The sequence below is a fragment of the Dama dama genome, chromosome 20 (genome assembly GCF_033118175.1).
Source record: "Dama dama isolate Ldn47 chromosome 20, ASM3311817v1, whole genome shotgun sequence".
NCBI lineage: Eukaryota > Metazoa > Chordata > Mammalia > Artiodactyla > Cervidae > Dama > Dama dama.
Window position 1 is genome coordinate 12,948,960 of NC_083700.1, and position 72,089 is coordinate 13,021,048.

The following is a 72,089-nucleotide window of genomic DNA, read 5'->3' on the forward strand; positions in this document are numbered from 1 at the left end:
AAACCCCTAAAAGTTTTAGACAAAATTATGGGTTCTTACAAAAGACGAGAAGACACTTGCTTCAAATACCTCTAGTGCAATGTTGTTGAGAAATATTCAGGCTTTTGAGGTACTGACATCATCCTAGGCAAATTTTATTCTCCATTGAGGGCAAAGTAATCCATATTTGAACATCCAGAAACTAAAAGAATGTACCATGTAACACCCTTTATGAAACAAATTATCTGAATAAAACCAAAAATTAGCCTGAATAAAGACCCCAAGAAATGTTGCAAACCATTTTGGAATAAAATTATTTGAAAAATAAATTGTTAACTTTAAACAGTTGTTTAAAATGAGCTTGTAAAATTTCTACTTGCTTCAAAACTGGAACAATGCAGAGAAGACTATCATGAACCCTGTGCAAGAATGACATGCACATTCATGAAGTTTCATATTTTTAAACTAAAGAGGGAAGCTTATAGAAATACAATCTTACCTAAAGAAACAAGAAAAACTTCAAGCAACTTACCCTTAAACCTAAAGCAACTAGAGAAAGAAGAACAATAAAACTTAAAATTAGTAGAAGGAGAGAAATCGAAAGTTGAAAGTAGAACAAAATAGAGTTCCAGAAAACAACAGTGAAGATCAATGAAACTTAAAAGCTGATTCTTTGAGAAGATAAACAAAACTGATAAACCTTTAGTGAGACTCACCAAGGGGTGTTGGGGGTGGGGGAGAGGAGGAAGTGAGGTCAAATCAATAAAATTAGAAATGAAAAAAGTTACAATGGACACCACAGAAATGCAAAAGATCATAAGAGATTACTACAAGCAACTACATGTCAATAAACCAGAAAACACAGAAGAAATGAACAAATTATTAGAAAAGTACAACCTTCCAAGACAGAACTGGTAAGAAATAGAAAATATGAACAATTCAGTAATGAGTACTAAAACTGAAACTATGAACGAAAACTCCCAACAAACAAAACTCCAGGATAAGAGAGTATCACAGTTGAATTCTATCAAACATTTAGAAAAGAGTTAACACTATCCTTTCAAATCTTTCCAAAAATTGCAGAGAAAGGAACACTCCCAAGCTCATTCTATGAGGCCACTATAACTCTGATACCAAAACCAGACAAAGATATCAGCAAAAGAAAAGGACATGCCAATATCATAGATAAACATAGAAGAAAAAATCCTCAACAAAATACTACAGACTGACTCCAACAACACGTTAAAAGGATTGCACACTCTAATCAAATGGGATTTAATCAGGGATCCAAGGATTTTTTCAACATATGAAAATCAATCAATGTGATACATCATATTAGCAAACTGAAGAATGAAAACCGTATGATCATCTCAATCAGTTCAGTTCAGTTGCTGTTATATTCAACTGTTTGTGACCCCATGGACTGCTGCATGCCGGGCTTCCCTGTCCATCACCAAATCCTGCAGCTTGCTCAATCTCAAGTCCATCAAGTCAGTGATGCCATCCAACCATCTCATCTTCTATTGTCCCCTTCTCTTCCAGTCCTCAATGTTTTCTAACATCAGGGTGTTTGTCAATGAATCAGAACTTCACATCAAGTAGCCAAAGTTTTGGAGTTTTGGCTTCAGTATCAGTCCTCCCAATGAATATTCAGGACTGATATCCTTTAGGATTGGCTGGTTTGATCTCCTTGCAGTCAAAGGGACTCTCAAGAGTCTTATCCAACACCACAGCTCAAAAGCTTCAGTTCTTCAGCATTCAGCTTTCTTTATAGTCCAACTCTCACATCCATACATGACCACTGGAAAAACCATAACTTTGACTAGATGGACCTTTGTTGGTCAAGTAATGTCTCTGCTTTTTAATATGCTGTCTAGGTTAGCTATAACTTTTCTGCTAAGGAACAAGTATCTTTTAATTTCATGGCTGCAGCCACCATCTGCAGTAATTTTGGAGCCAAAATAAATAAATAAATAAATAAATAAAGTGTCTCACTGTTTCCATTGTTTCCCCATCTATTTGCCATGAAGTGATGGGACCAGATGGCATGATCTTCATTTTTTGAATGCTGAATTTTAAGCCTACTTTTTCACTCTCCTCTTTCACTATCATCAAGAGCCTTTTTAGTTCTTCTTTGCTTTTCTGCTATAAAGGTGGTGTCATCTGCATATCTGAGGTTATTGATATTTCTCCTGGCAATCTTGATTCCAGCTTATGCTTCATCCAGCCCGGCATTTTGCATTATGTACTCTGCATAGAAGTTAAATAAGCAGGGTGACAATATACAGCCTTGACATACCCCTTTCCTGATTTGCAACTAGTCTGTTGTTCCATGTCCAGTTCTAACTGTTGCTTCTTGACCTGCATTCAGATTTCTCAGGAGGCAGGTCAGGTGGTCTGGTATTCCCATCTCTTGAAGAATTTTCCAGTTTGTTGTGATCCATAAGTCAAAGGCTTTGGCGTAGTCAAGAAAGCAGAAGTAGGTGTTTTTCTGGAACTCTCTTGCTCTTTTGATGATCCAGTGGATGCTGGCAATTTGATCTCTGCTTCCTCTGCCTTTTCTACATCCAACTTGAACATCTGAAAGTTCACAGTTCACATACTGCTGAAGGCTGGTTTGGAGAATTTTGGGCATTACTTTGTTAGAGTGTGAGATGAATGCAAATGTAAGGTAGTCTGAGCATTCTTTGGCATTGCCTTTCTTTGAGATTGGAATGAAAACTGACATTTTCCAGTCCTGTGGTCACTGCTGAGTTAACCAAATTTGCTGGCATATTGAGTGCAGCACTTTAACAGCATCATCTTTTAGGATTTGAAATGGCTCAACTGGAATTCCATCACATCCACTAGCTTTGTTCATGGTGATGCTTCCTAAGGCCTACTTGACTTCACATTCCAGGATGTCTGGCTCAAGGTGAGTGATCACACCATTGTGGTTATTTGGGTCATGAAGATCTCTTTTGTATAGTTCTTCTGTGTATTCTTGCCACCTCTTCTTAATCTCTTCTGCTTCTGTTAGGTCTATACCATTTCTGTCCTTTATTAAGCCCATCTTTGCATGAAATGTTCCCTTGGTATCTCTAATTTTCTTGAAGAGATTTCTAGTCTTTCTTTCCATCATCTCAATAGATGCAAAAAAAGCTTTTGACAAAATTCAATTACCCATTTACATTAAAACTCTAGAGAAAGTAGACATAGTGGGGACACACATCAGCATAATAAAGATCGTATATGACAAGTTGACAGCAGACATCATTCTCAACATGAAAAACTGAAAACATTTCCTCTAAGATCAGGAATAAAGCAAGGATATCTACTCTTGCCATTTTTATTCAACATAATTTGGAAGTCCTAGTGACAGAAATAAGAAAAAAGTAAGAAACGGGAATCCAAACTGGAAAAAAAGTAAAACCATCACTGCAGATGACAAGACACTGTACATGGAAAATCCTAAAGATGCTGCCAGAAGACTACTAGAGCCCATCAATGTATCTGAAAACGTTTCAGGTTACAAAATTGGTACACAGAGATCTCTTGCATTCCTATACACCAACAATAAAAAGATCAGAAATTGAAATTAAGAAAACAGTTTAAACCATCTCATCAAAAAGAATAAAATGCCTAGGAATAAGCCTATCTAATGAGGCAAAAGACCTGTAATCAGAAAACTATAAGATACAGATAAAATAAATCAAAGATAACAAATGGAGAAATGCATCAAGGTTATTGAATTGGAGAAATCAATATTGTCTAAATGACTATACTACCCAAAGTAATCTACAGATTCAGTGCAATCTCTATCAAAATACCAATGGCACCGAATGTTCACAGAACTAGAACAAAAAATCTTAAAATGTAGTATGGATACACAAAAGACCCAAAATATCCAAAACAATCTTGACAAAGAAAAATAAAGCTGGAGGAATAAGGTTACCTCTCTTCAGACTATACTACAAAACTATAATTGTCAAAACAGTATGATGCTGGCACAGAAAACAGAAATATAGATCAATGGAAAACCCAAAGAAAAACCCACCTACCTATGGTTACCTAATGTAAGCAAAATAAGGCAATCTCCTCAGTAAGTGGTGATGAAAAAAATTGGACAGTCGTATGTTAAAGAACGAAGTTAGAACACTTCTTAAAATCATAAACAAAAATAAACTCAAAATGGGTTAAAGGCCTAAATGTAAGCCCATATACTATAATATCTTAGAGGAAAACATAGGCAGGGTACTCTCTGCCACAAATCACAGCAAGATCTTTTTTTAGTCACCTCTTAGAATAATGAAAATAAAAACAAATGAAGCAAAAGAGATCTAATTAAACTCAAAAGCTTTTATACAGTAAAGGCAGTCATAAACAAAATGAAAAGATAAGTTATAGAATGTGAGAAAATAGTTGCAAATGAAGTAACTGACAAGGGATTAATCTCCAAAATATACAAACATCTCATGCAGTTCAATATAAAAAAATAAAAGCAACCCATCAAAAGATGGGCAGAATACCTAAAGAAATATTTCTCCAAAGAAGACATGCAAATGGCCAAAAAACTCATGAAAAAAATACCCAACATCACTAATTAGACAGATTCAAATCCAAACTACAATGAGGTATCACCTCATGCCAATCAGAATGATCACCATCAAAAAACATCTACAAAAAACAAGTGCTGATGAGGTGTGGAGAAAAGGGAACCCACCTACGGTGTTGGTAATAATGTGAATTGGTACAGCCACGCTGGAGAAGAGTATGAAGTTTCCTTAAAAAAAAACTAAAAATAGAGCTACCATACGATCCAGCAATCCTTGGGCATATATCTGGAGAAAATCTAAATTCAAAAAGACACATGCATCTTAGTGTTTATTGCAACACTATGCACAATAGCCAGGACATAGAAGCAACCTAACTATCCATCAATAGAGGAATGGATAAAGAAGATGTGGTACATATACACAGTGGAATATTACTCAGGGAAAAAAAAAAATGATTCCATTTGCAGCGACAGACATGGATGGGCATAGAGACTGTCATACTGAATGAAGTAAGTTCAAGACAGTGAAACAACCACATCGAGACTCTGGAAATGAAGCAAAAGCATATCACAAATTAAGAAGTGGGATACATGCAGTGGCGAGTCTAACCTGAGCTTCTCCCATCTTCTTTCCATGTGGAGTACCTTCAGTGTTGTTCTACTAGGGAAGGAAAAGCCATGAAAATCAGAAGCTTCCCTGCTGGAAGTGGCTAATTTGATTTAGAGAGAAGCAGGGAAAACAGCCAAACCCAAGGGCATCATTGAAAATAATATAAACTCAAAGGAAAACAAACGAAAAAGGTTAACTTCCCAGTTTTCCTGAAGATTTAACACTGGATAGAGAAGCAGACCAGCAGACCAACCAGAACATTTGAGGAAGATCTTATAAAAAGGACAACCATAGTGGTTGTGGATAATCTGCCACGTATCCCTTCTTGTCTGGAAGGATGCACACAGGAGCAAAGCTGCATGCACACTCACAGGAAACCAGAAAGAAGCAGCCCTAGCTTTCTGCAGGTCCGTGGATGAAAATGAGGTTTGTGCACATGCTGTAAGAGAAACAGGAAGTGGATGGTAAAGGGAAAACTAGGGCTGACTTGCAAACTTTCTGAAATTTGAGTACTCTCCCAACTCAAACAAAGATCTATTGGCAAAGAATAGAAGCTTAATTGACTCAAAGTGTTTGAGCACTACTTTATTAAACTATGCTCACACAAGAGTGATCCCTAAGAAATCAGGCTGAAAAAGAAAAAAACTACAAAAAAAAAAAAAAAAATTAGCAGAGACTCCTGTGGCTGCATACTATGGAAGAAAAGTCAGACTGACAGGTTAGACCAGCCAAGTCACTAAAGAAACATACAAAGAAGGAAACAACAACAGCAGTAACATAAGGAGATCAGAATCAGCATGTCATCTATAATATCCATTTTTTCAACAACAAAAAAAGCAGGTATAAAAAGAAAGAGGGAACTGTGACTATCCGCAGGGAGAAAGGAAATGAATACAAACTGCCTTTGATGTTGCCCAAGGGTTAGATATAACTGACATAAACAGAAATCCTCAAAGCTGGAAGGTAATGAACATTAAAAACGTTCGATTAACAATGCTCATTTTTAAAAATTAAAGTATGACAATAATGATGCATCAAATAGCAAGTATCTTTAAAGAAATGGAAAATATTGAAAAAAAAAACTAAGTGGAAATTCTCAAATTGAAAGTAAAATAAATTCCTGATAAGACACAAGATAAATATATCAATTTCATATATATTTATAAAATCAATTTTATTTATATATCCCAACAACAAATAATCAAAAATGAAATTGGGAAAGCAATTTCATTCATGAAAGTCTTAAAAGCAATAAAATCTATAAGAAAAAGTTTACCAAAGGAAATGCAAGATATGTACATTGAAAACTAAACGAGATTGTTGAAATTCACAACCTAAATATTAATAAACAGGGAAACATTTCATACATTCACAGTAGAATCAAAAAATAATGAGAAAAAGAAACAAAGTTAACAAAAATGTAACATCTGTATTCATTTTGCCTCTGTTGTGTTGGTCAAAAATTTTGTTTGGATTTTTCCATAGCATTGTATGGAAAAGCTCACATGAACTTTTTGACCAATCCAATACATATGTCATAAATAGCTCTTCTTGTTTTCCCTGCCAATGAAGCATTCTTCTGTTGATACTGTTTTGTTTTTGCTGAATATCATTTTGGATAAATGGGATTCAATGGAAAATTTTATTTTAGTATTATATTGATTTAGTATGTTGATATTTTGTCCAGAAATATTGCTGAATTATGTTCCTTTTAAGATAATTTCACTATTGTTTAATTTTCCTGTAGAGAAAATCATATCTTATGAAAATAAAGCCTTTTATGTCTTTTTTTTAATATTTACTCACTGGACTAGAATGTGCCACTTTAGTACCACTTTGAAGAGCAAAGGCAATAGCAGAGACCACTGTCTTTTCTCTAATTGCAATGGTGTGTGTGTGTGTCAGTCGCTCGATTGTGCCCGACTCTTTGCGACCCCATGGACTGTAGCCGGCCAGGCTCCTCTGTCCATGAAATTCTCCAGGCAAGAATACTGGAGTGGCTTGCCAGTTCCTGCTCCAGAGGATCTTCCCGACCCAGGCTTGAACCCGGGTCTCCTGCATTGCAGGCGGTTGCTTTATCATCTGAGCTACTAGGGAAGCAAAGGTGACTTCAGTAAATCTTTTCAGATGCACCCTCAGCTGTTTAACTCTCCTGACAATGGACAGCAATGCATGTATATACAAGATGAATAAAAGGAACGAGGTTCTCTGATCTCTGCAACAACACTCCTCTTACCTCAGATAAACTAAAGGATGACAAATTGCCACAGGCTCATCATGGAAATCTGAAAGGTGTGTTTGCATTTCTTTCTCTTTTCTCTTCCATGTCTCCTCCTCTTTTGTTTAAATATCCCTGAGAAAATTTTGCAGTGTAAACTGAGGAGGAAGATGTGCCTGAAGGCTTTGCTAAGAGCACAATAAAGATTGGCTCATTCTCCTGTGTGAATTGTAATGATAAATCTTCATTTTTTTGCTACTATGAATAACTACCATAGGTTGGTTATAGATAAACTAAACAATACAAAGGAAGTTTTCTTTAATTCCAAAATAAGTAAGATTTTTTTTTCATCAATGAATGTTTAATTTTATTGAGAGTTTTATTTGGCAAGTAGTGAAATGATCAGATGTTTCATTTTTGCCCCTTTAATCTGTTAATATAGATGAGCACATAAATGGATTTTCTAATTTTAAGTTGCTCTTGTACTCCTGGTAAAAATGCTATTGGTATATCTAAGTTTTCTTCAATTCCTAAGTGAAATTGAATGATGGCTACTGGGTGTTCAGTTTATCTGTTTACTTTGTCTTTAAGTGTTGGGTTGCTGAGCTTTTCATGTTGTGATATTCTAACCTCATAAAATGACTTCAGTTGTTTTCCATTATTTTGTATAACTTGAAACTGGGCATCATTAAGTGCCTAAAGTCTTTTGGATTCGTGAGCAAGTTTACCACCAGTTTCAATTTTTACGGCAACTGATATCCTTAAAATTTATTTTTCTTCTGAGTCTTATTTGACTCATTTATAATTTTCAATAAAACTTTCCATCTCACTTTTATTTCAAATGACCTGAATGAGGTTGTACATAGTTTTCTCTTATTTTCATTCTTAATTATATCCATTAGCACCCACTTATTAAACCCCAGTGTTCTTTATTTGTGCAGTATCTTTTTTTATCATTCCTTCTAGTTTACTTTTATATTTTATTTTTTTCAGAAAAGCTGTCTGTTTCTAAGTTTGTAGTTTCTATCATAATATGTTTTAATTTCTATTTTAATGATACAGTCTTTATACTTATTTCCTTTCTTCCTCATATTTTGATTCATTTTATGGTTCTTTTACTTGTTTCCTGAGTGTATGTCTAAGTTACATATTTTCAATATTTCTTTTTCTCTACAAATACATTTTAAGCTATAAAATGATTATAATTCTACTTGGTTTCATAACATCATTGTGGATTATAGACAAGGATAGATATTGCAAAGAATACATAATACCCTACAAAAAATATATAGTCAAAAGATTCAAAACATACTACAAGTAAGTGTACTACCTTGAAAAATTTTTAAATCATTTATAAATAAAATTAAGCAAAAAAAAAAGTTAGAGAGGAAAATAATTTGATTATTACACAAGAAACACTATTACATAGGTGAAAATAACCAAGCATCAGTTTTCAATTTTGAGGTTACTGAAACTGCAAGCCTCAGCAATGAAATAACTGAGCAAGGCAGAAAGAAATTTCTGATAACAACCCCAAAATAATTAATAAAATCATAAAAGACTTACTGTAAATTCAAACCATGCAGAAGATAAATTCTAAAGGAAAAATCCCTAACTATAGTTTTAATTTTTTGATACATAGTATGGTATGACTACTTCCTCCTTGTTCCACAAAATTTCATTTGAGCCTAACCAGTTTTGACTAAGGGGCTTCCCAGGTAGCTTTAGTGGTAAAGAACTCACCTGCCAATGCAGGTGACTCTAGAGATGTGGGTTCAGTCTCTGGATCAGGAAGATCCCCTGGAGGAGGGCATGGCAACCCACTCCAATATTCTTGTCTGGAGAATCCCTCGGGAAGAGGCACCTGGCAGGCTACAGTCCATAGGGTCACACAGGGTTGGACATGACTGAAGCGACTTAGTATGCACACATTAATTTAGACCAAAAGCACTTACTGTTTGTGACCAGTCTCTTGTAAGAAGAAATCCCCCCTCCTCTGCTGCACTCTGGGGCTGTCCCACAATTACAGTCACAGATCCCTATTTTGTTAACCTTGCCATAACTGAAGATTAACTGGAAACATGTTACAAGAAGGTGTAGCTTTAGACAATGTAATCATCCTAAGTATGTTGGGGGGAAATCACCTAGAACTGATTTTTGAAAACATTTGTATAAATATAGAGAAGTGTTTAATTTGCTACTATTGAAAACTCTGTAATCATCAGATGACCTTCCTGTATTTCCTCCAAAGAAGTCTGAGTTACAATTTAATGATATTAAATTAAGCAGTGCCAATTTAATAAAATGTTAACCGAAGGTATAAAGTAACATCAATTCCTATTATTACTACAAACATTCAATAGTCAACCAACAGAAACTCATCTTTCTATTTGAACATGTTGTTCTTTCTTCAAAAGTGCAGGAAAAAGGAGAGAAGGTATCCAGGCTGTCCAATATGATCACACGGTTGGACTATTTCTAACTTCATTCACCTTTTTAGCAGTTCTTTAACCTTCCAAGTCCACCCACACAGCCAACTCTTTCCTGTAGCTGATTTTAAGGAGATTTATATATTTCAACTCTTTTCCTTCCAAATCTATTTCTAAAGTTCAGTGGCATTTTCTCTCTGAGATCTCATTCTTTTTCAAGGAGATTTCCATTTAGATAACAATTTCACTCATGTGAATTTATGAAGCCAGTGTTGTTCCAGGTAGCCACAGTGGCAGGGTACAGAAAGGTCTCTTTCTGTTCTAATCCAGGTTGCTCTTATCATTTCCCTTACATATTGTTGGATTATCTTCAGAATCTCCAAAATCTTAAACAATTATTTCTAAGAGCACCTTTGTGATGCTTCCATGATCTTACCAATGAGTACATTTAACACCTGCTTTTTGGAAACCTGTGAACAAGTTTCCTGGCAATACCTTCTGTGACCTCAGTCACTGAGTGTCATGGGCCCTTATAGTCATAGCTAAACTGACCTGAAATGAGTCCACATGCTCAAAAGTAGTATACAGTATGCTCTGAGGCCTTCAAAGTGCTAATTCCAAATGAAAATTCATATCTTTCTCCTCACTTGTGATGTATCTTAAGGTTTTGAGTTATGCTAACTACACTTTAGAATAGTGTTATATAACAAAATTATCTGCATGATGGAAATATTCTATTCTGTGATTTAATGGCACAATGTTTAGTTTAGTTTAATTTTGGAAAGAACAATCCTAGTGTTTAAACTGAAAATAATAGCTTTTCAGTTCTATCCACATGCCTATGGCTTTTTGTGTTTTAAATTTGTCCAGCTCACAGATAAGCTGAACTTTTCCCTCATGTCTGAATCCTGTAGACATTGTTGAGCCCAGGCTGAACACATTTACATGCTGCCTACAATGATTCATTTAAAGAGTCTGAAATCTCCATCACAGCGCCCTACGCTTCTTTACCTAACTACCCAGTCCATGATAGCTTTATTCTATGGCTAAATGTTACTATTTCCTAATTCTTTGCACTGTTTCGAAGTACAGCAGAAGGTGAAGTGGCCATTGCATAGGCTGACTTCTCATTAGCCTGGGTCCCTTTTCTTTGAGAATCTCCAGACAGGATAGCTGACTCTTCTTAACAGGCTCATGGAGGTTTTTGAGGGAAAATATTTGAATAGAATATTTAATACTTTATATTTTTAATTCATGTTAATTCAGCTCTTCCATGTATTTCTAATTTAAATTTTTCTTTCACTTCTACCCCATGGAATTTCTTTTTTGCTCTTCTTAGTTTATACCATAATATGTAGACCCACAGAGTAAGTCTTAGTTCATGTGGCACACACTTGTGTAGGCCTTCTTAACAGTTCATATACTTTATTAAATTTGGAAATGGCAACCCACTCCAGTACTATTGCTTGGAAAATGCCATGGATGTAGGAGCCTAGTAGGCTGCAGCCCATGGGTTCACAAAGAGTTGAACATGACTGACCGACTTTGCTTATTCACTCACTCACTTTAGTAGGATTTAAAAATTTTTTTTCCCATAATAATTTTAGCTTTAAAGAAAAGGTGTGAGATAGTTTGGAAAATTCTGCCATTTCCCGTAATATTAACACCCTACATAACTCTGGTAAATTTGCCAAAACTAATAAATTAACATTTGTACCTTATCATTAAAGTACAAATTTGTTCAGACTTCACCAGTTTTACCACTATTTTCCCACTATTCTCTACAAGCCATTCCACACGAATACTGTAAAGACTCCTTTTTCAAATGGCTCATGCCTCCAAGACAAGGTCCTGCCTTTACTGGTGAAAAGTAGAATAAGACGGTAGGAATGAAAAGGTGAAATTTTGCCTCCTATTGCTCCAAGTTCCTAACAATAGTTTCCTGTATTTAACAACACATATCCTAAAATTATACCCCTAAAGCATAGAAAACACACACCTTGAATCTAGAGGTAAGATTTCTGCAGACCTGAGGGCAACAAAGTTCCGTCCACCGAAATACAGGTCAGTTGTTCAAGTGAGCTGTTATCTAATTGCTGCCTGAGGGCTGCTCCCGTGTGCAATCTTATACAGTCTGAGTGGTGGTCACCATACCTGAGGATGCTAAACCAGGCAGAGGAACCTGAAGCAAACGAGTAGGCCATGCTATTGCTGTTTTTTCTTTTTTTTTTTTTTTAATGCTTTAATATTAACCAAACAATGAATGTTAACAATGCATCTATAAAAGACAAGAATACTTTGATTTACTTGTTTATGCATTTGCTCATTTATTGAGCAAGCCTTCTGCTTGCACCCATAACAGTCCTTTACTGTCTTTTCACCAATGAAATTGTCATCCCCTATCCAATCTTATCCAAAACCTGGGAATAAGTTTGTGGATCATTTTGGCTCAGAAACCTGATTGGCTTAATTTTGTTTAGGGTTCATGGACTCTTGAAGTTGTAAAAAATCTTAAAGTTGATTTCTAAGAAACATTTTTCCAGCAAAAATTTACCTGCCTTTCCAGTCATTTGGACACAGAAAGACAAGCTTCTGAAACAGATTGATTGGCAAACCCATTGTATTCTTGCCTTATTGGCCCTTCCATCCACACCACATGTTTTTGGATTTCATTTTTTCTGATGTTATTTTTATAGATTTACTGCTTTTTTGCTGTTGTCTATTTTTAGGTGGCTCCTGTGGTAAGGAATCCAACTGCCAGTGCAAGAGACCCCGGAGATACAGGTTCAGTCCTCGGATTGGGAAGATCCCCTGGAGGAGGAAATGGCAACCCACTCCAGTATTCCTGTCTGAAAAATCACATGAACAGAGGAGTCTGGTAGGCTACAGTCCATAGGGCCACACAGAGTCAGACATGACTAAAGCAACTTAGCACACACACATGAATGGACTGAACACACACATCCCATCTTTTTTTAAAACAAGATTTTGCAGTATAGCTGATTTACAGTGTTGTGTTTAATTTCTGCTCTATAGCAAAGTGACTCAGCTATACATATGTATATATTCTTTTCCATTATGGTTTACCACAGGGTATTCAATAGAGTTCTCTGTATTATGCAGAAAGAAATTATCTATTCATCCTATATGTATTAGTATAGATCTGTTAATTCCATACTCCCCGTATCTTTTAAGAGTTATATAATAAGATTCATCTAATTCTTGTATCTGAATATAGCAGATGTATGTCCAGAAATACCTGGATTTCAAACTCTAAGTGCCAAGTTATATTTTATTGTTTTCTTGCATCCATTGCTGAGGGCTTCCCTGATAGCTCAATTGGTAAAGAATCTGCCTGCAATGCAGGAGAATCCAGTTCAATTCCTGAGTCAGGAAGATCCACTGGAGAAGGAATAAGCTACCCACTTCAGTATTCTTGGGCTTCCCTTGTGGCTCAGCTGGTAAAGAATCTGCCTGCAATGCAGGATACCTAGGTTCTTTCCCTGGGTTGGGAAGATCCCCTAGAAAAGGGAAAGGCTACCCACTCCAGTAGTCTGGCCTGGAGAATTCCATGGAGAATTCCATACAGCACAAACAGTTGGACACAACTGAGAAACTTTCAATGAAACAATAAATTCAATTGTTCAGGAAACAACTATCATTCTATTTATTATTATTTGTAGGCAACTTTTTCTCTCCAAAGATTTTCACCTTTTATTTTCCATTCTTTGTTTTTTGGAAGTATAATTGACATATAAAGTTTTACTGCTTTAAAGGGTAGAATTCAGTTATTTGACATTTTACACATTATGAAATGTTCATCATAATAAATCTAGTTCCCATTCATCACCATCTGAAGTTATTACAATATTATTGATTATGTTCCCCCCAATGACTTTATCCATTCACCTATCAGTGAAAGTTAAATCAATGGCTTCCCTAGTGGCTCCGTTGGTAAAGAATCTGCCTGCAATGTGGGAGACCTGGGTTCGATCCCTGAGTTGGGAAGATCCCCTGGAGAAGGGAATGGCTATCCACTCTAGTATTCTGGCCTGGATAATTCCATGGACTGTATAGTACATGCAGTGGCAATGAGTCAGACATGACTGATCAACTTTCACTTTCATATCTTGGCTTGTGTAAGTAATGCTGTAATAAACATTGGTGTAAATATATCTTTTCACATTACTGTTTTCATTTTCTTCAGGTAAGTACCAAGAAGTGGGTTCCTGGATCCTATGGTAGTTCTATTTTTGAACAACTTCCATACTGCTTTCCACAGTGGCTGCACAGATTTACATTCTTATCAACAGAGAATGAATGTTTTCCTCTACATCCTTACCAACACTTGCTTTAGTTTGGTTTGGATTTTGTCTTTTTAATAATAGCCATTCTAAGAGTTGTAAGGTGATATCTCGTGGGTTTTGATTTGCCTTTCTGTAATGATTAGAGATGTTGAGCACTGTTTCATGTGCCTGTTAACCAGAAATGAACATGTCTGTTCAAGTTTTCTGCCCATTTTCCAGTCATATTGTTTTTTATTTTGTTGTATGTGCTCTTTCTCTATTATGGATATTAACCCCTTATCAGATATATGATTTGACAATACCTTATCCAGTTAAGTAGGTTGTTTCTTTATTTTGTTTTGTTGATAGTCTCCTTCACTTGTCCAAAAGCTTTTTAGTGTGATGTAGTCTTCTTTATTTTTGTTTTTATTGAGGAGATAGATTTTAAAAAATGCTGCTAAGATCTATGTCAAAGACCTGACTCCTGATGCTTTCTTCTAAGAGTTTTATGGTTTCAGTTTTTACATTCACATCTTTAATTCATCATGAGCTTATTTTTGTAGTGGTGTATGATAATGGTCCAGATTCACTCTTTGCATGTAGTTGTCCAGTTTTCCAACACTAGTTATTGAAGAGACTGCCTTTTCCCATTGTATATTATTGATCCCTTTGCCATGGATTAATTGACCATATATACATAAGCTTATTTATGGGCTTTCTATGCCTTTGTACCTTTGATTTATCTGTCTGTTCTTGTGCAAGTACCATACTATTTGATTACATAGCTTTGTAGTATGGTTTGAAGTCAAGATGCATGATACCTTCAGTTTTGTTCTTCTTTCTGAAGTTTGCCTTTGTTATTCAGGACTTTTTATGATTTCATACAATTTTTTTTTTCAGTACTATTTATTCCAGTTCTGTGTAAAGTGGTATTGGCATTTTAACAGAGATTGCATTGAATCTATAAATTGCTCTGGATAGTTTGAATGTTTTAATGCTATTAATTCTTCCAATCCATATGCAAGTTATATTTTTCCATTTATAGGCATGCACACATGCTAAGTCGCTTCAGTCGTATCTTTGCAACTCCATGGACTGTAGCCTGCCAGGCTCCTCTGTCCATGGAATTCTCCAGGCAAGAATACTGGAGTGGGTTGCCATGCCCTCCTCCAGGGGATCTTCCTAGCCCAGGGATCAAACCCATGTCTGTTGCATCTCCTGCATTGGCAGGCAAGCTCTTTATCAGCAGCACAACCTGGGAAGCCCATGTATAAGCATACTTTGTTTTATTACGCTTTGCCTTTGCTGTACTTCCAGATACTGCGTTCTTTACACATTGAAAATCTGTGGCCACTCTGCACAGCACAATGCTATCAGCATCATTTTTCTAACATTTTCTCACTTCGTGTCTGTGCCACATTTATTAATTCTCAAATGTTTCAAGCTCTCTGACTGTGATAGCAAAAAGGTTATGACTTGCTGAAGACTCAGATAATAGTTGTCAATTTTTAGGAACAAAGTGTGTTAAATTAAGATATGTACATTTTTTTAAACAAATAATGCTACGGCATATTTAATAGATTACCATATAGTATAAACATAACTATTACATGTACTGGAAAACAAAAAAAAATTATGTTACTGGCTTTATTGGTCTATTTGGTTTATTGAGGTGTTCTAGAACTGAACTTGCAGTGTCTCCTGGGTATGCTTCTATTTGTTCATATTTTTGTAGTTGGAAAAGATGTTTGAAGGATTTCGGTTATTTTAAATTTATTGAGACTTGTTTTGTGCCCTAACATGTAACCATTATGGGGAACATCCAGGTGTACTTGAAATGAGTATATATTCTGATTTTGGATGGAGTGTCCTGTGTATATGTATTAACTCAGTCTAGCTAAAATGCCATATAAAGTCAGTGTTCCCTTACTGATTTTCTGTCTAGTTGATTTATCCATCACTTTAAGTTGAGTATTAAATCCTATACTATTATTTGTTAATGTCAATTTCTCTTTTTTGGTCTGTCAAAGGTGCTCTATACATTTAGGCATTCCTATACTTGGTACATAAATGTTTACAAGTATTTGATTCTCTTGGAGGATTGATCCCTTTATCATTATGTAATACTCTTTTTTGTCTCTTACTATAACTTTTGCTTTAAAGTGTATTTGTCTGATGTAGCTATTGCTACCCTGGCTTTTTAAACATTTTTACTTTATATTTTAATATAGTTAATTAACAATGTTGTACTAGCTTCAGGTTGCTGTACATCATTTTCATGAAATATCTTTTTCCATCCCTCATTTTCAGCCTATGTGTGTCTTTAAAGTCAAAGTAAATCTTGTAGGTAGTATATATTTGCATCATTTTCTTTTTAACCCAATATACAACCCTAAGTCTTTTGATTGGAGCATTTGATAGGTATCTTTATGGCCATTGCATTGAACTCTTTATCTAGCAAATCACTTAACTCTATTTTTCTTTTTCTGAGGTGTCTGTTTTATTTGTTTAGAACATATTCTTTTGTCTTTTCATTTTGCCCAACTGTTGACACTTTTTCTATATATTAGGTAGATCAACTGCGTCTCCTGTTCTTGAAGGAGAGGCCTTATTTAGCAAGGCTTCTGTGGGAAGAGCAATCCAGTCTGGTCACAGAACCAGGCACTCCAAAGCTGCACTCTGTGTGGTCTGTGGGTGCCCACCTGTTGTGGTGTGGTGTGGTTTCTGTAGATGGGCTGGTGGCAAGAGCTGTCCTTGATGTGGCTGGCTGTGCAGCATAGCTATCACTGCTTTGGGTGCACCGGTAGGCAGTGCTGGCCCAGCAGGGCACGAGTTGCCCTGGAGGAGCACCTGTCCTGTCCTAAGCCTTCCACTAGGTGCAATGGGGCAGGAGCCACTTTTGATGGGTACAGGTTCTGGCTCAGGCTGCCTGTTTGGTGTGTTAAGACAGGAGCTACTTTGGAGGGGCACCAGAGCTAGCCACGGCTGCCTTCTGGGTGTGATAGAGTGGTAGCCCCTGTAGAAAATTACTAGCTGGGTAGGTGTATAGGGCAGTGTGGATTCACAAGAAATTGCTAGGACCTATGGTGATTCATGTTGAGGTTTGACAGAAAATAGCAAAATTCTGTAAAACAATTATCTTCAATAAAAAATAAATAATTTTTTTTTTTTAAAGCTCAAAAAAACAACAAAAAATAATGCTAGGACCAAGTGAAGAGTGCTAGCAAGATTGGCCACAAATGTCAGAAAGACACCCACCAGAGTTAGGTCAAGTAGATAAAGAGAGAATTTTCTAAAATGGTGCCAGCTAGCACTTTGGTTCCCAGTTATTGCTGTTCAGTTGCTCAGTCACATCCGACTCTTTGTGAGCCCACGGACTTCAGCATGCCAGGATTCCCTGTCCTTCACTAATTCCCAGAATTTGCTCAAATTCATGTCCATTGAGTGAGTGGTGTCATCCAGCTATTTCATCCCCTGCCACCCCCTTCTCCTGCCCTCAATCTTTCCCACCATCAGGGTCTTTTCCAGTGAGTTGGCTCTTTGCATCAGGTGGTCAAAATATTGGAGCTTTAGCTTCAACATCAGTCCTTCCATTGAATATTCAGTGTTGATTTCCTTTAGGATTGACTGGTTTTATCTCTTTGCAGTTCAAGGGACTTTTAAGAGTCTTCTCCAGCACCATCAATTCTTTCACTCTCAGCTTTCTTTATAGTCCAACTTTCACATGCATACATGATTACTGGAAAAAATATAGTTTTGACTATATGGACCTTTATCTATAAAATGATGTCTCTGCTTTTTAAAATATTGTCTAACTCCGTCATAGCTTTTCTTTCAAGGAATGTGTCTTTTAATTTCTTGGCTGTAGTCACCATCTGTAGTAGTTTGGAGCCCAAGAGAGTAAAGTCTGTCACTGTTTCCATTGTTTCCCCATCTATTTACCATGAAGTGATGGGACCAGATGCCATGATCTTTGTTTTTTGAATGCTGAGTTTGAAGCCAGTTTTTTCACTCTCCTCTTTCAACTTTATCAAGAGGCTTTTTAGTTCCTTTTTGCTTTCTGCCATGAGGGTGGTGTCATCTGCATATCTGAGGCTATTGATAGTTCTCCCAGCAATCTTAATTCCAGCTTGTGCTTCATCCAGCCTGGCATTTTGCATGATATACTCCACATATAAGTTAAATAGGCAGGGTGACAATATACAGCCTTGACATAGTCCTTCACCAATTTGGAACCAGTCCACTGTTCCATGTCTGGTTCTAACTGTTGTTTCTTGACCTGCATATAGGTTTCTTGCAGGCAGATAAGGTGGTCTGGTATTCCCATCTCTTAAAGAATTTTCCACAATTTCAGGTGATCTACACAGTCAAAGGCTTTAGTATAGTCAATGAAACAGAAGTTTTTCTGGAACTCTCTTGTTTTTTCTATGATCCAACGAATGTTGGCAATTTGATCTCTGGTATGTCTGCCTATTTGAAATTCAACTTGAACATCTGGAAATTATTGGTTCATATACTGCTAAAGCCTAGTTTGCAGGATTTTGAGCATTACATTGCTTGCAGTGAAATGAGTGCAATTATGCAGTAGTTTGAACGTCCTTTCGCATTGCTCTTCTTTGGGATTAGAATGAAAACTGACCTTTTCCTGTCCTGTGGCCACTGCTGAGCTTTCCAAATTTGTTGGCATATTGAGTGCAGCATTTTAACAGCTTCATCTTTTAGGATTTGAAATAGTTCAGCTGGGATTCCATCACATCCACTAGCTGCCTTCATAGTAATGCTTCCCAGGGCCCATTTGATTTCACACTCTAGGATGTCTGACTCTAGCTGAGTGATCACATCATCATGGTTATCCAGTCCCCAGAGAAAAGGTCCTGCACCTTTGACATTCACCCTAAAATTAGTCAATGAATCTCCTTCTTTTATGGCCCAGGCACATTTTAATGTGCTGACTCTGTGCCGAGACCAGAGCAAGTGAGTTTGTGTGCAAAGTCCTTAAGAGGTGAGTCTCTGTTTGCTATACCCCTTCTGCTTTCCTGGATGTAAGTTTCACTGGTTTGCAAAGCCAAATATTGAGGGGGCTAAGTCTCCCTTGTGCAGGTCCCCAGGACTGCAGTGCTCAACGTGGAGTTCCAAACCCTCCCTTTTCAGGGAGGACCTCTGTTTGTGATATCAGCTCCATTTACGGGTTGCTGTGTGAGGGTTGTGGGTCCTGACTAGACTGCATCTTGCCCCTTCTATCCTGGACCTGTTCTTTTTCTTTCATTTGTATCCTTAGTTGAGGAAGAGACGTTCTACTAATCTTTAGGTAGTTCACAGAGAGATTGTTCTAAATGTAGTCATAGTTTTCATGTGTGGGGGAGGAAGTGAGCTCAGGATTTTCTTACTGCCATCTCCATTCTGTCCCCTTTTCCATTCTTTTCTCATGGAACATTTTGTAATTAGACTCAGAAATTTCACATTGTAGTGCGCATATCTCACAATTGCTTACTTATTTCTATTGAGGTGAAGCATGACATGCAAAGTGACCATTTTAAAGCACACAATTCAGTGGAACTTAGAACCACACAATATCGTGCAGCCACCAGCTCTAACAACATAAAACATTTGTGAAAGTGAAAGCCGCTCAGTTGTGTCCGAGTCTTTGCCACCCCTTGGACTATACAGTCCGTGGAATTCTCCAGGCCAGAACACTGAAGTGGATAAGCTGTTCCCTTCTCCAGGGGATCTTCCCAACTCAGGGATTGAACCCAGGTCTCCTGCATTGCATGCAGATTCTTTACCAGCTGAGCCACCAGAGAAGCCCATAAAACATTTTTATTACCCCCCCCAAAAGAGCCCACGTTCATTAGGTAGTCACCACTTATTTCTCCTTTACCCCAGAACCCTATTAAGTAATAAACAATCTTCTTTCTGCATCTATGGATTTATCAGTTCTATGTATTCCATACATATGGAATGAGACTATATATGTCGTTTTGTATCTGGCTTCTTTCATTTAGCATATTCTTGAGGTACATTCACTTAGTATCAGATATCATGCTTCCATTCGTTTTTAGGGTTGAATATCATTCCATTGCAGGTATATATACCATACTTTGTTTATCCACTTATTTATTAACGGACACTTGGATTATTTCTTCCTACTCATCATTGTGAATAGTGCTACTATGAGCATACTTGTACAAATATTTGTTTGAAAATCTGTTTTCCATTGTTAGGGGGACATACCTAGAGGGGGAACTCCTGGGTCAAATAGTTAATATTTAACTTTTTGAGGAACTACCAAACTGTGTTCAATAGCAGCTGTATCATTTTACATTTCTACCAGCAATGTATGAGGATTGAAACTTAAAGTAGATGATAGATGGATAGATGTTAGATAGATAGACAGATAGGCAGATGACACCCACCTGGAGGGTAGAAAGTGAAGAACTAAAGAGCCTCTTGATGAAATTGAAAGAGGACAGTGAAAAAGCTGGCTTAAAACTCAACATTCAAAAAATGAAGATCATGTCATATGGTCCCATTACTTCATGACAAATAGATATGGAAACAGTGACAGACTTTATTTTCTTGGGCTCCAAAATCACGGCAGATGGTGACTGGAGCCATGAAATTAAGACACTTGCTCCTTGGAAGAAAAGCTGTGACCAACCTAGACAGCATATTAAAAAGCAGAGACATTGCTTTGCCAATGAAGGTCTGTATGGTTTTTTCAGTAGTCATGTATGGTTGTGAGAATTGAACTATAAAGAAAGCTGAGCTCCAAAGAATTGATGCTTTCGAACTGTGGTGTTGGAAAACATCCTTGAAATTCCCTTGAACTGAAAAGAGGTCCAACCAGTCCATCCTGAAGGAAATCAGTCCTGAATATTCATTGGAAGGACTGATGCAGAAGCTGAAGCTCCAATACTTTGGCCACTTGATGCTAAGAATTGACTCATTGGAAAAGACCCTGATGCTGGGAAAGACTGAAGGCAGGAGAAGGGGATGACAGAGGCTGAGATAGTTGGGTGTCCTCACTGACTCAATGGACGTGAGTTTGAGGAAGATCCCAGAAACTGGTGATGGACAGGGAAGCCTGGCATGCTACAGTTCATGGGGTCGCAAAGAGTTGGACATGACTGAATGACTGAACTGAACTGAACTGAGATAGATACTACATTAGAAGTTGTTGTTGTTGTTGGTTAGTCACCAAATCCTGTCTGACTCTTTTGTGACTCCATCGACTATAACCTGCCAGGCTCCTCTGTCCATGGGATTTCCCAGGCAAGAATACTGGGATTTCCCGCAAGTATAGAATAGGTTGCCATTTTCTTCTCCAGGGGTTCTTCCTGACCCAGGGGTCAAACCTGGGTCCCCTGCATTGAAGGAGGGTTCCTTAAGCTGAACCACCAGGGAAGCCCATATGAGAAGTAAAAATGAATAAGTTTTTTAAAAATTATATTTTAACATAAGAAAAATAAACAGTATTAAAATATATCTTTAAGTTAAAGTTCAAAAGCTACAATGATAATACGGGCTTTGCAGCCTTGAAGCTTTTAAAATATTTTTGCAATTCCTCTGACTTAATAGTAGGCAACTGTATTTTCATATCTGCTTCCAAATATAATCTAATGCAATATTATATGTCAGATAGTGTCTTGAAAGCAATGAACACTAAAATAATATTTTGGTATTGTTATAAGAATAGCTTTTAACCCATGGATCCTCTGAATGGGTGTCAGAAATCTGCAGATATCCAAATATTTAGTACTTCTTAAAGCAGTATGTAAGGGTAACATACCTTCTTTCTAAATTAGAATTTTTCTAAAAAGATACATTCTCCTAAATAAGTATCTCATTACCCTGAGATAACCAAAGGCAGAATAAGTACTTGATTCTTACTGTGTATTTACCAATGTACAAGAGAATACGTTGTTTATATAGGTTCCTGGGTGACCAATGGGTTAGTTTCTGCATTATTGAAAATTCATGAATTTCATCATGTTGGAAATGTTTGAATCTGTCCTAACCATTGTTTCTCTTGAGACTTAAAATGATGGGATCCTTTTCAAGCCAGTTGTGTATGAATCCTTTCAACATACATTTATCACTGAGCTTCCACTTAACCTTCTGGCATGACAAAATTGTTACAGACCCTTGTAGACAAAATTGTTACAGACCCTTCCTGCTCTGAACTAGAAATTATCTGTTTCTCCAAAGTGCTCTGGTTCCTTTTGGTGGAAAGTATTATATGGAAGCCACAACCTTGCCTTTGTTTCTGGGTTTTTTAAGTGGTGAGAATGTTTTTTTCTTCCTATTAGTGAGTTTATATCTATACTTTCAAGTTTAGAGCTACAGAGGTTTATTCATCTATCTCACATCAACTTGCCTTGTCCTACACAGAAAATCCTGGTTCCAAATGAATCAACGCAATTGTGTACTCACCTAATCCTACTGTACACTATATACTATCCACTTGTCCCATTATACAGTATATCTCAGTAGCCTATACATGCATGATAGTCTTAGAATAACAAAAAAACAAATACCTCCAACAATATGATTATTGAAAACAATTTAAGATTTGTTTTCTGTCCTTAGGTTATATATTTTTGGGATAAAAAAATTGAACTTTAGAGCAGCTTGAAACAGTACTTAACTTGTGGTATGTTATCAACTTAATAAGTGATTATGTTCCTTGCTGCCATTTGCTCTCAATTTTTAGAAACTGAAACTCCTGTTTGATATATTTATAATACTGCAAAATGTCTACATGGAGCAAAGCATCCTGAATGTCAGAGTAAGGAGCTCAAGAAAGTCTTTTTCCAAATATTGATGATAATACTGGACAAAATTTTCAAAATCATCCACTTCAAAATTCTGGGAAATGACCAAAAGCATACAACAGATTGAGAAGTGCTTATTCTAGAACTACCTGAACCTCAGCAGAAATAACGAGGGCAACATAACATGGGACTCTTCCCTTCCTTTGCTTGATTTGGTGATGCCATAGGTTGAGAATCAGCAGTCTTGCTGTCACCATAAGGATACACCTGATTCAGATCTCTATAGAGAGGCCCATGCCCAGAGAGCATGTAGAGAACAGCAGCGTTGGTGGCAAAAATCAAAGGTCAATATTACAGTTGCCTGAGGCTGCAATGCTGATTGAAGCAAAGAAGAGCCCAATCAACATTTAATAGACACCTGGGAAATGGGAGGTTTGGAAACTGCACTAAGGAACGACCAAAGAGGACCACAGTTAACTACTTTTCCCTGACCAAACGTGACACCTGGCACAAAGGAAAAGTAGAAACCACGGCAGATTTGCAAACTGCTGGAGTAGTAAATGAGTTATATAGTAAATGTGGGCTGGAAGTCCACAAACATCCCCTCAGCAAAAGTGTTACTGGTTAAAGTTAAAAGCACAACTGTTGACTAATCACTGTTTATCAATTGGCTATACTGATATAGAAGTGACTCCTAGGAAACCAGGAAAAAGAAAGAAAAAAGAAAGAAAGACAGGAGGGTAAAGAGGAGAGGAGAGAAATGGAGGGAACGTAGGAGGAAGAGAGGGAGGAGGGGGGAAGAAGGGAAGAAAAGAGATCTGTTTTTAAATTTATCTTTTAATTGGAGGATAATTGGTGGCTCAGAGAGTGAAGAATCTGCTTGCAGTGCGGGAGACCTGGGTTCGATCCCTGGGTTGGGCAACCCCTGGAGAAGGGCATGGCAACCCACTCCAGTACTCTTGCCTAGAAAATCCCCATGGACAGAGGAGCCTGGCGGGCTACAGTCCACGGAGTCGCGAAGAGTTGGGTATGGCTGAGTGACTAAGCGCACAGAACACAACTGCTTTATGCGTTGTGTTAGTTTCCGCTGTACAACGCGAATCAGCCATAATCATATATGACTCCCTCCCTCTTGAGCCTCTCTCTCCCCTCGCACTCCCCCCAACGAGGTTATCACGGAGCACCAGGCTTGACTCCCTGTGTTACACAGCATCTCCCAGTAGCTATATATTTTCCTCATGGTAGTGTCTATATGATAATGCTACTCTCCCCTTGCTCCCCACACCCTGCTATGTCCACATGTCTGTTTTCTACATCTACATCTCTATTCCTGCCCTGCAAATGGGTTCATCTGCACCATTTTTCTAGATTCCACCATTTTTCTAGATTCCATATGTATACATTAACATGCTATGTTTGTTTTACTCTTTCTGACTTACTTCACTCTTTTTAACAGGCTCTAGGTTCATCCGCCTCACTACGACTGACTCAAATTCTTTCCTTTTTATTTCTGAGTAATATTTCACTTGCAATGAGACTTATTTTCTTTAATGAGACATCAGTGGCTACAAACTTCAAGGCAGCCAAAATTGACGGAATTAGCCCAAGCATGTAAATAAAGAAACAAACAAAAAATAACACGAATCAAATAGAAACAATAATGGTGACTTTATTAAAAGAACCTCAAACTAGGAACAAACCAATAGTCAAACAGTGGATGGATAACACATACACACACACACACACACACACACACACATAATTTCATGTATGAATATCATATTCATACATGGAATTCTATTGAGCGTATTGAACAATAAAAAAGGATAGACTACTAGTGCACTGATAAGCAACATAGATGACACAACCATAAGCTAGGTGGGAAAAAATGACAGCTACAAAGAGTATATGCAGTTTGTTCCATTTTAATAAAATTATAGAAAGGACAAATCTAAACAACTAGCATAGGACATGGCAGTAGCTGCAATAATACATAGTTGGTAATGGTTTAAGTGCAAATAGGTTTGAGGAGTATTGGGGTAATGGAAATGTTTCATATCTTGATTGTGATATTTACATAGGTTTATATATTTTTCAAAATAATAAGCATGTACATCAAAAATAGATGTATTTTATTGTATATAAATTATCCATCCATTAAATTAATTCAATTTTTAAAATGAAGCAGAAAAAAAAAAATGTGACCAGTAAAAAGGATACAGGTTAAGAAAGTAAACTTTGTAACTTCAAGAAAGTAGGGATAACCTTGGTTGTTTCCTCCCCTACCAGTTTATAAGTTGAATGACTGTCTCATATTCAGGGCTTAACAAATATTACTTGATTAGTGAATGAAATCTTCCCTGGTGGCTCAGTTGGTAAAGAATCTGCCTGCAATGCAGGAGACCTAGATTAAATCCCTGGGTTGGGAAGATCCCCTGGAGAAGGGAATGGCAACCCACTCCAATATTTTTGCCTGGAGAATCCCATGGTCAGGGGAGCTTGGTGGGCCACAAAGGCCAAAACTCTGTGGGGTCACAAAGAGTTAAATGCAACTCAGTGACTTACACTCATGCAGTGAGTGAAACTTAAAGGAACCAACACCTAGGCAAGGTTATCTCAGAACCACTCCCTGGGGGACTTGTCTTCCATATACATCCTTTGCTTTGGTCCTATCCTCATCCCTCTTGCTCTTACCTTAACCATTCAGTGATACATTTGGCCCACTGCCCTTCATACATGGCCTGCCCTCTTTCTCTCCTTGTGTTTAGAATATGTTTGAAAGAGCCGACTAAATGTATGTAGAAAGTAAGTGTGACAAAGGGCAAAGTTATATTTTTTCTGTAAGAGTTCAGATAGAAAGTGAGGTAGCTAAAGAAGTATGGAATTTCTTGCCCACATTAAAAAAGGAAAATAAAAAAAAAGCATTTAAACAAGAAGGCCCCCATCAGAGTTTCAAATAACAACAATAATGTCAGGAATGAATGTAATGAGAAGTCTGTCAATGTGACAGCAAATCCAACTTGGATAAGGTTTGTTTTGGTTTGATTTTCATTGAGCACTTTGCATGTAATAAAGTCAACTTTGTCATGACCATTGTCCCAAAGGAGCTTAAATATTAGAAGATGTACAAAGATCTAAGTAGCTGTAATTCAGGGAAAGAAGTATTGTATACTTGTAGCAGAGCACAGTTGAAGTACTATCTGAATTCAGACCAGGGAGAGACTCCTTCCTACTTATAGATCAGGGAAGCCTTCTGGAGGATATGGCATCAGAAATAGGCTTTGAAGGTTGAGTACTATTAAGAAAATAGAGATTAAAAGGAATGTATTCCATTCAGAGTTACAGAAATTAAATTAGCAATCATTAACAAATTATTATAAAGTAGAAGCAGAAAAAATAAGTAAATGGAGAAGAGAAAGAGTGGCATCACTATGTCGTCCTAGGCTTCCGGGCTGTTGGGTTCCCATTCAGATTGGTAAGGCATGGTGAAGAATCTCACGGGATGTCTTGATATGAACTGTGAAACAAGAGAAATGGGGAGAAATTCTAAATAAGATGGAAATAGTGATTGAGGAAGGGGGAAAGGTCAAGGGAAGAAAGCTAAGAGAAGTAAAAATGAAATGGAATATAAGATAAGAAATTGGAAACAGAGGAGGAAATATAAAAAACTCACCAGTGCTTCCTAACCCATAATGCAAGGATCATCAAAACCATTAGGGGCACTATCACTGCCAATGATATCAAGTTCATGGAAAGATGATGCCCTGTGAATATTAGAGAGACACCTAGATTTTATAATAAACCCACTGCCAATTTTGCTCCATCTATTGATTTGCCAACCTTAGCATAGGAACCAGGCATGCGTGCATGCTTAGTCAATTCAGTCGTGTCTGACTCTCTGCAATCCAATGGACCACTGCCCGCCAGGCTCCTCTGTCCACAGGATTCTCCAGACAAGACTACTGGAGTGGATTGCCATTTCCTTCTCCAGGGATAAAATAGAAAGTGAGTGAAGTGAAGTCGCTCAGTCGTGTCCGACTCTTTGCGACCCCATGGACTGTAGCCTACCAGGCTCCTCCATCCATGGGATTTTCCAGATAAGAGTACTAAAGTGAGTTGCCATTTCCTTCTCCAGAACTAGGTGTAAGTCCCATCAATTATCTTATTTAGTCACTTTATTCTAATACTTGCTTGGGAAGGATTCTTCATCTCCCCACAAATCTCTTATATCTGAGTGTCCCTCATATTCCATTTCTGCATTTCTGAAATCACCTCTATTAATTCCTTCTTAATATCTCTCTCACTTAGTTCTGGCATCATGAAACTTTCTTCCGCCCTGAATTCTAGACTCAAGAATCACCTTTGCACACTTAAAAATTCCATCTTACTTACCCCAGCAGAGAAAGATGTTCTGGCAAGAAAAGTCAGTTGCCTCCTCAGCATCCACATGCATGATCACGTGAAGATCCAGTCAATGTCAGGCAGAACATCACCCTGCTGAGTTCCTGGCTGTTCTTGTTCACCCCGCATCCACGTCACCAAAACAGACTTTGGGTAGAAGCCAGAGACATGGCAAGCTAGCAACACCTGACTTCCCCCAAGGATGGGGCTACTGGTCAGTCAAGCCTCTGGTGTCACTGGAAAAGGCATTAAAAATATTCCTATAAGGACTCTAACAGACAGTTTAGGGACAAAACATCCACATTAATATTAAAGTTCCTCCAGGAACTTTTGCCCAGCAACCTGTATCCCTCTTAAACTGCCCCTTCCTAATTTTGAAAGGAATGGTGGAAAGGAGCAAGACTTATATAGAAAGATCTTAGAAAAGGGTGCTGTACCAACCTTGCTTCTGGGGATACATCTTCCCTGCATCGAGGAGACCCAAGAGAAATCGGGGACAGATATTGCTGATGAGTTTATGCACTGTTTCCTTGATGCCTTCATACTGATTGATTAGATCACAGACACTCTTACCCTCTGGATATAATACCCATGACATGTTTTGGAAACTCAAGAAATCTGATCCTTGATAAGCTGCCTGAAAAAACCCTTTTGTGGTTTTCCTATAATGCAGCTCACAGCCAACTTTCACCTGTAGTTCAAAGGGATCTGGGAAGAGGGAGGAAGAAGAAAGAGAGATCAATGAAGAAAATGAGAGGAACTACATGGGAACCTTAGACTGTATTAAAAAAAAGTGGAGATGGTTTTATAAGTGTATAAGAGTGAGTCAATGAAATATTCAGTCAGGAACAAGGAAGAGAATTGGTGGAATTGGGAAAAGGGCATAAGGGAGAAATGCCAAGAACTGAGGGTTTGATTTGAATAAGTTGGAGGGTAAATGATAAGTGAGGTTCATGGTATAGGTTGGGGGAGGGTGAAGAGGAACTCACGTGAGGGAGGTGAGAGTACAACATTCCTAGGTGCATGAAATGAATCATGGTTGTTGGACTATAGACGTAGACTTAAACTGAGTGAGAGAAGAGATCACATTTTAAGGGAGTCAGGCACAGAGTGGGCCAGTTGTGTGCCTCTGGGTTTCAAGCCATAGAAGGGAGACCACTGAAGAAAGATAAAAAAGCACAAGAAAAACAGAAGTCTGGAGGAAGCAAGAGTGTAGGAAATCTTGAATAGTCAACATCTGGAGTAACCCCCGAGAGATTTATACATGAAGATTTTTATGGTGAAATAGAAAAAATAGAAATGGTCCAGAAAAGTGTTTGTTTCTAGGAAGAGAACCCTTAATTGAATGGATTGAACTTAATGTTCAAATTTCAGTTGACTGGCATAATCTTGAATCTCCCAAATTAATCCAATCAAATAGACACAGAATAACAGCTCCAGGTCTATCATCTCCTCATTGCTGAAGTTGTCCTTTGACCAGGGGTACAGAAAAATTACTGCACCTGTTTCACTCCCCCAAGCTGAGAGTCTGCAACTCATCCAGCCAACCAGAGCCCTGATTCTGTGATCCTGAATGGTTGGCAAAGGATGAGATCTGGATAAGATAGAATGAGATGTAGTCCTGGACTCCTATGATGGTAGATGGTCAGGTAGTTTAAGGAAAAGTGAGGCAAACAGAAAGGATAGAAGATGGAGATTCAACCAGTTAAAAGGGAGAGAGAAAAGTTACAATTAGCCTAAAGATGATATTTTCCTGACCCAGGGCCGCAAGCTCTCCACCTTCCTTTGAAAGAGTAAACTGGATCTAGAGACAGGAATGCTCAGATTGTAAACACTCTGATACCCTTATAATCCAGATCCATCTTGGAATGGTCCACTACACTTTAACCACATCCACTTGATTAATGACAGACAGACATTCTTGCCATCTACACTGTCCCTGGATGAGAGGAGAAAAGCTATTAAAGCAAGGTGCAGAAAGAGCATACCATTGGCAGATGCTTCTCTCTCTCTGTTCTCAGGAAACCTCCCCATTGTATCTCCACTCTAACTTCCTTATTCTCTCAACTGGAAGTTCTCCCCACCAATCACTGACTATAATAAAATTGCTGTTTCACTCAACCTTGAGCCTCCTACTCAATTTCTCATCTCCCCTCAAGCTCTGACCTGAGATTATTCTCTGCTGTCTGAATTCCAGCCATTCTCCTTACTACTAGTCTTCATTCTATGTTCTTTCACTCAACTGCTGTGGACAAAGTTATATGTGACACTGAAAGGTTATGTCCCCTCTCTGGGATGGTCATCTTATCTTTCAAATGAAGAACAGAAACTGCACTGTTTCCCCAGATTCTGCCTGTTTTAACAGATCACATTTCTTCCAGTTTCTCCACTCAATTCTGTTTAAGTTCCATCATGTTTCTTCTTCTAGGCATCAATTCTACTCTTCTCCTTTCATAAAACCTCAAAGTATTCTCTTTTCCATTCACTTCTTCTTCTTCCACATTTGTCATTTATTTTAACTTTTACTGACTTATTTATAAATGTAATCTCATGGATGGAGGAGCCTGGTGGGCTACAGTCCACGGGGTCGCAAAGAGTCGGACATGACTGAGCGACTTCACTTTCCTTTCTTTTTTATAAATTGCAAAACACAATTTCTCAGACCTTCTATGCTTTCACCATACAATTGTATACAGTTTTCCATTATGCTTAGAGTTGACATTGTAGCCACCCAGAGTGTATTCTACCATGAAACATATAAAGAATAAGGCTTCCTCTTTCTGATTTCACTTCAGTCTGTATAACATACTCTAAGTCCATCCATGCCTCTACAAATGACCAAATATCATTCATTTTTATGGTTGAGAAATATTCCATTGAATGTATGCACCACATCTTCTTTATCCATTTGCAGAGCAGGAATAGAGATACAGATGTTGAGACTGAACATATGGACATAGGGTGGGGAAGGGGTTAGGATGAGTTGGGAGGTGTGATTGACATATATACATTATTATGGCTAAAATCGATAGCTAGTAGGAACCTGCTGTATAGCATGGGGAGCTCAGCTTGGCGCCCTGTGGTGACCTCGAGTGTTGGGAAGTGTGGGTAATATTATATATATATATATATATATATATGCAAATAGCTCATTCAATTGGTTGTAGAGCAGAAACTAACATAACATTGTAAAGCAGCTATACTCCAATTTAAAAAATAAAAAAGAAGAAGAAGCCTTTCTATGGAGTTTAATTCATATGCTCACTCACAAAAAAATCACTCAACAAATGTTTAGTTACCAAGTGTTTTAGTAGGTACAAGAATGTACAGAGATGGACAATGCATTCATGCCTATTAAGGAACTTTAAACTATAGAAGTGTATAAAACCAAAATTAAAACTCATTGTTATGACTGTCATTTGATTGGCTAGAATTCCAGAAACAAGCTTATTCAGAACAATAGTTTTGTGGTTTTAGGAACCTATAGCTGATACAATGCTATGTTTTCATTAAACTTTCCCCCAGGGCCTAGAGAAAAAACATAATTCTCCCACTCTTTTATAATTGGGTCAGGACCATGTGACTGATTCTGGTCAATGGGATGTGCTGTACTGGAGATATAAGCCTTTTCTAGGTGCTACCACATAAACTGTTACATCTGATCATTTTGCCATGCAGTGCCAGCCTGAAGATCATCTGTTCCATGTGGAAGAGATATAAGCAAGGAACAGCTTTCTGGTCTCCATGGAGTATGCCAGAATGAAAACTATATTTTGCTGTGTTTAGCCTCTAAGGTTCTCAAGTTTACAACTGCAATACAATCTAATTATGCTTGTCAATATTATAGAACCCAGTAACTATTATCCTTTCCTACCTCCTGAATTCAAATCCAAATGAGATAAACATATAGAGCATTTGAAATATGGATCAAATTGTCACCTTCACTTCTGATAAATCTTCTAGATGATTTCCCTTAACAGTATAATCCAAGTAATGTTGCTGGTATTGAAAACCAAATGAGGTAGACTGCTTTACTCCTATAAATGGATTATTTGTGTCCCCCCTGAACTCACATGTTGAAACCCTTATCCCCAAGGTGGTTATACTTGGAGATGATGACACTACGAAAGTAGTTAGAGCTAAATGAGGTCTTAGGAGTGGGGTCTTATATGAAAGACACAGAGTGAGTTCACTTACTGAGTAAAGGTCATTTGACGACATATCAAGGAGGTGGTTATCTATAAGCAAGCCAGAAAGAGAACCTTCACAAGAAATCAAGTTCTCTTATATTGCTAGTCTCAAGAACTGTGAGAAAGTTTGTCTGTGGTTGAAGCCACCAAGACTGTGTGTTTTCCTCTGTAGCCCAGGCAGACTAATACACTTACCTGGTCCAAGAAGTGCTAGAAAACCTCTAAGCAACCCCTCCCCAAGGGTCTGGTCAAGTCAAGGGATGGAGGAGGATACCGGAACTGACACTTGTGGGAGCAGCTTGACTCCAGAGGCAAAGGGCAGGAAGAAGCTGTTGAGACATATCGCAAACCCAGTTTCTCTCCTAGACTCACCAATGAGCTAATTCTATTTCCTATTTTCACAGCAAAGAATAGGACTGAGAAAAGAAACAAAAAATATTAAAGGAATTCTCCTTCAGAGGAATTAGAAGGTATCATCCAGTTCCATGACAATAATACTCATTCAATCATCCAAACAGAAAATTAGTAATGCACACTCTTTGCAAACCTATCTCTCCTGACTGACTACTCACAGTAACTGCATTTCTGTCCATAATCTGTAAAATCTGCCTCTTTATCTCTAACCCCACCATCATTTAGTCCTGCTTTCATCATGTGTGACTCAGGTCATTGCCATAATCCCTTATCTGGACAATGCAATCCAAATCCTGTCCCTATATGTTCAGCACTCAGGTTCACAGTTGCTATGTAAAATGCACACCTAATCTTGTCAAACTCATAAGTAAAATATTTCCATTGCCTTCATGAAAAATAATCCAAACTCCTACATATGCCAGTATTATACATAAAGGCTCATATTTTAATATATCATTCCCCAAGGAAAAGGTTGGAGGAAGTGGAAAAAGTAGGATTTGTGAGAAGGGAAACAGACTATGTGTACCAGTGAACAATTGTGAACAGAGATCCAAGAGCCTGAAAATCTACAATAGGGAGGGAAAGAGGTGGTTATACATGCCCTCTAGATACACATGATCCCCAAAGAATAACCTGAGATGGCTGGAACCTCTTCTGATTAGAATCCAGCTTGGCTGAGGGTCCTCCCTTCCCTGGGGGGCCCAGTGCTCTGCCTCTGTCACCAACCTTCCCCACACTCCCTCTTCTCGCCCTATTGATGCTCAGGTTATAGACGTGCTCACGCTCACCTTTGCCTGGGCTCTTACCTGGCCCTCACAGAACTCATGTCAGCAAGTGGTTTCCCCCTAGAGATCACTGTCCTCAGCACTCACTGTTGTGTGCCCACCCCACAGGGTCACACTCTACTCCATCACCCCCTCTCTGCCAGCAGAAACCTCACCCTCTGCCCACTTCCCTGCTCAAGAAACTCCGCTATTTCTCAGAACCACATGCCTTTCCCTGAACTTTCATTTCCCCATCAGCACTTCTTCATGTGATTCTCTCCCCTTCCTGGCTCCCAGCAGCAGTCTCTGCGTCTGTTCTGGGTCCTCCTTCCTCTCACATCTGCAGCAGTGGGAAGAGTCCCACCCTGAGATCCAGGATAAACCCCTTACTAGAATGCATTAATTACTGCCTTGGGTCTCAGTTTCTCCCACTGTAAAATGATTGGACTGAAATAATTTGATATTCTCCAATTCCATTTCAATTTTAACATTCTTTGACTTGGTCTGTGTTCATATTCATTTTTATTTACATAGTCTTTTCCCTCTCAGCCTCCTGGTCCTCATTTCTTACTTAATTATGACTCCATAATGTTCTCTATTTACCTTTAATCTGAATCCCCAGGGTCCCCTCTCTATTTTATCAACACTCCTCCCTAATCTTCCTATCCATTCTTTCTAAGCACTGCTCACCACCTCGGTTAAATTTTAAAGCCTAGAGTATTTCCATATCACTTGACCCTTCAATTTACATGCTTAAATATATGCATGACAAGTAATATGCTTTTTTTTTTTTTTTTTGCAAGATTGAAGCCAGAAAAGAACAACAACAGAAACAAAAATCTACTATAAAAATGTAGATATTCTGGATAAACTATAATTTTATAAATTATTTATTTATACAAGCATATGCTCACCTCATAAGATTAAGGAAATTGTCCAGAAAACAATCAAATGAGACATTGAGAATTGGATCTTGAAATGAATACTGACACTTGGACTTCCCAAGGTGTTGTCAAGGGGTTTGGCTATAATAGCCATACAGATGATGAGGTAAAGTCTTGAGACCTCCAAAAAAGATACAAGTTGGGTATGAGGCTTTCTATTACATCCTCAGTAAGACTGGACCAGATAAAAAATTCACCCTACTAAACAGGAAGATAAAAAGAAATCTTGTGGTTACCTTATGCTCTGGCTAGAAATTCTTAAAATTATTCTTAGATAAAACATGATTGCAGGTTTTTCTTCACATGAATTTAATGCTGAATAATATTCACTCAATTTGGAATGCCCAACCCAGGAAATTATTATTAATAAGTGGTTCTAGGCAGAAAAGGATGACTAGGCAGCATGCAGAGAATTTTTACAACAGTGAAAATTCTCTTTACAATATTAAATGAAGGCTATATTTATCCAAACCCATGCAATATACAACTCCAAGAGTGAATTCTGGGGTAAGCTACGGACTTTGGGTGATTATGATGTGTCAATGTAGATTATCCTTGGTAAAAAAAAAAAAAAAAAAAAGTGCCATATGGAAAGTAATGTTGATGATGGTGAGGATATGACTATGTGGGGGCAAACTGTATACTCTCAATTTTCTTGTAAGCCTAAAAAGTGCTCTAAAACATAGTCTTAAAACAAATTTTAAAATTTACATTGGTAGTAGTAAATCATGAAACCGAAAAGGAGTTCTTCTAAACAATCAATAAAAAGGAAAAACAAATCTGATCAATTTATGCTAGAGACAGACTGGATGATCTTTTCATGTTCCTGGAGAAAATGATATAACAAATTGTTATCATAAGAGGCAACCAAAAATCATGCAGTTAAACATGTAGGGGATATACTATTAGAGGTATGTCTATGTTAATTTCAAAATGATCTTATTTTTCCGGATAATATATTTCTAGTATTTGTCAACTTTAAAAAAAAAAACTGAAGTTTACTGTCATTTCTCTCATGTTTTTTAAATATTAACTATCTTACAACAATAACAAAGAAATGGCTCTAAGCTGGTCACTTGGCAGAAGCAAAAAAAGAACAAGGAAAATTCTAGGGGTCCACAAATAATGCAGTCTTCTTTTGTCTAATATAGACAATGCTTGCTTTGCACACTTTCAATATACACAAATTTTAGTTACCAGGGTTTATTTAAATAACACCAATTCCCCAACAGTATGGTTCAAATTTCAGTTGCCACAATATATTAAGTGTAAGTAAAGTACAAAACTACTAATTTTTAATTTCATGAATCACTGTGGAAATAACAAGCATGCAATCAATAACTAATGATATCACTGACAAATCACAACCCTTCACAAACTTTATCATTGACTATTATTTTTTTCCATGAACAGACATCAAAGGGTATACTTGATTGTCTCCTTGTATTTCAACATCCCCTACATAATTTCTGAGACATTTTAAAAGAATAATAATTTTTAAAAAAGAAATTGACCAACAAAGATAAAAATGAAAATGCTGGAAGTGAGATTTGAACTGAATGTAAATGAAGTCATTGAAGAAATAGCTGACCTGAGGAATATGGATATTGCCACTGGTTGAGAAATTATAGATATGAATCTAGATAGAGGAACTTATCAACATAAATGAGGAGAATGGTTGTTATAAAATTGATGAAGGTGTCTCAAATGAAGTTATGCCTGTAGAAGACTTCACTTTTAAGGAAATTTCAGATACTTCCCAAAATTGAAAACAAGTATAAAATGTTGGAACCTGATTCAAATTTAGAAAGAATTATGAAAATTCACCAAGGCGTAGAAAAAATACTTTATAAATTATGGTGAGAATAAGGCAAGCAGGGGTCAAACCACTGTTGGTAAATTTTTATGAAGAATTAAAACACTCATTCTGGATGTTAAGTATGTAACACTATAGACATTACTTTGCCAACAAAGGTCCGTCTAGTCAAGGCTATGGCTTTATCAGTGGTCATGTATGGAGGTGAGAGTTGGACTATAAAGAAAGCTGAGTGCCGAATAATTGTTGCTTTTGAACTGTGGTGTTGGAGAAGACTATTGAGAGTCCCTTGGGCTTCAAGGAGATCCAACCAGTCCATCCTAAAGGAGATCAGTCCTGGGTGTTCATTGGAAGGACTGATGCTGAATCTGAAACTCCAATACTTTGGCCACCTCATGTGAAGAGCTGACTCATTTGAAAAGACGCTGATGCTGGGAAAGATTGAGGGCAGGAGGAGAAGGGAACAACAGAGGGTGAGATCGTTGGATGCCATCACTGACTCAATGGACATGAATTTGGTAGGCTCCAGGATTTGGTGATTGACAGGGAGGCCTGGCGTGCTGTGATTCATGGGGTCGCAAAGAGTTGGACACGACTGAGTGACTAAACTGAACTGAACTGAACTGAAACTTTCCTCTTAGGAATTCTTTTGTTATGTCCCATAGATTTTATGTCATCACGTTCTTATTTTCCTCTGTCTTTAGAAACTTCTTGAATTTCGTTTTTATTTCATTGGTTGTTTAGATGCATTTTGTTTAGTATCCATGTGCTTGTGTTTTTGTAGGGATTCTTTTTGTAGTTGATTTCAAATCTCTTAGCATTGTGATCAATTATTTTTATAGCAATCAGAAAAGATTCTTGATATGATTTCAGTTTTCTTAGCTTTACTGAGGTTTGTTTCATGGCCCAGCATGTGATCAGTCCTGGAGAATGTTCCATGTGCTCTTGAGAAGAAAGTGTATTCTGCTTCTTTTGGATGAAATGTTCAATAAATATCAGTAGAGTCTTTCTATTCTAATATGCCCTTTAAGACCTGTATCTCTGGATTTGAGCTTCAGGAGTTGCTTGTATATTTTTGAGATTAATCCTTTGTCTGTTTCTTCATTTGCTATTATTTTCTCCCATTCTGAAGGCTGTCTTTTCACCTTGCTTATAGTTTCCTTTTGTGTGCAAAATCTTTTAAGTTTCATTAGGTCCCATTTGTTTATTTTTGCTTTTATTTCCAATATTCTGGGAGGTGGGTCATAGAGGATCTTGCTGTGATTTATGTCGAAGAGTGTTTTGCCTATGTTCTCCTCTAGGAGTTTTATAGTTTCTGGTCTTACATTTAGATCTTTAATCCATTTTGAGTTTATTTTTGTGTATGGTGTTAGAAAATGTTCTAGTTTCATTCCTTTACAAGTGGTTGACCAATTTTCCCAGCACCACTTGTTAAAGAGGTTGTCTTTTGCCATTGTATATTCTTGCCTCCTTTGTTGAAGATAAGGTGTCCATAGGTACTTGCATTTATCTCTGGTCTTTCTATTTTATTCCATTGATCTATATTTCTGTCTTTGTGCCAGTACCATACTGTCTTGATGACTGTGGCTTTGTAGTACAGCCTGAAGTCAGGCAGGTTGGTTCCTCCAGTTCCATTCTTCTTTCTCAAGATTGCTTTGGCTATTCGAGGTTTTTTGTATTTCCATACAAATTGTGAAATTCTTTGTTCTAGTTCTGTGAAGAATACCGTTGGTAGCTTGATAGATTGCTTTGGGTAGTATACTCATTTTCACAATATTGATTCTTCCAATCCATGAACATGGTATATTTCTCCATCTATTTGTGTCCTCTTTGATTTCTTTCATCAGGGTTTCATAGTTTTCTATGTATAGGTCTTTCATTTCTTTAGGTAGATATATTCCTAAGTATTTTATTCTTTTTGTTGCAATGGTGAATGATGTTGTTTCCTTAATTTCTCTTTCTATTTTCTCATTGTTAGTGTATAAGAATGCAGGGGATTTCTGTGTGTTAATTTTATATCCTGCAACTTTGCTATATTCATTGACCAGCTCTAGTAATTTTCTGGTAGAGTCTTTAGGGTTTTCTATGTAGAGGATCATGTCATCTGCAAACAGTGAGAGTTTCATTTCTTCTTTTCCTATCTGGATTCCTTTTACTTCTTTTTCTGCTCTGATTGCTGTGGCCAAAACTTCCAAAACTATGTTGAATAATAGTGGTGAGAGTGGGCACCCTTGTCTTGTTCCTGATTTTAGGGGAAATGCTTTCAATTTTTCACCATTGAGGATAATGTTTGCTGTGGGTTTGTCATATATAGGTTTTATTATGCTGAGGTGTGTTCCTTCTATTCCTGCTTTCTGGAGAGTTTTAATCATAAATGGATGTTGAATTTTGTCAAAGGCTTTCTCTGCATCTATTGAGATAATCATATGGTCTTTATCTTTCAATTTATTAATGTGGTGTATTACATTGATTGATTTGTGGGTATTAAAGAATCCTTGCATTCTTGGAATAAAGCCCACTTGTTCATGATGTATGATCTTTTTAATATGTTGTTGGATTCTGTTTGCTAGAATTTTGTTAAGGATTTTTGCATCTATGTTCATCAGTAATATTGGCCTGTAGTTTTCTTTTTTTGTGTGGCATCTTTGGTTTTGGAATTAGGGTGATAGTGGCCTCATAGAATGAGTTTGGAAGTTTACCTTCTTCTGCAATTTTCTGAAAGAATTTGAATAAGATAGGTGTTAGCTCTTCTCTAAAGTTTTGGTAGAATTCACCTGTGAAGCCATCTGGTCCTGGACTTTTGTTGGCTGGAAGATTTCTGATTACGGTTTCGATTTCCTTGCTTGTGATGGGTCTGTTAAGATCTTCTATTTCTTCCTGAAAAACAAATGACCCAATCAAAAAATGGGCCAAAGATCTAAACAGACTTTTCTCCAAAGAAGACATACAGATGGCTAACAAACATATGAAAAGATGCTCAACATCACTCATTATCAGAGAAATGCAAATCAAAACCTCAATGAGGTACCATTACACACCAGTCAGAATGGGCTGCTATTCAAAAGTCTACAAGCAATAAATGCTGGAGAGGGTGTGGAGAAAAGGGAACCCTCTGCCACTCTTGGTGGGAATGCAAACTAGTACAGCCACTATGGAGAACATTGTGGAGATTTCTTAAAAAACTGGAAATAAAACTGCCATATGACCCAGCAATCCCACTTCTGGGCATACACATCGAGGAAACCAGATCTGAAAGAGACACGTGAACACCCCAATGTTCATCGCAGCACTGTTTACAATAGCTAGGACATGGAAGCAACCTAGATGCCCATCAGCAGATGAATGGATAAGGAAGCTGTGGTACATATACACCATAGAATATTACTCAGCCATCAAAAAGAATTCATTTGAATCAGTTCTAATGAGATGGATGAAACTGGAGCCCATTATACAGAGTGAAGTAAGCCAGAAAGATAAACACCAATACAGTATACTAACACATATATACAGAATTTAAAAATATGGTAATGATAACCCTATATGCAAAACAGAAAGAGACACAGATGTACAGAACAGACTTTTGGACTCTGTGGGAGAAGGCAAGGGTGGGATGTTCTGAGAGAACAGCATTGAAACAAGTATACTATCAAGGGTGAAACAGATCACCAGCCCAGGTTGGATGCATGAGACAAGTGCTCAGAGCTGGTGCACTGGGAAGCCCAGAGGGATGGGATGGAGAGGGAGGCGGGAGAGGGGATCGGGATAGGGAACACATGTAAATCCATGGCTGATTCATGTCAATGTATGGCAAAAACCACTACAATATTGTAAAGTAATTAGCCTCCAACTAATAAAAATAAATGAAACAACAACAACAACAAAACCTGTATCTCCTTTCTCTCTGGATGCTCTGTCTATTAATGTACAAAAGGTGTTAATGTCACCCACTATTACTGTGTTACTGTCAATTTCTCCTTTTAAGTCTGTTAATATTTGCCTCATATATTGCAGTGTACCTATGCTGGGTAGATATGCATTTGCAATTGTTATTTCTTCTTCTTGGATAGATTGCTTGATCATTAGGCAGTGTCATTCTTTGTTTTATGTAATAGTCTTTATTTTAAAGTCTATTTTATCTAAGTCTATTTTATCTAAGCTACTCCAGCTTTCTTTTGATATCCATTTACATAGAATATCTTTTTCCATCCCCTCACTTTCAGTCGGTTTGTGTCTCTAGATCTGAAGTGGGTCTTTTGTTTTTGTATCCATTAAGCCAGTCTATGAATTTTTGTTGAAGTATTTAATCCATTTATATTTAAAGTGATTATTAATAAGTATGTTTTTATTGCCTGTTTGATGACTGTTTTGTATTTGTTTTTGTAGGTCTTTTTTCTACCTTACTCTTTAGTTCTCTTCTCTTGCAATTTGATGACTATCTTTAGTGTTGCATTTGGATTCCTTTTTCTTTTTTGTGTTTATCTGTTATAGATTTTTGATTTGTAGTTATCATGAGGTTTGGACATAGTTGCCTCATAGCCCCCCATTTATTTTATATACACACACACACATACACACACGGTTGTTTTAAGTTGCTGATCTCTTAATTTCAAGTGCATTTCAAATATCCTGCATTTGTACTCTCCCTTCTCACAGTTACTGGTTTAAATATTTGTGTGTAGATGATTTTCTATCATTATTGTATGTTTGCCTTTTCCAGTGAGGTTTCCCATTTCATAACTATTTTGTTTCTAATTGTGACCTTTTCTTTTCTGCTTATAGAAGTTATTTTAGCATTTGTTGTAAAGCTCGTTTGGTGGTGCCAAATTCTTTTAGATTTTGTATGTATGCTTTTACTTTCTCTGTAAAATCTGAATGAGAGTCTTATTGTATAGAGTATTTTTATTTGTAGGATATTCCTCTTTCCATCTCATTTTGTCTAAATTTCTACTTGCATTTTGATGTCTGTGGAAGGCTAGTTATGTTTCTTGACCTTGGAGAAATGGCCTTCTATAGCAGATGCATTTTATGTTCCATAAGTACACAACCCTCTCATCATCCAAGGGCCAGGCACCAGCTGATGCCAAGGAAAGTTCTGATCTGTGTTCTCAGAACTTGGTTCTACAGGTTGCTGGTTTGTAGGGATTTTGTTTCTGATGTCTGCCCTACAGTATGTGAGGCTGGTCTAGATACTTTTGCAGGTTTCCTGATGTAGGGACTGGTGCCTACCCATTGGTGAATAGAGCTGAGTCTTTATCCTCTGGTGGGCAAGGTTGCATCAAGCAGCAAGGATAGAAGTGCCATGCACTCAGGAAGTCTTTAAGCAGCCTGTCTGCTGATGGATGAAGCTGTGTTTCTGTCATGTTGGTTGTTTGGCCTGAGACATCTCAGCAATGGAACCTATAGGTTGTTGGGTGTGACAAAGTCTTAATGCCAAAATGGTGGCTTCCAGGAAAGCTCACAGATGAATATTCTTCAGTAGCTCCACCACCAGTGTCCTTGTCCCCACACTGGGCCACAGCTGCCCCCACCTCCCCATGAGATCCTCTAAAACCAGTTGGCAAGTCTGGCCTGGGTCCCTATAAAGTCACTGCTTTTTCCCTTGGGTCCTGGTATGTATGAGACCTTGCATGTGCCCTTCAAGAGTAAAGTTTCTGTTTCCCCCAGTCCTATGGAGTGCCTGCATTCAAGCCCCACTGGCCTTCAAAACCAAATCCTCTGGAGCTAAGGCCAGATCCCCAGGTTGGGCATCCTGATGTGGGACTTAACACTCTCTCTCCTGCAGGAGAACTTCTGTGATATAATTATTCTCCAGTTTGTAGGTTTTCTACCTGGAGAGCGTGGCATTTGATTATGTCACAAGGATGCCCTCCTTACCATTTTGTTGGGTTTCTTCTTTTACGTCTTTGGATATAGAATGTCTTTTTGGTACATTCAGCAGTCTTTTTTACTGATGGTTGTTCAGCAGTTAGTTGTGATTTTGGTGTGCTCCTGACAGGAGATGAACTCAAGGTCCTTTTACTCTGCCATCTTGTTAAGGTCCCACTGAGAGGGTGATGTTTACATTGACCATTAAATGTTGAATGTAAGTTCCACAATAGATCTTGGTAGATAGAAGGCAGCCTAGGTAGGGAAATCAGCATCAGCAAAGCACTGAGACATGAAAATATAGCGAGACTAAGGATAATCTTTCATATATTAATTTATTTTTCATTTTCACAATAATTTTTCCTCTATAGTTACAATAAAGTTTCCAGAAGCCTTTGTTAATTATTTCCTGCATTGAACTTATTCCTCTAAACTACAGGTATCAACCTTCCATCTTATTTAAAATGAGTGAGAATATATGATAAAATTTTACCCCAACTTTCTATGTATCTTATAGATGTTCTTTGGTTTTTGTTTGTAAGTTAAATCTCTCTGGTAGATTAAATGTAGAAAAATTACTTTTTGTGCTTTGGATTTATCTCAGTGAAATGAATTATTAATTTTTTCACACTATCATTTTCCTAGAAGTTCACTATGATTTCTTTTTTCAAATTAATTAATTTTTTAATTGGAGGATAATTATTTTACAATACTATGGTGGTTTTTGCCATACATAGACATGAATCAGCAACGGATAAACATCCGTTTATCAATCCGTAAATATCAATCATATAAATTTCAGATGATGATTGCATTTGCTTCCTTGCCTTAGAAAATTTCTAGATAAAAATGAACTTATATACAGATAACATGGGTGCTATTGTCAAAATTTTTCTTTACTCTTAGCAAAAAATAAATAATGCATATATGTCAATACAATGAAGAAAAGTAAAGAGTTATAAGTAAACATTTCATAAACCAAAAGTATCAACTTTAAATTGATATTTAGCTAACATCCTGGATTAGTTAGGATCAAGTTTCACTCCAAGTAACAGAAAATTAAAATGTAAAACAAATCTTTAAAAATATATAAAATAGATATTCAAAAAACAAAAATTTCTTTCTCTTGTGAAAAGACTATAAGTAGGCAATTCAGGTTTGTTATGTCGTTTCATTGTCATGGACTTGGTTCCAGTTTCCTCTTTCACTTTGAGGTGTTTGTTTGTGTTTTTTCTTTTTTTTTTTTTTTTTTTTTTGCTTTGTTTTGTTTTGTCCTTTACCATGCTTGATCCTCACTCCAAAGGCAATCCTATTCTCTGAAATGGATGCCAGAGGTCTATCCGTCAAACCCGTGTTATGCTGACAATAAAGAGAAAGGCAAAAGCTGAACACACTCACCACCCCCCAATACTTCAGATCCCTTTGCAAAAGTTGTCAAATCACATTGATTTGAGAGCTCAGTAACATAACCACAACCAGTTAAAAGGGTGCTAAGAGATGTAATTTTATTCTGCCCAGCTAACGATTAAGCAGTTGATTAATTCTGGAGGAAGTGTAAAATAGATTTCAAGAAAAAATCAGTGGTCTTTGCCATATAGCAACATTTGGCAATTCAACTGTCAATTTAGGGACATAAGTTTCACTTAAATAGGTCATCTGGATTTGGTCACTTTTTCAAAGACCATGGATGTTTTACTTAGAACACTTTAGATCAAAATTAGGGCTCATCCTCATTTTAAATATTTCCCTTTCTCAAGTTCTGTCTAGTATTCTCTCTGAAGTGGAATTGGCTGTGCATTGGGAATGGACAGATTTGTAGGTAGGCCAACAAATGCCTTTGTATTAGAGCAGAACCAAATTATATCTTGAGAAGAATCTTGGTCCTTGCTACAGGTATTACCAGCCTCCTGGGAGCACTTGAGATTCAAACAACAGGCCATGAGTGATCTCCAAAAGTTACAAGAAGTTTTCAATTGCAAATTCCAACTACAACTCCACTGATTAGAGTCACTACTCTGCATTTATCAGATTATATAAAACTGTCATACATACGGTATAGGTTAGAGTAACAATCTAAAAGTCTCTGTTGCTGAAAAAGATTCAAATTAGTTCAACATAAACAATATTTATGGGAGACTTAGAGTCTACTCATTTCTGTTGATTATGTAAGATTGGCTATTGAATTTTCCAGAGCATCAAAGAACTGCACAGGTGAACCAGATCCTATGTGCTGCATTGAGTTATTTTCCCCATTTTTTAAAAATATATTTTAGACTGACATGCTCACCCTACTTTGAGACTAAAAGCCACCAGGCCTGTGAACCTCATGAAATTTACTGAAAGAACTTTCCTAAGAACATTGTTCCCTGAACCAAACCGTTTCTTCTCTATGGAAACTGATGAAAGAAATTTCCCTGGGGCCTCAGGACCAGGAAGAGCTGTCTTTACTGAACAACATATTTGTCTGTTTCTTCTAGACTCTGTGACTGTGTAATTGATCAGTCTTACTCATCTTATAGTCCTCTAATAATCCATGACCCATCCAGCCTGTGCATAGGGTGTCATGACACTTCCTTTTATAAGATAATCCTTCTTGGGGTTAGCGTGTTTTACTGGCCACATATTCCCTTGGATTTTATTTCCATATTATTGTTGATATACTTTTAATATTATGTGCATGTTTTACAAGCAATTTTTAATTATTTTTAGAGCTAACAAGTTACTGTGAATTTAAGTAGTATTATGATTTGGAGGCCTTCTGAAAATTTCAGTATTAAGTAGCTGAAATCTTTGTTTTAATTTCTACTGCCACCAAGTGGTAAAATATAGAAACATATCCCTATCTAGAGCCTTTGTGAAAGCGTGAAAGTGCTAGTTGCTTAGTCATGTCCTACTCTTTGCCACCCCACGGACTCTAGCCTTCCAGGCTCCTCTGTCCATGAAATTCTCCAGGCCAGGGTACTGGCATGGGTATCCATTCACTCCACCAGGGGATCTTCCCAACCCAGGGATCAAACCCAGGTCTCCAGCATTGGCAGGTGAATTCTTTATCATCTGAGCTACCAAGGAAGCCCCATTTATAGACTTGAATGATTGCAAAAACCTTAGCATTTTAAATCAGTTAGTCTTGAGGTTGCAGATACTTCAATACTTTTCTTAGATATAAAAGTATTTTATTGCATAGTTTGCTATAAAACTAACAATATTGCATAGTTTTGTGTTTGTTTTCCCTATTAAGATAGTGCCTACTATGAAACCCATTATCCTAATTCAAAATGTGGTGCTGGAGAGAACTCTTGAGAGATCCCTGACCAGCAAGGAGATCAAATCAGTAAATCCTAAAGGAAATCAAGCCTCAATATTCATTGGAAGGACTGATGCTGAAGCTGAAGCTCCAACACTTTGGCCACCTGATGCAAAGAGCCCACTCATTGGAAAAGATCCTGGCTCTGGAAAAGATTGAAGGCAAAAGGAGAGGAGGGCAACAGAGAATGAGATGGTTGAATGGCATCACCAACTCAATGTACATGAGTTTGAGCAAACTCTGGGAGATGGTGAAGGACAGGGAGGCCTGGCATGCTGCAGTTTATGGGGTTACAAACAGTCAGACACAACTTAACAACTGAACAGCAAATCCAGATTCAGCCTCTGTTTTATACAGCATCATTAAACATTTTCCAACTGTTGTTTTGTTGTGTTGTATTTTGCCTTTAGAATCATTAGTGCTTTGTTGAATTATTCTCCATTTACGGTTCATGGATATCATTTGGTCTGAGCAGACTTCCTCTATAAACGACTTGATTGGTTGACTTATCCCCATTCTCTTCTCTTCCCCACATTCTTACTATATTATATTCCGTTTCTATATGTTATTATAAAATGCAATGCTGTTTCTGATGAAAGTAATTGTAAACAACACGACTAGGTAGGAAAACATACCATGTTTATTGCTTGGAAGAATTAATATTGGTAAAATGACCACAATACCCAAAGCACTGCATAATTTCAATGTAATCTCTATAAAGTACCAATGGCATTTTTTCATGAAACTAGAACAAATAATTTAAAGTATGAAAACATAAAAGACCTCAAAGAGCCGAAACAGTCACGACAAAGAGCTGGAGGTATTGATGCACCTTGATTTCAGTGAAGTGAAAGTGAAAGTATCAGTCACTCAGTCATGTCTGGCTCTTTGCAAACACGTGGACTGCATGTAGCCTGCCAGGCTCCTCTGTCCTTGGGATTCTTTAGGCAAGAACACTGGAGTGGGTTGCCATTTCCTTCTCCAGGGGACCTTCCCAATCCAGGGATTGAACCCCAGTCTCCTACATTGCAGGCAGATTCTTTACTGTCTGATTCACTATGGAAGCCCTCTTGACTTCAGAATACATTACAAAGCTATGGTAATCAAAACAATATGATACTGACACAAAAAGAGACACATAGATCAATGGCACAGAATAGAGACCCCAGAATTAAACGCATGGTCAATTAATCTACTACAAAGGAAGCAAGAATATACAATAAAGAAAAGGCAGTCTCTATAGTAAGTGGTGCTTGGAAAGCTGGATAAATGTAAAAAAATGGAATTAGAATATTGTCTCACATCATACACAAAAATATAATGGAATAAGACCTAAATATGAGACCAAAACCTATAAAACTCCTAGAAGAAAAACAGGGTGAACACTCTGACATAAACTGTAGCAATACTTCCTTTGTTTCCTAAGACAATGGAATCTAAAGCAAAAATAAACAGACAGGACCTAATTAAACAAGTTTTTGCACAAAACAGGAAACCATGGATAAAATGAAAAGACAACCTACCCTAAATAGGAACATTTATTTGCAAATGACATAACCCAGTGAGGGGTTAATCAGAATACATAAACAGTTCATACAACTCAGTATCATTAAAATAAACAACCCAATTTACAAAAAAATAGGAAGAAGACCTAAATAGATATTTTTCCCCAAAAGACATACAAACTAGCAAGGCAAAAATTTTCAGCTCAGAACACAGTGGTGATCTTTCTCTCCCCCACTACTTTATGCTCAATTTGTTCCTGATGCAAGATAAGTGTTTAATAATTATTTGTTGAACTGATTAATGCATCCTAAAATAATTGAAGTCTCTCCATGGATATTTCAACTCACAGTGCCAATTTGACTCATTAGTCATAAAGAGTCTATCTTCACTATTCACCAGTTCTGCCTGTGCTTATTTATCTGTCTGCTAAAATTTATTTTTAATGCTCAAATAAATATTCACAATGCTTTCACAGTCATTCATGGATGTGTGCAGAGGGGTACAAAATACCACCTGCCTCACAAGTTCCCAGATGAGAAAGGTGACTCCCTGCATTTTTATTGCAGTTCTCAAACTGTAACCATATTCTTTCTACCATCTACTTAGGCCAAATTTCCTGTGTATCTGTGCACTTTGACGGTGATGTTGCTGTTTAAAATAGTCCTAAGGCAAAGTGTTGAAGTGTTGTCTGGTGTTCCTAAGCACAGAAAGATTGGACATGTCTTATGAAGAAAACACACATGTAGATAAAGTTTTGTTCAAGTGCGCCTTGTAGGATTGTGAGCCGTGAGTTCAGTGTTAATGAATCAACAGTGCAGTAAATCCAGGAAAACAGAAGGAAATTTACTGATTTATAAGTGGAGCCACTCCAGAAAGTGTTAAAATGTTAAAGTAATATCTACAATGTTATGATGAAGCTACTGAAGAGATGGGGAAAGAGCTAGATTTGTGGATTCATAAGGTGTGACTGGTTTTTGTTTGTTTCCTTTTTTCTTTGTTTTTAAAAGTATAGTGGACAGCACAGTGGTATGGCTGAAAGTCAAAGATATTTATGATAGTGTTACCCAGGACCAAGAAAAGATTAAAAACTTCTTGGCTGGTATTTTATAATTAAGAAATACTGTATATAATTAATAGATTATTTTGAAATATATATATATATGAGACCAAATATATATATATATATATATATATATATATATATATATATGCAGCATCACACATAAAGCTATGTATTTATTAGTTGACAAAAAATGTTGTGACCAGAAGTTCACTGGAACCAAACCTTGCATTTGCCCTAGAAGCAATGGCTCAATTTTCACTAAATCAGCACTTCCTGTAAATTTAACACATCATCATGAATAACAAGAACATGTTTTATGTAATCTCCTAGTCTTGATCTCACTTCAGTCCTGAGGATCAATACTCTTGTTCTTTTTGCTTGACTTTTCTTTTCTCTTCAGGGAAATACTCCCACCACTATCTCTTTGGCATCACTCATATAAGTGCTCCTGGAATTTAAAGGCAACTATGAACCCCTTCTGATTTTGTTAAAATGCAAATTATGACTCATGAAGTCTAAGAAGAGATCCAAGACCCAATATTTATAACAATTTCCAAGATGATAATTCTGCTTCTCATCCATGAACCACCCTGAAAAATAAGGGTCTATATTCTGCCTTCCTCTTTCTGTTTAGAATACTTGTAGCAACACTTCATCCCAATAGGTCTCTAGAGTTAAATAATTAGAATTGTCAGAGGCAAAACTCTGTTTCTCCTCAGGAGCTCAGAGAAATCACTAAGGAACTAGAAAATTGTGAAATTTCTTGGACAAGTGAGGAGTACTTTAGTCAGAAGAGCATCAAATGTCTCAACTACTACAAAGATAGCAGGAAGGAAAACGATGTTTAAAAGGCTATAAAATTGAAATAAATTTAACACAGATTTTTACTGAGAACATATCACACACAGGTAAGACATTTTGCCAAGGATGCACATAGTAAAATATGTGAACTTTGTTCTCAAGAGCTTAAAAATTAGAAGGGGGAAAGAGAACTAGACAGTGGCCACAAAGGATCTGAAGTGAGGAGGAGATTTAGCAAAGTCCAGTTAAATGTTGCTGGGAACTCAGACAAGGCAGAGACAGCTTCCACTGGTGAATCAGGAAAGGCCCTTTGGATGAAGGGGCATCTGAAATAAGCCTGATGATCCACTCACATTTGAATACGTGAGGGATCCTAGGATTGTAATCCATTCAGAATTTAAACTATGAATTTTTAAGTCTCAAACCTAGGTTAGAACAGCAAATCCTGCAAAATTACATTTGTTATTGCTTATATTAACAACTGATCATTCAGCAGAAAAAAGCAGCATCTAAAGAAGTTGTACAAACAGTGGAAAGGCCGTCATCACCGAGTTCTATTTAGATGTGTCCTGGGTTCCTGGGCTGCTGGGATCTCATTCCAGAGGGAAAAGTGTGTTTGAAGGTTTACAGCAAGTCCTGATGAGAACAGAGATTGAAGTTATTCTACATGAGGTGGAGGTGAGAAATGAGGGGCAAGAAGGAAAGGGGCTGGGAGGAGAATGAGAAGAGAGAGAAACAGGTGGGCAGGCAAGTGGGAACTGGGGGGGAGGCAGGACACAAACAACTCACCAGCTTTTCCTAAGCCAAAATGCAAGAGCTGCCAGGAGGACCAGGGGCACGATCGCTGCCAAGATGATCCAGCCATTGGAGCTGTGATGATCTGTGGAGGGGGGTGTACACAAGGGTGTCCTCTCAAACCCACCCACTGTCTTGCTGCATTTCCATGCTTTTCCTTTGTTATTCAAATATCTGCCTCAACAATCTCCTCCCTCCTTGTTTCTTCTCTTATCCCTCCTCAGAGTGACTCTATCAAAACTTATCATTTTCTTATACCTGCAGGACTCTCATTTTTAACTCTTGTATTTCTTATTTTTATTCCTTTTGGGTGTGGAGTCCCTAGAATCCCCAATTTTTCACCTGGCTCTCCTGCTCTGCCTGAGGACCACCTATTCCCAGTCCAGCAGGGCCCCAGTTCTTCCTCACCCCAGTAGAGGATGATGTCCTGGCCTCCTAGACTGCTGTGTCTCACCCGGCAGCTCAGGCCGGATGCCTCACTGGCTTCCACATCCAAGGAAACCTGAAGATACCACGTCCCATCAGCGTTAGGTAAGACGTCACTTCTCTGAGTGCCCTGTTGCTCCTGCTCACCCCGCATCCACATCACCCAAATGGGCTTTGGGTAGAAGCCAGAGGCGTGACAAACCAGCATCAGACGGCCAGGGCCAGGGCTGGGGCCAGGGGACAGCCAGGCCTTTGGTCGTACTGCAGAGGACAGGGAAGGTCGTCAGATGAGGACTCTAGTACAGACTCAGAGGTTCAAAGCTTCATGTCAGTTTAGATGGACATACTTTTCCCACTGTTAGCAGTCATCACCCATTATCCCCTCCCCCACTTGGCTCCTTGTTAGCAAGATGAGAAGGTGTGATTTTAGAACAGAAAATTTGTGGAGGAAGGGTGCAGGACTGACCTTGTCTCTGGAGATATGTCTTTCCTGCATCAAGAAGACTCAAGAGGAAACGTGGGCAGGTGTCACTGATCAGCTTGTGTATTATTTCCAGTGTGCCTTGGTATAAATTGAATAGTAAGCAGACAAACTTAGCCGTATCTCCACCCTCTGGAGAGGGTATCCATACATTTTTCTGGAAGCTTAGGAAGTCTGATCCTTGAAAACCAACTCGCACAAAGCCTACTGAAGCATCTCTGATGTGCATCTCACAGCCACCTGCCACCTGCAGTTCAAAGGGATCTGGGGAAGAAAAGTTCTAAATTAGAAGAAAGAAGGAGTAAATAAGATAAAATAAAATGAGTTTAATTAAAAGATTATAGAAGCATAAGGGAGGATTTTAGAAAATTTGAGGGAATAGAGCAAAATTTTGTTTGATTGGAGGTTCAGAGATTGGGAACTAGTAGTAGTTGGAGATGCAGAAAGAGATGAATGCCATGAGGGGCAAAGTATTTGAAGAAGGCATTGTAAACTATGCAGGTAAAAAAATAAGGAAGGACTTAGTGTGAGAGATTTGGGATTATAATAATGTAGGGTGAGTAGAATGCTGTAGGTTACACTGAATATACAAACTGATCGCTAAAGCAATTGAATGGGTGATAAAATCACACTTCAAGAAGTGAATTAAGGAATGAGGAAGATAAGAGTGTCTGGTAAGGCTCAGAATTGATGGAGGCTGCTTATTAGAGAAATAAGAAACTCACTGAGACACACACACATACACACACCATAACTTGCACCATATCCCCAATACCCACTGAGGGAACCGAACTTACATTCAAGCTTCCATTGACTGGCATGGTTGTAAAGTGCCTGGCCAAGTCTAATGAAGAATGTATGAAGTATTTTTTCCACTTCTATCAACTCCTCATCACTGAAGTTGCCTTTGGACCAAGGATGCAGGTAAATGACTGTGTCAGAGTTGTTTTCCCAGGCATGAGTCTGCAACTCATTCAACCAAGCTGAGCCCAGATTTTGTGTAAGGAATCGGCTATAAAATGATGAGATCCGAATGATTTGGAAAGTGATTGGCTCCTGGAAGTCTGGGAAAAGAACAAAGAGAATGAGAAGGGGCATTGGGAAGGAGAGAGAGCACAGAAAGAAAGGTGCCAAAGAGAGGAAACTCAGAATTTAGGGGAAAAGCAAGACATCTCAGCAAACGTTTGGCTACCCCAGGGACCCATACATAATAGATAGCCCTCAAAAGGGCACATGGACCTGGAGTCAGTGATACTGGAATGAAATTAGGCTGATGTTCTCAGTCTCTAGGTTGGGGAAGCCACTCCATACACACATGCATACCACACATTCACACACACAAGCTCAAACAGGTGGATGTGCCTGCCTGCATGCATGCACATGCACACATGCACACACACACGTCTTTTTGAACAGAAATCTTACCATTCTTACTGTCACCACATGGGAGAAGAGTCAGGAGCAATGAAATTTGCAGAAACAGCATCTCATTTGCAGATGTTCTTTCTCTCAGAAATGTGAGTCTTTGATTTCTGTTCTAAACAAACCTACCCCACAATGCCTCTATTCTGACTTCCTTCTCCTGCCAACAGACAAAACTTCCCTTTAGTCAACATCTGAAAAAAGAAAAATCTGCTCCTTCCCTAAACCCTGGGCCACCTCCTCAGATACTCATTTCCCTCCCAGTTCTGATTGTCCCCTCTGACTTCCAGCTTCTCTTCCTGTCACCAGATCCTATCCTGTTCACCTTCCTCTAGCCTAACTGCTACGGACCAAGTTTTATATGGCACTGAAAAGCCAATGAATATAAGTCACTTTCCCCCTCATTCATATAATAAAACTGAGAAACTAAATGTCTTCCTAGTGACCTGTCTAATGTTCTCATGCCCCTGCTCTTCTCTGACATGCAGTCCTTCTTTAGCCTTTTTGAATATCTTCTCAACTGTTCTCTTCCTCTTTCTTACCCTCACCCCACCTCATTCACATCTCTGACTTCTTATTGGTTGCTTTATTAGCTTTTTCAGAATTCCTTATGATTGCTTTGAAAAACAGTATAAACTGACACCAATTCTCCATCATTCTTAGGGAAGAATCAAGTATGTAGACAGTAAACAATCAATGGTTGTTAGGGGCTAGGTTGTAGGAGACAGAGAGGTGTAGCAGTTGTATTCTTAGGGCAGTGAAACTAAACTAAAATATACTGTCACGGTGGATGCATGTCATTACATATTTGTCCAAACCCACTGAGCATACACCATTGTTGTACTTTGGTGATAATGACGTAAATTATGAATTTTGGCTGATAATGATGTGTCAGTGTAGGTTCATCAATTGTAACAAATGTATCAGTCTGATGGGGGATGTTGATGGTCAGGGAGGCAGTGCACGGGTCAAGGCAGGAGCTATATGGTAGCCTGTGGTTTCTACTCAATTTTACTGTGAACCTAAAACTGCTTTACACATTGTTTATTAAAAAAAAAAATGTTTTCTGGTATTTAAAGTCAATTAAGTATGTATTTTCAACAGAACATACAGGAAGACCAGAACTTATAAGCAGTACTGTGAGATGAAAAACGATCACACTGTGATAAGGATTCTTGTAGTCTCACGTTTCTAAAGGAGGATAGACATTTAATATTAACTGAACCTCCTCACTGTACCAGGCTTTGATCAGGGAACTTTGTTATGCACCCTGATTTTTCCAAATAACTCATTAAGTTTAGTATGCAATAATTGAGGTCCCATATGTTTCTAGATATGATCTCCTCTTAGATTATGACTAAAAGAAATGCTCCGATCTGCTTGCCCCCTAGTCAGAAAACTTTAGACTCTCAAAGATAACTAAAGAGTTGAGTCAGTTTCAGAAGTGTTTCTGACCACTTTTAAGCAGCTCAGTCTGTGAGTGATTGCAGGACTTTTGAAGAGACACAGAACTTCTTCAACGAACTATTTTTCTTATCGATTTAGGAGTCATCTCTTTGATCCTATTAGGTACTAGATGTGCAAAGATAATGCTGATAATAATAGAAATCAGCAAAGTTGGGTTTTACTCTTATAGCACCTCTTATCTGCCAGAAGAAAATATCTCTATTCTCTCAACAACCTTAAAGTAGGTATTATTAACTTTTTCAGTTTTAAAAATGAAGGAAAAAGGGGTTTGCTAAACTGAACTGAATTTTACAACTGCTGATTTGTGGAATTGGAATTTAAACCCAAGGTTTTCTGACTGCATATTCTTCTATAGTATTGTCAACACTAAAAATTGCACTTGAGGTTCTAACTTTTCAGTACACTCAGAGTCATGAGACATAAGTAGTATACATGTCTACGGGGATGAGAAAAGCAGAGATGAATGCATAGGCAGGTGATCAGAACTGATCTTTTTTTTTTTCTTAAGAGGAAATGTTGTTCTTCCTAAAAAAGGAAATGATATGTTTTAAATGTTCTGAAAGAGCAAATAAGTGTGACAATACAGAATACACCCCTCTTCTTTTGGAGGTGAGCTGTCTCTTGGGGCATATAATGATCTTACTCTCCCTTTGCTTTTTTCATACTCAATAGAATTTTTCCCCTTAAGTACAAGTAAGAAACTACATTCTTGTCTCTTGATGCTGTTAATCATAAAATTAAATATCCATATTTTATATATATATAATATATTTTAAACATTTTGGCTAGTATTTTCACTGTAAACACTTTTTCTGCAAGTAGTTTCACCACACAGCAAGTTGTTCATACACCAATTTGGGCATTAAAGATAAAAAACTATAATTCACCACAGTCTTCAATAGCATTAATTATCAATTCTTTAGCTAGTTTATATACAATGGCTTGTTCTTTAGTGCTGTATTTACCAAATGTATCAAGCAACATTTGAAGTTGGAAGCAAAATAAGAATAAGATTTCTCCTGTCTCAAAAAAAATAACCATATGATTCCTGATGAATACGGTTCTTGAAAATGGTGACTATTTTTTGCTATTTTATAGTGGAGAACACAATGTAGACAGAATTTTGGTGTCTGGCACAGAATCTAGCTGAGATAATTTGGTGAAATATTAGGACTGGACATATGATGGAAAATTTAAATAAAATCTAGATATATGCTTCCAACTATGTACACTACATATATTGATAAGAAACAGCTGCACCCCTCCTGTTTGTTATACTTCCAGGGAAATTGAAAGTGACTTATGGCAGATTTTTTTTTTTATATCATAAACAACTTGCATCCAGTATTAGATCCTGAGTCCTTAATATTGACTTTGAGAAAGGAAACATCACTGCTCACTCTAAGATATACCCTAATACAACTATAAGTATGAAGCTACACAAATTTGTTTTCAGATATTTTTGTATTTTTACACTTCACAATGAAATATTTTTACAATTTTATTAATTTTTCATATTTAATTATCTTCTTTTTATCTTTTTCACTATGTCCTTTTCTTATGACAAAACTGCTTGTGGCAAAGATTCTTCTGGCAAGAATACCTAGAATCTAAAAAATATATACAGCTCAGGAAGGGTGCGTAACCCACTTTGGGTCAGAGTTAGTTAGTGGCAGAACCGCGATTAAAGCTCAGGCCTCCTGACTCCCACTCTACATCCACAGGGCCTCCTATGAACATAGGGAATAGATGCCCTTCTGCATGGCTCAAGCAAAACTGCGAGGCTGGTACCGCCCACAGGCCTGGGGAAAGGATTCCTAGGAGAACCGTTTTCTAGAGGTGCTTTTTTTGCATCCTGCTCTGCATTCTCATGTTCCCAATTAGTATTAATTGAGGGAGGCATGAAAAGAAAACTGGGGCCTCCCAGAAGCTCCCTGCTCCTCAACTCAGGCAGAGAGAGACCCCTGCAGAGAAAATGATAATCACTGAAGTTTGATAATCACTAAAGCTGAGGTTCTGCTTCATTAAATAGGCACAGCCTCTCCTGGGAACAGTTCCCTGGACTCACCGTTTGGTTTCCCCAGCTCAACTAAACAGCTTGTTGGACTTCTTGTTAACAAACATGTTAGTGCATTGCTCTGTTCCCCTGAGTTGCTCAGAAGAAAAGTTTTGTGGAAGGATTTCCTTAGCTGCATAGATCTGACTCTCATGCTTCCCTATGGAGTATCTTGGTATTCCAGGTCCTTCAAACAAGGGGTTGGGACAGTAATAATTCAGTGGTGAACTAAAGCTCCTCCACTTGAGCAAAGGGAGCTGGAAAGATAAGCCTGGGCTAACTAAGGAAATGGAAATTCAGTATCACTGCCTGAGATCTAAGTGAGAAGGAGGAGAAAAATCTGACTTGTTTTAGATACACTGCTCAAAGATTTCCAGGCTTATCTTGCACTGTCAGCCCTCTAAGCAGAGGTGTCCATGCAGTCTGGACTCCTCTCTATATACAGAATTCCTACAGACCCCATACCATGGTACAGCTCTTTCATATTCACTAAGCACTATCACCCTTCAGCAGCACCTCCCCACTGAGGCAAGACAAGACAGGATACATGTTATCATTCTCTGTTTTCCAAGTAGGAGCCCAGTGTTCTAAGAGCCTGCCTGAAGCAGAGACTGACTTCACTGGTCGGGGGATTTCTAGTCCTTACCAGTGGCGGGTGAAATGACATTCAATACTGCTTTATGCTTCAGCCCAATGAGACAAAACATCAGTAATTTATTGGGTTGGCCAAAAAGTTCATTCAATATTTTTCCATAAGATGTTACAGGAAGACCCAAATGAACATTTTGTTCAACACAACAATTTGATATGCTTATGTTTACCACCAACAAATTAGTAGCAATAACAATAATACTATTTATTGAATGTCCACTATAGTGAGTATGTAAATTTACATTTCTGAGGAGACTGAGGGTCCCACTAGCCTGAGATCACAGCAAAAATGATGGATCTAGTGTTTGTACATAGGTACAGGGGAGGGAAGGGGACATTTCATATAAAGGACTAATATAGGATAGGTAGGGACAATGGGTTCAATAATTAGTATCCATCTAGAATAGTTGGAGAGAAAGGCATATGAGAAGAGATAAATGGGAGACATAGTTAGAGATCATAGGCTTAGAAAATGTTAGAATTCACCATTATTCTGATCTTACCTTCATTGAAGTGTGGCTTCTGGATCTACTAAGAGATTCAGCCTTGGACTCTTAAAGTGCCCAGTTTCTATGTGAAACAGAGCAGAAACAGAAGATTCATTACTATATCAGGGAATCTCAGACTCCATCCCAATTTCACCATCTGCTCTGCCCCACACCATTGGTAGAAGTTTTTAGTTAAGTTACACTGTTATTCAGTCCTTGGTTCCTGGTCCTCAATCCGTATGCTGACTAGTCTTGTTGACTCTTTTGATGAGGGTACTGAATTATACTACCTGTTCAGAATACAGCCTTGTCTATGTTTGATGCAGGTGAGCTGGTATCCTGGAATGAGGAATGCTCTTTCCTTCTTCACATTAGTCCAGCAATTTCTGTATAGCCCTAGCAAGAAGCAGACCCAGCAGTCTTGAAATATCAAAGAAGACACCAAGAAATCATCTCTAATCCTATATTTTCAAACAAACATATAGCATTAGAATATGTTTTCTAGATGGATACTAATTGTTGAACCCATTGTCCCTACCTATCCTATATTAGTCCTTTATGTAAAATGTCCCCTTCCCTCCCCCACACCTATGTACAAACACTAGATCCATCATTTTTGCTGTGATCTCAGGCTAGTGGGATCCTCAGTCTCCTCAGAAATGTAAATTTATATACTCTACATACATACTGTATATACTCTATATATATACTGTATATACTTTATATACACCATAGTGGGCATTCAATAAATAGCATTATTGCTATTACTACTAATTTGTTGGTGGTAAACATATGGTAGATATATAGAATCTGCCGTATATAAAGCAAAGTAGAAAACAGGCTGAAACAGAAAGTGGAAATGGGGACACCCAAAGCCCTGGCCACTCCCTGTGCAGTGTTTTTTACCCTGTCTCCGCAACAAGTTCCTCTGCTGAGATGACTCAGTTCTGCTTTCTCACTTTTTCACATGAGGGAACTAAGGGCAACGGAGATGACATGAGCTACCAAAGGTGAACAGCTCATCAGGGATGAAGACAAGACCAGAGCTTGCAAACACAGGCCATTCTATGGGTCAGGAATTTTTTTTTTTTTATATAAAAATGTTTCTAATTGTTCTTATGTAAAAATGAAATTAAAAAAGTTCCTGAACATGAATTCAACCGCAGATCCACTCTAGTGGGCTGGGTGACCTTGGCAAGACTTCCTCAACCTTCTTCTGTCCTTCTGCCAAATGAGAGTGGGGAGAGAGTAACTAACCACATTCCTTCCTGCTTAGCAAGTTTTGTTGCATGATTGCAACTCTTCTTAAATAAAGCAGAATCTGAACTAGATTCAAATGGAAAAGATCTGAATATCCAGCACAGAAAGGAAAAGATTTTGGTCCAAATTTCAGTTTTTCTACTTTTTGACTATATAATCCTGGACAGGAAAAGACAGTAACTTCTCTCTGACATCAAATTTGTCTTTTAAAAAAATCTGCAAGAAAGAGTCCTAAAGGTTAGATGAAATAACACATGTTGAATGTTCAACACTTAGTTTAGGCAGAGTCTGAGCAGTTTAGTGGTTAAAACATGGAATTGCTCCCTGTCTCATTGGGAATATTAATTCTAAAACTCTTGCTGTGGGACCTTACCCACCACACTTAGTGACTCAGTTTCCTAATCTGTACAATAAGGGGAATAATAGAACCTTAAGCACTATATAAATGTTAACTCAGGGCTTCCCTCATAGCTCAGTTGGTAAAGAATCTGCCTGCAATGAAGACCCAGGTTTGATCCCTGGGTCAGGAAGATTGTCTGGAGAAGAAAATGGCAACCCACTGCAATATCTTGCCTGGAGAATTCCATGGACAGAGGATCCTGGAAGGCTACAGTCCATGGGGTTGCAAGAGTCGGACACGACTGAGCCACTAAACCACCACCACCAAACGTTAACTCACTGTCACTTCAAACATTTCTCATATAAATTTCTGCAGTGGGAATTTCTTTTCTTGAGAATGCTTAGTTTAACACGCCTCACAAATAATTCAAGTAAAACATCTCTTTTTGACCTAATTGTGCAAAATCAGCTTTGCATGAGGTAAGGAGTGCTCCCAGCTTTCATGAAGTCTACACTATTCCCCTAAATTAAAAATTCAGTACTCACTTCCACTGGCCTGCTAAGTCTACTACTTTTTTTAAGATGAGAAAATATCTTTTGTTGAGGTATACTGGACATAAAATATTATATTAGTTTCAGGTATACATCATAATGGTCTTCCCCGGTGGCTCAGATGGTAAACAATCCACCTGTAATGCGGGAAACCTGGGTTCATTCCCTAGATTAGAAAGATCCTCTGAAGGAGGGCATGGCAACCCACTTCAATATTCTTGCTAGGAGAATCCCCACGGGCAGAGGAGCCTGGGCTACAGTCCACAGGGTTGCACAGATCAGACGTGATTAAGCAACTAAGCCTAGCACAGTATATACCATAATGATTTGACCTTTTTGTGTTAAGTGAAATGATCACCACAATAAGACTAATTACACCCATTAGTATATGAGAAAATGTATTTATGTTGTTGTTTAGTCACAAATTCACGTCCTTCAGCTTCAGCATCAGCTTCAGTTCTTCCAATGAATATTCAGGGTTGATTTCCTTTAGGATTGACTGGTTTGATCTCCTTGCAGTCCAAAGGAATCTCAAGAGTCTTCTGCAGCACCACAGTTTGAAAGCATCAATTTTCAGCACTCAGCCTTCTTTATGGACCAGCTCTCACATCTGTACATGACTACTGACAACACCATAGCTTTGAGTATACAGACTTTTGTTTGTAAAGTGATGTCTCTGTTTTTTAATATGCTGCCTAGGTTTGCTGTAGCTTTCCTTTCAAGGAGCAAACACCTTTAATTTCATGGCTGCAGTCACTGTCTGCAGTAATTTTGGAACTCAGGAAAGTAAAATCTGTCCCTGCTTCCACTTTTTCCCCTTCTATTTGCATGAAGTGGTGGGATCTGATGCCATGATCTTAGTTTTTTGAATGTTGAGTTTCAGGTCAGCTGTGGGGAAATTAACAAGAGGGCACCAGTCAGTCTCTCTGGCACCACACTCTCAATGGCATCTCACCTCATTTTCTGTAACCAATGATTCCACATGGTTATATAACAGCTGAGATCACTTATAGCAATGTGCATGCAGGTCAGGAGGTACTCACTTGGCCATGGGCTACTTTTGTTCTGTAAGTATATATAAGTTTCACCTAGAAAAGTTCTTCCAGATATTCTTGAACTTCAGGATGTTCAAACTGGATTTAGAAAAGGCAGAGGAAAGAGAGATCAAATTGCCAACATCCGTTGGATCATAGAAGAAGCAAGAGAATTCAGAAAAACATCTATTTCTACTTCATTGACTATGCTAAAGCCTTTGATTGTGTGGATCACAACAAGATGCGGAAAATTCTTAAAGAGATGGGAATACCAGACCACCTTACCTCCCTCCTGAGAAATCTGTATGGAGGTTAAGAAGCAACAGTTAGAACTGGACATGAAACAACGGACTGGTTCCAAATCAGGAAAGGAGTATATGAAGGCTGTATGTTGTCATCCTGCTTATTTACTTCTATGCAGAGTACATCATGAATAATGCCAGGCTGGATGAAGCACAAGCTGGAATCAAGATTGCCAAGAAAAATATCAATAACCTCAGATATGCAGATGACACACCCTTATGGCAGAAAGCAAAGAAGAACCAAACAACCTCTTGATGAAGGTGAAAGAGGAGAGTGAAAAGGCTGGCTTAAAATCCAACATTCAAGAAACTAAGATCATGGCATCTGGTCCCATCACTTCATGGTAAATAGAAGAGGAAACAGTGACAGACTTGGGAATAGTGACAGACTTTATTTTCTTGGGCTCCAAAATCAGTGCAGATGGTGACTGCAGCCATAAAATTAAATGATGCTTGCTCCTTGGAAGAAAAGCTATGACCAATCTAGACAGCATATTAAAAAGCAGAGACATTACTTTGCCAACAAAGCTCTGTATAGTCAAAACTGTGGTTTTTCCAGTAGTCATGTATGGATGTGAGAGTTGGACCATAAAGAAGGCTGAGCCCCGAAGAATTGATGCTCTTGAAATGTGGTGTTGGTGAAGACTTTTGAGAGTCTCTTGGATTGCAAGGAGAATGAACCAGTCAATCCTAAAGGAAACCAATCCTGAATATTCATTGGAAGTATTGATGCTAAAGCTGAAGCTCCAATACTTTGGCCACCTGATGAGAAGAGCCTACTCTTTCAAAAAGAGACTGATGCTGGGAAAGATTGAAGGCAGGAGGAGAAGGGCACCACAGAGGATGAGGTGGTTGGATGGCATCAATGACTCAGTGGACATGAGTTTGAGCAAGCGCTGGGCGATGGTTAAGGACAGGGAAGGCTGGCATGCTACATTCCATGTGGTTGCAAAGAGTCGTACATGACTGAGAGACTGAACAATAAGGAAAAACACTGAAGGTCTGTGCAGTATTATGTTATGTAGCTGCAGCTACAATTGCTGTCCCAGCCAGGAGAGAATAAACGTGTTGCAGTTCCTATGGCTCCTCGCATTTTCTTCCAGCCTCTTAACTTGCACCTTGCCTACCATGGGTTCAGCAAACTGTGTGCACAGTAGACACATCGAGACAACTAGCACTGTGAACAGGATCAGCAATACACCAGCTTTTTTGCTCTCCTCTTTCACTCTCAATAAGAGGCCACCTAGTCCCTCTTCACTTTCTGCCATTAGTGTGGTACCATCTGCACATCTTACATTGTTGATATTCCTCCTGGCAATCTTGATTCCAGCTTGTGATTCATCCAACCTGGCATTCTGCATGATGTACTCTGCATTTGAGTTAAATAAGCAGGGTGACAATATACAGCCTTGACATACTCCTTTTCCAATTTTGAACCAGTCCTTTCTTCCATGACCAGTTCTAATTGTTACTTACTGACCAGCATACCTGTTTCTCAGGATACAGGTGACATGGTCTGGTACGCCCATGTCTTTAAGAATTTTCCACAGTTTATTGTGATTCACACAGTCAAAGGCTTTAGTGTAGTCAATGAAACAGAAGTAGATATTTTTCTGGAATTCCCTTGCTTTTTCTATGATAGAATGGATGTTAGTAATTTGATCTCTGGTTCCTCTGTCTCTTTGAAACCCAGCTTGTACATCTGCAAGTTCTTGTTTCATGTACTGCTGAAGCCTAGCTTGAAGGATTTTGAGCATAACCTTGCAAGCAGTGAAATGAGCACAATTGTACAGTAGTTTGAACACTCTTTGGCCTTGCCCTTCTTTGGGATTGGGATGGAAACTGACATTTCCCAGTCCTGCGTCCATTGCTGAGTTTTCCAATTTCGCTGATGTGTTGAGTGTAGCATTTTAGCAGCAGCAACTTTTAGAATTTTAAATAACTAAAATTCTATTTAATTTCTATGGAATTCCATCACCTCCACTAGTTATGTTCATAGTAATGCTTCCTGAGGACCACTTGACTTCACACTTCAGGATGTCTGGCTCTAGGTGAGTGACAATTTTGTGATTATCCAGGTCATTAAGGGACTTCCCTCATAGTTCATTTGGTATAGAATCCACATGCACTGCAGGAGACCCTGGTTCGATTCCTGGGTTGGGAAGATCAACTGGAGAAGGGAAAGGCTACCCACACCAGGATTCTTGGGTTTCCCTTGTGGCTTAGCTTGTAAAGAATCTACCTGCAATGCAGGAGACCTGGGTTCAATCCCTGGGTTGGGAAGATCCCCTGGAGAAGGGAAAGGCTACCCACTCCAGTACTGGCCTGGAGAATTCCATGGACTTCATAGTGCATGGGGTTGCAAAGAGTCAGACATGACTGGGTGACTTTCACTTTCAAGATTTTCTTGTATAGATCTAAATCCCTTCTCTTCTATTAAATCATAACAATTTCTGTCCTTTATCATTCCCATCCTTTCATGAAAGTTTCCCTTGATATCTCCAATTTTCTTGAAGAAATCTCTAGTCTTTCCTGTTCTATTATTTTTCTCTATTTCTTTTCTTTGTTCATTTAAGAAAGCCTTCTTATCTCTCCTTGTTATTCTCTGGAACTCTGCACTTAGTTGGGTATTTCTTTCCCTTTCTCCCTTGTCTTTTGCATCTTGTCTTTCTTTCCTCAGCTATTTGTAAAACCTTCCCAGACAATCACTTTGCCTTCTTGCACTTCTTTTAATTTGAGATGGTTTTGGTCACTGTGTCTTGTACAATGTTACAAACCTCTGTCCACAGTTCTTCAGGCAATCCATCAGATCTAATCCCTTGACTCTATACATCATCTAGACTGTATAGTATAAGGGATTTGATTTAGGTCATACCTGCTGATACTGGGAAAGATTGAGGGCAGGAGGAGAAGGGGATGACAGAAGATGGCATCACCTACTCGATGAACATGGGTTTGGGTGAACTCCAGGAGTTGGTGATGGACAAGGGGGTCTGGTGTTCATGGGGTCTCAAAGAGTCAGACACGACTGAGCGAATGAACTGAACTGAACTGAACTGAATGGTCTATTGGTTCTCCCTACTTCCTTCAATTTAAGCCTGAATTTTTCATTAAGGAGCTCATGATCTGAGCCACAGTCAGCTTCAGGTCTGCTTATATATTTATAAGTAATATTTTATGTCACTATGGTGCAGCCACAATAGTTAGATGTGTCTTTTCTTTTTTTTTTTTTTACTTTTTTAAAAAAATTATTTTATATTGGAGCTGTTAATTAACAGTATTGTGTTAGTTTTTAGTGTACAGCAAGGTGAGTCAGTTATGTATTTACATATATTTCTTCTTTTTCAAATTGTTTTCCTATTTAGGTTATTATGGAATAGTGAACAGAGAATTCCTTGTGCTACATAGTAGGTCCTTGGTGGTTATCTACTTTAAATAGAGTAGTGCATGCATTTGGCCTGGTGGGCTGCCATCTATGGGGTCGCACAGAGTCGGACACGACTGAAGCGACTTAGCGGCAGCAGTGTGTGCATTTCAGTCCCAAACTCCAACACGTTTCTTTCCCCACCCTTTGCCACTTGTCATTCTCTAAAACCATGAGTCTGCATCTGTTTTGTAAATAAGTGTCTTGCATCATTTTTTTAGATTCCACATATGCGCACCATCACATTATATTGTTTTTGTCTGGTTTACTTCACTTAATATGAAAATCTCTCAGCCCATCCATGTTGCTACAAATAACACTATTTCACACTTTTTTAAATGGCTGAACACTTCATCATTGCATAAATAAGCCACATCATCTTTATCCAATCATCTGTCAGTGAACATTTAAGTAACTTCCACCTCAGTTGTTGTAAATAGTGCTGAATTAGCAATAGGGTGCATGTATCTTTTCAAATTATGTTTTTCTTCTGAGTAAATATACAGAAGTAGGATTGCAGAACTGTATGGTAGCTCTATTTTTAGTTTCTATAGAACCTCCATGCTGTTTTCCATAGTAGCTGTACCAGTTTACATTCTCACCAACACATAGGATAACTTCTTTTTCTCCACATCCTATTCAGCATTTATTACTTGTGGACTATTGGATGATGGTCACTCTGACTGGTGAGGTGATACATACCTCACTGTAGTTTTTATTTGAATTTATCTAGCAATTCAAATAATTTCCCATTATTAGTAATGCTGAGTGTCTTTTCATGTGTTGTTTGGCCAGTCCATACACTGTATGCCTTCTTTGGAGAAAAGTCTATTCAGATCTTCTGTCCATTCTTCAAATGGGTTGTTTGTGTCTTTGGTATTAAGCTGTATGAGTTATTTGCATAGTTTGGAGATTAAACCCTGTGGGTCACATCACTTGCAAATATTTTCTCCCATTATGTAGGTTGTCTTTTCATTTTGTTTATGGAGCTTTTTTGCTGTGCAAAAACTTTTAAGCTTAATTAAGTCCCTTTTGTTTATTTTTGTCTTTATTTACATGTCTCTAGGTGACAGATCTAAGAAGATACTGCTGCAATTTACAGCAGAGTGTATGGTACTGTATGTTGTCTATGTTGTCCTCTTTGAGTTTTATATTATCTAGTCTTATGTTCAGGTCTTTAATACATTTTGAGTTTATTTTTTGTGGCTAGAGAATGCTCTAATTTCATTTTTTTTTTTTTTTTTTTACATGTAGCTGCCAAGTTTTTCCAGCAAAACTTATTAAAGAGACTGTATTTTCTCCATTATATGTCTTGCCTCCTTTGTTGCAGGTTAATTGACCATGGGTGCATAGGTTTATTTCTGGACTTTCCACCTTGTTTAATTGATGTATATGATTTTGTGCCAGTACCATACTGTTTTGATGACTGTAACCTTGTAGTATAGTCTGAAGTCAGGGTGGCTGATCCCTCCAGCTCCTTTTTTATTTCTTAAGATTGTTTTGGCTATTCAAGGTCTTTTGTGTTTCCCTACAAACTTAATATTTTTTGTTCTAGTTCTGTGAATAATCCATTGGTAATTTGATAGGGGTTGCATTGAATCTGTAGATTGCCTTGGATAGTATAGTTATTTCAACAATATTTATTATTCAAATCTAATAACACGGTATATCTTTCTATCTGTTTGTGTCATATTTGATTTCTTTCATCAGCGTCATATAGTTCTTGAAGTACAGGTCTTTTGTCACCTTAGGTAGGTTTATTCCTAATTATTTTATTCTTTTTGATATGATGGCAAATGGGATTCCTAAATTTCTCTTTCTCTTCTTTCATTGTCAGCATATAGGAATGGTAGAAATTTCTATGCATTAATTTTGTATTTTGCAATTTCACCAAATTTTTTGATGAGTTTTAATACTTTTCTGGTAGTGTTTTTAGAATTTTCCATTTATAGTATGTCATCTGCAAAGTGACAGTTTTGCTTCTTCTTTTCACTTTGGATTCTGTTTACTTCTTTTTCTTCACTGATTGCCAAGACTAGGAGTTCAACAACTATATTGAGTAAAAGTGGTGAGAGTGGAATTCCTTACCTTGTTCCTGATCTTAGAGGAAATGCTTTCAGCTTGTCACTGTTGAGTATGATGTTATAGTACTCAAGCTATAGGCTTATCATATCTGGCCTTTACTATGCTGAGGTATGTTGCCTCTGTGCCCAGTTCCTGAAAAAGCTTTTTTTTTTTTTTTTTTTTTTTTAATCATAAATAGGTGGCGGATTTTGTCAAAGCTTTTTCTGCATCTATTGAGATGCCATGATTTTTTAAAAATTTTTTAAAAATGTTAGTTATTTATTTTTCACAGTGCTGAGTCTTCATTGCTGCATGAGAGCTTTCTTTAGTCGTGGTGAGTGAAGGCTACTCTCTAGTTGCAGTGTGTGGGCTTCTTACTGCAGTGGCTTCTCTTGTTGCAGAACATGGGGTCTACATGTGTGGGCTCAATTGTTGTGGTGCATGGGCTCAGTAATTGTAGCTAGCGGGCTCTAGAGCAAGGGCTCAGTATTTGTGGCACATGGGTTTAGTTGCATGTGGAATCTTCCTGGACCAGGAATTGAACCCGTGTCACCTGCTTTGTCAGGAGGATTCTTAACCACTGGAACACCAGGGAAGTACAATCATAATTTTAATTCCTCAGTTTGTTAATGTGGGGGTTTCCCTTGTGGCTCAGCTAGTAAAGAATCCACCTGCAGTGCGGGAGATCTGGGTTCGATCCCTGGGTTGGGATCCCAAGGAGAAGGGAAAGGCTACCCACCCTGGTATCCTGGCCTGGAGAATTTCATGGACTATATAGTCCATGGGGTTACAAAGAGTCAGACACGACTGAATGACTTTCACTTCACTTTTGTTAATGTGGTGTATCACACTGATTTAGAGTTATTGATGAATATATGCATCCCTTGGATGATTCCTATTTGATCATAGTGTCTGATTCTTTTAATATATTGTCAAATTTGGCTTGCTAGCATTTTATGGAGAATTTTTGCATCTGTGGTTATTAATGATGGTGGTGGTTGTTTAGTCACTAAGTTGTGTCAAACTCTTATGACCCCATGGACCATAGCCTGCCAGGCTTCTCAGTCCAGGGGATTTTCCAGGCAAGAACTGGAGTGGGTTGCCATTTCCTTCTCCAGGGTTATTATTAATGATATTGGCCTATGATTTCCTTTTTTTGTGGTATATGTGTCTGGTTTTGATATCAGAGTGATTGTTGCCACAGAATGAATTTAGGAGTGTTCCTTCCTCTTAGATTTTTCAAAACAGCTTTAGAAGAATAGATGTTAACTCCTTTCTATATGTCTTACAGAATTTTCCTATGAAACCATCTGATCCTGGACTTTTTTCCACTGGAAGTTTTTAAATCACTGTTTCAATTTAAGTACTTGTGATTTGTCTTTTCATATTTTCTATTTCATCCTGTTTGGGTCTTGGAAGGTTTATCTTCCTAAGAATTTGTCCATTTCTTCCAGGTGGACAATTTGTTGGCTATAGATGCTTGTGATGATATAGTCGTCTCTTTGTATTGTATTGTATAATCCTTTGTATTTCTGTGTATTCACTGTAACTTATCCTTTTCATGACTAACATTGATTTGAGTCCTCTCCATTTTCTTGATAAGTCCAGGTAAAAGTTCATTAATTTTGTTTGTCTTTTCAAAGAACTGACTTAGTTTCATTAATCTTTTCTATTGTTTTCTTCATCTATATTTCATTTATTTCTGCTCTAATCTTTATAATTTATTTCCTTCTGCTAACTTAGGGTTTGGTTTGTTCTTCTTTCTCCAGGTACCTTAGGAGTAAGGTTAACTTGTTTATTTGGGATTTTTCTGATATGGTAAGATTGTATTGCTATAACCTTCCCTCTTCAGTATCAGTATCAGTTCATTCGCTCAGTCGTGTCCGACTCTTTGCGACCCCATGAACCGCAGCACGCCAGGCCTCCCTGTTCATCACCAAATCCCAAAGTTTACACAAACTCATGTACATTGAGTCCGTGATGCCATCTAACCATCTCATTCTCTGTCGTCCCCTTCTCCTCCTGCCTTCAATCTTTCCCAACATCAGGGTCTTTTCAAATGAGTCAGCTCTTTGCATCAGGTGACCAAAATATTGGAGTTTCAGCTTCAACATCAGTCCTTCCAGTGAACACTCAGGACTGATTTCCTCTAGGATGGACTAGTTGGATCTCCCTGCAGTCCAAGGGACTCTCAAGAGTCTTCTTCAACACCACAGTTCAAACGCATCATTTCTTTGGCATTCAGCTTTCTTTATAGTCCAACTCTCACATCCATACATGGCCACTGGAAAAACCATAGCCTTGACTAGATGGACCTTTGTTGACAAAGCAATGTCTCTGCCTTTTAATATGCTGTCTAGGTTGGTCATAACTTGCCTTCCAAGGATTAAGTGTCTTTTAATTTTATGGCTGCAATCACCATCTGCAGTGATTTTGGAGCCCAAAAAAATAATGTCAGCCACTGTTTCCCCATCTATTTGCCATGAAGTGATGGGACTGGATGCCATGATCTTAGTTTTCTGAATGTTGAGCTTTAAGCGAACTTTTTCACTCTCTTTTTTCACTTTGATCTAGAGGCTCTTTAGTTCTTCACTTTTTATCATAAGGGTAGTGTCATCTGCATATCTGAGGTTATTGATATTTATCCCAGCAATCCTGATTCCAGCTTGTGCTTCCTCCAGCCCAGCATTTCTCATGATGTACTCTGCATATAAGTTAAATAAGCAGGGTGACAATATACAGCCTTGACAGATTCATTTTCCTATTTGGAACCAGTCTGCTGTCCCTTGTCCAGTTCTAACTGTTGCTTCCTTACCTGCATACAGGTTTCTGAAGAGGCAGGTCAGGTGGTCTGGTATTCCCATCTCTTTCAGAGTTTATTGTGATCCACACAGTCAAAGACTTAGACATAGTCAATAAAGCAGGAATAGATGTTTTTCTGGAACTCTCTTGCTTTTTCGATGATCCAGGGAATGTTGGCAATTTGATCTCTGGTTCCTCTGCCTTTTCTAAAGCCAGCTTGAACATCTGAAAGTTCACAGTTCACGTATTGCTGAAGCCTGGCTTGGAGAATTTTGAGCATTACTTTACTAGCGTGTGAGAAGAGTTCAATTGTGAGGTAGTTTGAGCATTCTTTGGCATTGCTGTCCTTTGAGACTGGAATGAAAACTGACCTCTTCCCTCTTAGAACTGTCTTTTCTGCATCCTGGAAGTTTTGCATTGTCATGATTTTGATTTTATCTGTCTCTAGGTACTTCTCTTTTAATTTCCTCTTTGATTTCTTCAGTGATCCATTGGATGTTTAGTGGCCAATTGTTTAGCCTCCATGTGCATGTGTGTTTTACAGTATTTCTCTTTGTAGCTGATTTCTAATCTCATCTCGGAGTGTTGTGGTCAGAAAAAAATGCTTGATATGATTTAAATTTTCTTAAATTTATGAAGGCTTGCTTTCTGGCCCATCATGTGATCAATCCTGGAGAATGTTCCATGTGAAATTGAGAAAAATGTATATTCAGCTGCTTTTGGAGCAGAGTACATCATGAGAAATGCTGGGCTGGATGAAGCACAAGCTGGAATCAAGATTGCTGGGAGAAATATCACCCTTATGGCAGAAATCAAAGAACTAAAGAGCCTCTTGATGAAAGCTCAACATTCAGAAAATTAAGATCATGGCATCTGATCCCATCACTTCATGGCAAATAGATGGAGAAGCAGTGGAAACAGTAAGAGACTTTATTTATTTTTTGGGGGGGGAGGGGGGCAGTGGGCGGGATCCAAAATCACTGCAGATGGTGATTGCAGCCATGAAATTAAAAGGCACTTACTCCTTGGAGAAAAAGTATGACCAACCTTATCAGCATATTAAAAAGCAGAGACATTACTTTGCCAACAAAGGTCCATCTGGTCAAGGCTATGGTTTTTCCAGTGGTCATGTATGGATGCGAGAGTTGGACTATAGAAGAAGCTGAATGCCGAGAATTGACTTTTGAACTGTGGTGTTGGAGACGACTCTTGAGTCCCTTGGACTGCAAGGAGATCCAACCAGCCCATTCTAAAGGAGATCAGTCCTGGGTGTTCATTGGAGGGATTGATGTTGAAGCTGAACTTTGGCCACCTGATGCAAAGAGCTGACTCATTTGAAAAGACTCTGATGCTGGGAAAGATTGGGGGCAGGAGGAGAAGGGGACGACAGAGGATGAGATGGTTGCATGGCATCACCGACTCAATGGACATGAGTTTGGGTGGACTCCGGGAGTTGGTGATGAACAGGGAGGGCTGGCGTGCTGCGATTCATGGGGTCACAAAGAGTCGGACACGACTGAGCAACTGAACTGAACTGAACTTGGATGCAGTGCTCTATAAATATCAATGAAGCCCATTTGGTTTAAAGTGTCATTTAAGGCCTGTGTTTCCTTACTGTTTTTCTGTCTGGTTGATTTGTCCATTGATGAATCCAGTGTGTTAATATTCCTACTACACTTAGTTGTTTTTCTGCAGTTTTATATTGATTCTTCATCTGGGACATGTTCCTCTGCTCTCTGTCTCATTTTGTGTAATTTTCTATGATTAGTTTCTTTCAGCAGGCTGCAGGGTTGTAGTTCTTCTAGATTCTGCTGCCTGTCCTCTGGTGAATGAGGCTGTCTATGAGGTGTATGCAGGTTTCCTGGTGGGAGGAATGTACCCACTCATTGTTGGTGGAGATAGGTCTTGTCCTTATTGTAGGCAGGGCCATGCCTGGGGTTATGTTTGTTATCAGGCAGCAGTTTATTCAGGAATATTTTAAGCCGCCAGTCTACTGCTGGGTGTGTTCCTGCCCTGTTGGTTGTTTGGTCTGAGGCATCCCAGCGCCGGAGCTTACAAGCTGTTGGTTGGGGTCAGGTCTTAGTGAGAAAATGGCAGCCTCCTGGAAAGCCCATGGCAATGAACTCTCAACAGAATATCTGCTGCCAGTGTTCCTGCTCTCACAGTGAACCACAGCTGCCCCTCATCTCTATAGGACATCCTCCAATACTAAATGGGAATTTTGGCCTAGTTTCTTATGAAGCTACTGCTTTATTCCCTGGGTCCTGGTGGGTAAAAGACCCTCTGTGCATCCTCCAAGAGTATAGTTTCTGTTTCCTCCAGTTCTGCAGAATTTCTGCAGTCAATCCCCACTGTCCTTCAAGGCCAGATTCTCTGGGGACACCTTTTTCTGTTGCCAGGCCCTCAGGCTATGAAGCTCAACATGGGGTTCAGAACCTTCATTTCCATGGAATAACTTCTTTGGTGTACTTATTTTCCAGTTTGTGGGTCATCCACCCGGTATGATAAGATTTGATTTTATCATGATTGCACCCCTCCTACCATCTCTCTGTGGCTTCTTCTTTGTCTTTGGATGTAGTGCTAATCAGAAAAAGAGCTGAATTCTTGCAGGAATTTTTTTTAAAGATGAAGCTCACTTCTTAAGTGCTCAATGTATGACTCTTAAAATGTGCATTTATGCAAAGTGAGTTATCTTTTACCATAGAAAGCTGTATGGAATTTGCAAAAATTCTAGTTGTCCAGAGGACACAATGTTCCTGAGATTGAATTCTAGAGCCCTATGATCAGGGTAACAGAGTTGAGAAAAGTTGTTTGAGAAATACTGCTACTCTGATTTGCTTTCCTGTGCCCAACATTCTACCCCAGAAGGACTTCTGCTGAGTGCTAGTCATACCCAGCAACCCCAGGGAACCCAGCAAGGAGCCCCTGGGAAGCCAACATTTCTAGGAACAAAAGTTATTTGTAGGGGAGTGCACTAGAGATAAAAGAACACTGAAAAAAAGAAGCTATAAGACTTAATGGCACCTGAAGTCAGGTAATGGTCAGGTATGGTGTAGCACAGATGAGAGGAGCTGAAGAAGAGGACTAAGAGAGGACTTTGACCTTTCCTATGTGAGACCTGTTAAATGTAGGAAGAAAGCTCTTGGGACATTAGCATAGATCTCCTTTCTCCATCCTCATCCCTAAAATATTTTTCAGTAACTTTAGAAGACCACAGACTACTAGGACTATAAGGGGCTATACAGGACATCTATTCAAAATTCATTTTAGATGAGAACAAGTTGAGGTAAAGACAGGAGCGATGGCCAGGCTCAATTTTCATTTTGAGTTAGTGGCAAAGCAAGTTTAGAAAGCCAGTTCCCAAAAAGAAAATGTTTTTTGTTATAGTATTGCCCTTCCATACCAATGTCAGAGAGCCCTGACTTCATCAATTCACACAAACAGGCACATACACACTTTAGAGACTTCCAAGTACATAAGTCCTTCTGGGACTATTTACTCAGAATGCACTGTGCCTACTGTGGTGCCCTATCATTCTGGACTTTGAGGGATTCTTCCCAGAGTGTTCACATTTGTTTCTTCTCTCACCTCTTCCTCCTTCAGCCCATATAACATTCAGCCTTTACAGCATTCCTGAATTCCAGAGAGGCTCTATGAAGGAACTTACCTGTCATATTTCAGAAATATATGTCTCCTTTTCCCATAGTTAAAAACAACTGATTATTGGATACAGAGGATACAGTATAGGTGGATGATTTAAAGTCACAGGACATTTCATTTGGACTATAAGAAGAGCATGAAAACTTTCTTATCTCTTTTGATTCCTTGTGGTGTATGTGAAAAATACCTGGGGTCTAAGATGCTGGTGTCACATTCTGCACAACCAAAGCGGTGCTGGGCTGTAAATCAGGAAACTTGGACTCCACTCCAACTCTGTTAGCAATGGACTGTGATGTTATGCAAACCACTTCTGCCTTCTGGTCTGCAGTTCCTCTTTTAAAAAGCAAGATGACTTAGTTTGATAATATGCAAGTTTCTGGGTCATACATTCTATACTTTTGAATTTGGCAAAATTTCTGAAGAAAAAAAATATTAAAGTGGTTCATCTAACTTTTTCCATCCTTCCTAAGAATCATGGTTTATGTCATCCACATGTGGACTTCTAGATTTTCTTCTTTGCTGATTTCACTACCACGGGACTCCTGTGAGCTCTTTCATTCTTGGGGACACCCAGTGCATCTGTCTGCTCATCCTGGCAGGGAACTTGTTTATCACTGTCCTGGTTCAGGCAGATTCTAGATTAGCCATGCCCATGTACTTCTTCCTCAGTATGCTCTCCTCCTTGAAAATCTGATATGTCAGTAAGAAGACATATCTACAACCATGCACTTATGAGCAGAAAGGTACAGATATGACTACCACTTGGGTGGCTAGCTTCTCAACTATGCTTATGCCAGCCAGTCACATAATCAATCTACCTTCTTGTTTGAAAGAGAGGTATGAAATACAGAGTTACCAAATTTAAAATATCCAGTTTCAGCAACAACAATATCAAATACAAGACATGCAAAGAAGCATAAAGTTTGACCTACACAGAAAAAAAGTAGTAACTAGAAATTGTTTCTTAA

At 38.2% G+C, this 72,089-nt stretch overlaps 1 protein-coding gene and 2 pseudogenes across 2 annotated transcripts; 1 reads left to right on the forward strand and 2 right to left on the reverse strand.

The window, feature by feature from the left end:
* The first annotated feature begins 342 nt into the window (after window positions 1-342).
* On the forward strand, window positions 343-443 carry LOC133041802 (U6 spliceosomal RNA; annotated as a pseudogene).
* Window positions 444-24,575: 24,132 nt separating this feature from the next.
* On the reverse strand, window positions 24,576-31,762 carry LOC133074464 (T-cell surface glycoprotein CD1c-like; annotated as a pseudogene).
* Window positions 31,763-45,146: 13,384 nt separating this feature from the next.
* On the reverse strand, window positions 45,147-51,526 carry LOC133040569 (T-cell surface glycoprotein CD1a-like). 2 transcript variants are annotated; one of them, XM_061120425.1, is made up of 6 exons: window positions 51,026-51,526; window positions 50,398-50,664; window positions 49,586-49,864; window positions 49,102-49,380; window positions 48,688-48,778; window positions 45,147-48,534 (listed from the first exon to the last, which is right to left on the reverse strand). In XM_061120425.1, exons 1-6 carry the CDS (start codon window positions 51,084-51,086, stop codon window positions 48,492-48,494), a joined length of 1,020 nt encoding a protein of 339 aa, XP_060976408.1. In that variant the 5' UTR covers window positions 51,087-51,526; the 3' UTR covers window positions 45,147-48,491. The 2 variants fall into 2 exon arrangements, with proteins under 2 accessions (XP_060976408.1, XP_060976409.1); XM_061120426.1 differs by lacking the exon at window positions 50,398-50,664.
* Window positions 51,527-72,089: the final 20,563 nt, after the last annotated feature.

What these genes read in the sequence shown, in the direction of transcription:
- LOC133040569 (XM_061120425.1), bottom strand. Translation starts at nt 51,086, where the DNA reads ATGCTGTTTCTGCAAATTTCATTGCTCCTGACTCTTCTCCCATGTGGT. An exon ending in CAGTCAATGGAAGCTTGAAT is followed by an intron (nt 49,865 to 50,397) that starts GTAAGTTCGGTT and finishes TTTCTTCCCCAG; the next exon opens with ATCCCTTTGAACTGCAGGTG. An exon ending in GACATATCTCCAGAGACAAG is followed by an intron (nt 49,381 to 49,585) that starts GTCAGTCCTGCA and finishes TGTCCTCTGCAG; the next exon opens with TACGACCAAAGGCCTGGCTG.